General features: G+C 41.2%; 3 protein-coding genes and 1 long non-coding RNA gene across 6 annotated transcripts; 2 read left to right on the forward strand and 2 right to left on the reverse strand.

The window, feature by feature from the left end:
- Positions 1-3,453: 3,453 nt before the first annotated feature.
- trappc10 (trafficking protein particle complex subunit 10) lies at positions 3,454-25,868 on the reverse strand. Its single transcript, XM_030759020.1, has 23 exons — positions 25,708-25,868; positions 21,628-21,709; positions 20,494-20,629; positions 15,157-15,356; positions 13,398-13,593; positions 13,195-13,306; positions 12,821-13,068; positions 12,574-12,720; positions 12,036-12,150; positions 11,258-11,334; positions 10,947-11,038; positions 10,202-10,342; positions 9,618-9,727; positions 8,949-9,481; positions 8,658-8,799; positions 8,125-8,283; positions 7,674-7,903; positions 7,328-7,428; positions 7,050-7,173; positions 6,532-6,696; positions 6,094-6,274; positions 4,566-4,760; positions 3,454-3,946 (listed from the first exon to the last, which is right to left on the reverse strand). The coding sequence occupies exons 1-23, from the start codon at positions 25,766-25,768 to the stop codon at positions 3,699-3,701; spliced, it is 3,795 nt and encodes a 1,264-aa protein (XP_030614880.1). The 5' UTR covers positions 25,769-25,868; the 3' UTR covers positions 3,454-3,698.
- Positions 25,220-27,584, forward strand: LOC115801261 (uncharacterized). The gene is made up of 3 exons (XR_004021730.1): positions 25,220-25,537; positions 26,771-26,800; positions 27,299-27,584. It is a non-coding gene; the product is annotated as an uncharacterized LOC115801261 (long non-coding RNA).
- Positions 26,688-31,918, reverse strand: cnga4 (cyclic nucleotide gated channel subunit alpha 4). Its single transcript, XM_030759024.1, has 7 exons — positions 31,767-31,918; positions 31,050-31,151; positions 30,834-30,940; positions 30,006-30,589; positions 29,656-29,901; positions 29,273-29,438; positions 26,688-27,472 (listed from the first exon to the last, which is right to left on the reverse strand). The coding sequence occupies exons 1-7, from the start codon at positions 31,916-31,918 to the stop codon at positions 26,688-26,690; spliced, it is 2,142 nt and encodes a 713-aa protein (XP_030614884.1).
- A 1,624-nt stretch (positions 31,919-33,542) lies between these two features.
- On the forward strand, positions 33,543-58,660 carry fhip1b (FHF complex subunit HOOK interacting protein 1B). Of its 3 annotated transcripts, XM_030759023.1 has the most exons (13): positions 33,543-33,853; positions 40,283-40,764; positions 43,121-43,525; positions 44,247-44,477; positions 51,457-51,702; positions 51,912-52,079; positions 53,017-53,096; positions 53,560-53,729; positions 54,116-55,504; positions 56,344-56,522; positions 57,089-57,251; positions 57,698-58,011; positions 58,113-58,660. In XM_030759023.1, the coding sequence occupies exons 2-12, from the start codon at positions 40,636-40,638 to the stop codon at positions 58,006-58,008; spliced, it is 3,471 nt and encodes a 1,156-aa protein (XP_030614883.1). In that variant the 5' UTR covers positions 33,543-33,853; positions 40,283-40,635; the 3' UTR covers positions 58,009-58,011; positions 58,113-58,660. The 3 variants fall into 3 exon arrangements, with proteins under 3 accessions (XP_030614883.1, XP_030614882.1, XP_030614881.1); XM_030759022.1 differs by having other exon boundaries at positions 33,543-33,857; positions 57,698-58,660; XM_030759021.1 differs by having other exon boundaries at positions 57,698-58,660.
- The last annotated feature ends 12,822 nt before the right edge of the window (positions 58,661-71,482 follow it).

Here is a 71,482-nt window from a genome sequence, read left to right on the forward strand (position 1 = left end):
TCTCTCTCACATCCTGCTTTATAAACTTTGTCCAATTCACCACTTAGTTTCTCACACTTTTCCTCCTCTGTCATTCTGTGGTTGTAGTCTCTTGGTGAGTGCAGTTAATTATTATCATCAGCTGCCAAAAATAAAAAAAAAAAAAATGACAGAAAAATTGAGAGCAAAGGACAAGCGGGAAATTCACTTCCCTCATTTTTAATATCAGTTCTCCGATTCTGACCAGTTCCTAAATCTCTCAGAAAATTTCAAACTCACTATAAATAGAGGCCAAGAGAAGCCCAACATCTGTTGGCCCCCCGGGGGACCCTCTGGAGGATAACCCAGCCACCCTGGGAGAAGTCTTCTACTGCGGCCGATATCAGGGGTGAAAACACTGGTTACACTGGGATGTGTCTGCCAGATAAGATGGCACCGCAGTAACACGCCAGTTTGTTCTGCAGCGTTGGGGCTGAGGGGGTGTGCTCCGGTGGTGAGTGTATTACGCCATCTAGCGCTCACTGAGGGTGTTTCCTTGTGGTAGTAAAAAGTGTCCTGCTGTTGCCAGGCTGTATCTTGCTGAACCATCTCTTATTTATATGCTGAAGTACCTTTAACACCTATAAAACGACTGTTTTGTGAGAATGTGTACATACAGTACTGTGCAAAAGTCTTGACTCACCCCTCATTTTTTTTTCATATTTTGCCAGAAAATGGGTGCAGTGATTTATTGAAATGTGGTACATACATACATGGAAATACAGTATATAAGGCAAAAAACAGTTTGTACAATTCTAATGAGCTTGAAGTCATATTCAGTGTGACCACCTTTATTCTTCAGCACAGCCTGAACTCTCTGAGGCAGCGTTCCTGTCATTTCTTTAACTAGTCTTCAGGAAAAGTTCTCCAGGCTTCTTGAAGGACATTCAAAGCTTTGTTCTGTTCTGTCAAGATGATCCCACATTGCTTCAGTAATGTTGAGGTCTGGGCTCTGGGGAGGCCAATCCATGACTGATAGTGTCCTATCAGGTGTGTTTTTCTATCCAGGTATGCTTTGACTGCATTGGTGGTGCGTTTGGGGGGTCATTCCCATGCTGAAAAATGAAGCCATAGCCAAGCAGATGGTTCCCAGATAGTATTACATGGCGGATCAAAGTCTGATGGTATTTTCTGTGTTCATAATTCTATCAGTTTTCACAATATCTCCAACAACCGCTGGCTGAAATGCAGCCACAAACCTTCAAAGAGCCTCAATCATGGCTGTAGACACTCACTGTTGCACCTCTCTTATGATCTCCTCCATACATACAGGTCACTAACGTCATCACTACGTCAGACCCTTTCCCACTGATTTTCCAGTTCAAACAACCACCTTTTTCCTCCTGTCTTGCAGCTTTATCCTCAACATTATTTGCCTAATACATCCACTATCCCGACTCCATATATGCCCAAACCATCTCAGCCCTTGCATTTCTGTCTCCAGTAGCTCAACCTGAGCCGTCCCACTGATGTACTCATTTCTAATCTTGTCCATCCTGGTCACTCAAAGAAATCTGAGCATCTTCAGCTCTGCCTCCTGTCGTTTTGTCAGTGCCAACCGTCTCCAATCCATACATCATAGCAGGTCTCACTACCATCTTGAAAACTTTTCCTTTCACTCTTGCTGCCATCCTGCTGTCACCCCCGCTCTTCCCTGCCTGCATTTCCTTCTTTCCTTCCATTGCATTGAATGGTTTGACCTCAGGTATTTAAACTCACCTTCACTGTTACACCTCCTTCTCACTCACACATTTTGCCATTCAATCTTGCTGACGTTTACTTCACTAAAATTCATTTTGCATCCTTTTGTATTGTTAATGATTTTTTAAAAATGGCTTGAGGGCATGGATGTTTTTCATTTTGAGAAGGGGGCAGGTCTAGCTGATATTACAATCAAGAAAATGTATTTTTCACTTGAATTATGAAACACTACGCTGTCACCCATCCTGGTGTGGGAAAAGCACATTTTTGCATCTGATAATAAACGCACTGTGAATCATTTACTCTTACACTGAGGTCAGTAAGTCCTTCTCTCCACACTGCATGAATAAGAAAACTGACTCCATCTTAAACTCTTCAGAGAATGAGCAACTCTCAGAGGCATGCTTTTGGACACAGCAATCAAATGGGCCCATCCCTTAACAGATTTTCTTGCTAACATGCTGTTACAGAAAACATACATCCAGTGAGATCCAAGGATTTTTTTTTTTTTTTTAATATAGTTGGCAATCAAAGATGATTTTCATTTGAATATTTACACATCAGTATGTACAGTGGTCAAAGAGGAGCAGGAGGCTGTAGTTGCACTGTGTGTGTGCACCATGGAGGAGGACATGGGTAGAGGGGGTGGGGGCAGAAGTAGCAGACATTCATCCTTTCAAACAAATCCAATAACAGCTTATTTCACTCATCCATTCAACATCGGCGGTATGTGTGCATAGCTCGGACATGGATTTGGCGATGCGCGCACACCCAATATATAAACACTCCACTGATAGACAATAATGAGCACTGGCTGATCCTCGTGCAAAAGTCTCATCTGATCACGTGCAATCGTACAGAAACATACACATGGACCCTCGCATGGACACAGAGCTACAGCAGAACAGAAACACACACACACACACACTACAATCGGAGCCTTTCGTGTCATTGCTGGTTTTATATTTGAGAGTTTCATTCTCATGTTTTCATTGCAGTCCAAAAATAAATAATAAGCCTTTGTGTGTTAGTTAAAATAAATAGAAGTTATTTAGCAAATCACTGCATTTTTGGAGACATGTCCATTTAAAAGACTTTTCTTCTCTGCAAGAAGAAAAGTCATTTAGAATCCAGTACAGCACATTTTCATTATCTCATTTTTTCTTTTTTAAACCAAGTCTACTGTGGAAGAAGAGCAACATTTTTAGACAATCCAACAGATAAGAATTATTTTTACTGCTTTCTTTGGATCAGCACAGATGGCTGATTAGTTGTTTTCTATAATCACTCTAGACAACACATTTCTGGTGCTTCATATCTGCTGGATTCACTTTATCATGCTGCCATCATGTAGTAACGTACACTAGGTAAATGTTTTCTGTACCAACAGGACAAAGGACTGAGATTATGGCTACATCTCCAAAGACACGTTAGAGTTCGATTACCTGCCTAGTTTTGACTCAAAAAAAAAAAAAAAAAAAATCTCAAATATAAAAATGATGACCACTGAAGAGGCACAACAGCTGGACACACTCAGTCGTTACAGTACTTTAGTAGATGATCAAGGCGTACACACATTTAGGGCTTTGGTGCATCACGGGACAATCAGTGTTTTTTTTTTTTTCTTCAGTTCGAAATATTATGACGGGCACCGATCTCATGATCAGTCCATATATATATTTATTTATTTATATATTTATACCTATAAATCCATTCAATGAGCTATGTACAAAGTATGGCAAAGAAAATTCTTTATTTAAATTTATCAGCAGATGTCATTGGCTCTTCACTGTCTAGTCCATAATGTCTCCAGTGAGGTGAACATGTCATGCTTAGGGATGAGTCCATACCGGCAACCTGCAGCGGTCTCAGAAATGGACTCATGGACCCGATTTGTCCCAGATTAAAATCTCAGTAGAGTCCATCCAGGCCCTGGGTTCAGTCCTACATGAAGGCTGTTGGTGATGCTGTCACCAGGGTCATGTAGCATTGACCTCCATGATGTGGTCGTCAGTTGCTGGCAGCACCAGGACCTGGCGTGCGTGGCTGTGGTTGAACACCTGTCCGGGGCTGAAAGGCTCAAGACGCGGCATGGCCGCGCCTTTCTGCTGCTGGTCGCCGCTGCCCACAGAGTGGATGCTGCCCCGGCTGCGGATGCTCGCCGTGTCCCCTTGGTCGTCTAGCGTCTTGTCTAGCAGGGACAGGCTGTCGTTCTCCACGCAGCTGTCTGAAAGTGGCAAGGAGGAAATTACTGATAGTCCAGATGATGACAGAGAAAAGCATTTTCTACTGGAATGTTATTTATTGCTGAGACCTGGGAATGAACTGCAAACAGGTCAACAGATCAAACGGGCTGTGAAATACCAAAATCCATCAGGAGAAAAATATATTAAGACCTAAAGCCACCCAATATGGTTTCTGCTGTAGAGGTTTTGAAACTGGATTTGTTAAATTGCAATTGTCTCCTTTTCAGTGTTAGTGAAACCTCGTTCCCACCACAACCATTTTCTATATTTTAGTGTGACACTGTTCTTGTCATTCATGTTAAAATGATGGCATTAAGCTAATAACACTGGTGCGAGTGGTGACACATTTAACAGAGATCAAAGACATAAGCTTTAACAGTTTAATGTCTATAAGCTGCTGCAAACTGAACTTCCCCCAACATCAAAATAAACGTCCCAGCCTTTCAGTATGCCAGAAGACCCTCATTAACGGACTTCTGGTTTATATTTGAGGAAACACGCTGCGCTATGTGTGCTGAAACATTTTGTACATCTGACAGCCACATCTCCATCCCTTAGACGTCGACAAAGAAGTGTGGTTTGAGGTTCAGCAGGTCTTACCGGTGTCTGGCTGAATGGCCACTGCTGCGGTGTGAGGCAGGTACTTCAGCACTTTGATCTTGGGGAAGGGCAGGTGTCCGGCGAACAGAGGCATCACCTCGATCTGGACTCTGTGGGTGGCGCTCGCTGTCATTGGCATCACCACCATCCCTGAGCTCTTCCCACACACCGCCCAGTTACTGCTACTGTCAGCCACTGAGGACACACACGCAAACACATACGTTTGACTGAAACTGTAAAAATGACACATACATATACATGATTTTTTTCCCCATCAATTTATTACCTAAATTGAACAGTTCAATAAAGACTATTTGCTTTAAATTATATATTTTCCCTGGTTTTTACTGATGTATGGCAGTGCCGAGGTGTCTTTGGAGAACAGTTTTCAGCAGTGTTAATTTCGTTGACGAAATATTTTCGTCAACGACCCTTTTTTTCATGATGATAACGAGACGATAATTTAAAAAAAAACTACCTAAAAGGATAAAAACGATTACGAAATTAGTTGACACTTTCGTCAACGAATGAAAACAAGACGAAAATGCTTGGCGGGGACGACATCCAATCAGAACTGATTTAATTTTGTGGCAGGACGGGACAATTTAGGACAACATCCAATCAAACACACAGTTGCACAAATTTGCTCTAAACCCGGGAAGGACAAACTAGCCTGCGATTTGTCGATACTTCCGATAGAACTAAGTTATGTAAACGATGTCAGCAGGGAGAAAGAAGAGCCGATGTTTGGACACATTTGTCCTTTGATGTTGTGTCAAACAAAACGATGTGTAAACCGTGTGGGGCGACTGTCTCGGGTAAAAACGCACAAATCTTAAACGACACCTGCAAACCAGTCACCCAGATCTCCGTGCAAAGGTAAGCATTTTAATGTCATGCAGGGTAAAGTGTTTTTCACAGTTTAGCGTTGTGGATTAGCCTTTCCTAATCTTAGTCCTGAACACTTTCAGAGCGTGTCCTGCTATAAAACACTCATATTATCTCAGTAAGGTGGTGTTAATGATCAGGTGTGTGGGAAGCAGGTGAAACTCTAATGTTACTATTATTAATAATATTACATAACTTTGAATAAATGTTTAATTTTGTGTAAGTGTGTATAATGACTAATTCAAGGGAACTGAAGAAAAAGCATTTACATTTTACACCCTTTATATTTTAGTCGACTAAATCGACTGTAGATTTAGTCGACTATATTCTGACGATAATTTCGTCGACTAAAACTTGACTAAAACTAAAACTATTCAGATGACTAAAACTAAATCAACATTTGCTGTCAAAATGAACACTGGTTTCCAGTGGATACTGAACTGCAGTTTTGCTTGAGATGCCTGGCTCTCATATGCATGCACACGTGAAATTAATGACATTTTTCATCAATCCATCGACTAATTATTCCTCTCAATTAACTGATTGGTTAATTACAAACAACAAACAAACAAAAATGAGGGCTTTAAGAAAGAAAAAGCCTTTTTATTCATCCTTCTAGAAAAGCCAGCCGGTGACATACCTTCATACATGAGCTTGGTGGTTTTGGGGCCATCGGTGTCGGTCTTGCTCTCTTCTGCAATCTCTCCCTCTGCTGGTTCAGTCAGTCGTGTTATACACATCTCAAGTCCACAGAGGACACCAGAGCGACAGTACTGCTCACCGGCAGGAGGGGAGATTTCCGCTCTCACACTGTACAATGTCTGATGACATGAATTAGAGGTTATTGATGGGGAAGGGGGAGTCACTGATTATGGCAGAAATGATTACATAAAAACTAAACTGCATGTAAATGCCTACAATGAGCTATTCATTAAAAGTGGTCACTTACAATCACTTACAAACAGAATTGCCTGTTTCAAAAAGCTCTTGATATTTAAGGTGCTGACAGCACAATCATTGCTTCACTTGAGCATTTAGATAAAAAAGGACCTAAAAATGAGAGTTGAAGTGGACTTACAGTGACTCTCTCAAGCTGGAACTGGTAGTGGAAGGGTTTGTAGGCTGAAGTGTCTTGGCTGAGCGGACAAAAGTTGGCAGAGAAAACACACTGGAGACAGGAGGGCAGGTCATCCTTCCACCTCACCTCCCACAAGCAGAACACACTGTGCTTACAGCACAGAAGCTAAACACACAAAAACACACCAGACATCAATGCGAGTGCATGGATGATGTGTAAGATGCAATAGGACCACAGTGGTCATTCACACTGATGTCAAGAAATTTGAAAACACCCTTTGGGTGACACATGGGGCTCCACCCACACCGACACAAGGTTTTCAGACAAATTACCACCCGTATTCAAGAGCCAGAACAAAACGGGCTCAGCTCCTTCTAAAGGGAACGAAGCATAAGAATGATCTTCCCTCCAGTATTTATCGACACTAATTTGCACACAGATGGCTTAACATTTCCCTGTAATTAAGCAAAAATAAATTCTGAATATATATGAAATATTAAAATAATTTTTCTGCTCACCTGCTGTGTTTTAGTGTTGAGAGATTGTAGTTCCAGCGATGCGTGCTGCTTCTCTATCAGCTTTACTTCTGCCAGTGTAAAATTAACATCTGACACATTCTGCACACACACCTGGATGTACTTCCTGTGGGATCCAGGGTCACAGGTCAGACATGTATAAGTAGGTTTGGAAAGGTATGTGCTAAAGAATGCCATGTTAATAAGTTTAATTTTTTATTATGTAGATTCAACATGAATCTGACCCAATAATAAAAACTAATACAGAGAAAGAGACTTGCCTGTTACCAGCAGAAAGCAGTGAGTGTTTGGTCTTGAAAGGGATGTAGAAGGTAAGGGCCAGCAGCGTGGAGTAGATCGACCACGGACAGTCGATAGACATCTGTACACAGACAGCACAAAACAGCCATCTAACCCCAGTACAAGAAGCAAATATTTATCTGGGTGTGACTGAAAATTTCAAAACTGAAGCCAACTATCACATTCTTTACAATTTATGTCTGATCACTAGAAAGTGTACGATTTAATCCACTCATAATCCACACTGTCACAGCTGCACAATAAGGTATTACAAAATGCCTCCATCACTTATTTCTCCCCCACAAAAAGTGGCCTCTTGCGCCTCACCCTCTGGTCGATGGCGGTCATTGGTGTGTCGGGGTGACTGTAGCTGCGTGGTCGATGGCGGACCTCTCCGTTGGTCAGCCTCTCATTGGCGGGCCGGTCGGCCCCGGACGGGATGATGCACAAAACCTCCAGCTGGAACTCTAGAGTGTGGTAGGGAGGGGCCGGAGGAAGGCTGATGCTCGTCACCTTTTCAGATGACTGAATGGACAAAGTGCTTTCACCCACCAACTCTGAACACGAGAGGAGAAGAAAAAGTGAGGGATCACTGTACAGGTCCATAAAGTGCAGACTTTACTTAAGTTAAGCTATAAAATAACAGGTGAGATAATCTTAGAGGTTAGGCATGGAAAGAGGGGTCAAATGACCATCAAAAAAAAAAAACCTTAATCCTTTATCCACAGGTCATTAAGGTGCTAACAATAATTTCTTATATTCACATGTAGTTACTGACCAGAAGTAGGGCTACTGATTTGGGCGGTGCAGCTGGTGGAGGGCAGGATGGGCATGGTTTCTGTGTTGCTGAGCTGCAGGGCATCTCCTTTCTTCACAGTGTAATGACCCGTCAACAGAGTAAACTTCACCTTCTGAGGCAGACCAGCCAACAGTGGCTCTGAAGACACAAACAACTACAATGATGCACACATGCTGCACTCTTGCTTATGAGTAAATGACATATTTGTAATCTGATCAGATGAAACAAGATGGTAAAACTTAATGATTTAACACAAAAATCAGTATGATCCGTACTTTGTAAAAATCACAATTAACCAGCTTGTTATTTAACTTTTTAAACTACAAATGTGTTGAAAATAAAACAGTTCATGTTTTTATGTATTAATCAACACTTTACTCTCATATGCCCATAATTATATAAAATTACAGAATATAAGCTCACAAAACTGTAAAACTGTAAATGTAACTAGCACCAATACAACAACTTCAGATATTAAGTATCTGATTTTACCCAAATGAAAATATTCAGACCTGAGAGAGGCTCCACAGTGAGCTGGGGCTCCTGAGAATACACTTCATATTGGACCGATGGGTAGATATGAGGCAGGATGAACTGCACCTCACCGACTGTGGCACACAGCTGACGCAGTGTGTAAGTACCTGGTTGTCCACTCTACAAAACAAACCAAAGAAAATGAGTGACAGTGGGAAAATGAAATAAATCAAAGAGTAGAGGGGCATTTTATGGCACAGAGCAGTCAAAGCTGTTAGAGTGGGGGCATTACAATAATTTCATGTCACTTTTGTAATGTGGTGTCTTACTGGTGCAGTGAACGTGATGCTGTTGTTCCCAGGCTCTAATATTACATCCTGCACCTTCAGCATCTGTGCTCCTTCCTTAATGGCAACAGTAGGGGGGCTGATACAGTTAGGGGTGTCTGGGGGCGAGTTGCTGTCATGACGACGCATGAGCAAGTGAGTGTTTTTACATATCACTCCCGTGGAGTTGAGAGAATTGTCCGAAGGACTCCTGTCCTGAATCTCATCCAGCTCTAACGAAGGCCCAGTGACTGCGGAGGAGGGAGGACCCACTGATGAGTTACTCTGATTAAACACTACTGTCCCGGGGTGCGGTTGTTTCTGAGCTCCCTTAGGCCTCCCGTGAGTCCCTCCGTGATCGACGTCAAAGTGAATGCTGGCAACTAGTTGCTGTATGTGCACCGACACAGGCATCAAACACCGCAGAGTGAGCTCCACCTGCAGGACAGCTCCTGAGTGCACCGAGGCTGTAGCTGGATGGAACTGTAGCTGTGTGAGCTGCGCAAAAACACCCATGCTGAGGGTAACTTTGTGAGCTGGGAGCAAGGAGGAAAGGAGAGAGAGGAAAAAAAAAATAAAATTTAATCAAGAGCACATTTTTAGTAAATTATAAACACAAGATGGATTCCCTCACACGGTGCTTACAAATGGGGGCTAAACATAATCACTTACATTTGTCTCCAGACTTGCCGGGAAAGCTCAGAATTTCCTGACAAAAGTGTTTTCTCTCCTCTGTCGTCAGATTTACGTCACCAGCCAACAAAGCGCTGGTTTGTAAGTAGCTGTGGCAGGTTGTAAAGGAAACCAAGATGCTTCAGTTTACTGAACCACACCTTTTGAAGGCCAACACAACAACCATTACGTAACTTTCCAACACCAAACTGAGCCAGAGAAGTTTTTACATCATCAGTGGCCCAACCTACTCCAACCCCGACTGGTGCTGATACTAGACTGACTTACAGAAGTTTACATAATCCTTAACTATTGACTCCATATTACAAGAAATTAAATACATTTTTGTTAAATATTAACTTTCAACAGTCTCTGTATAAATTATGAAAGTAATCATGTTAATAAACGTGCTTCAGTCTGTGGAACAGAGCACAAGGGATGAGCCTAAATCTTATAAAAGACATTTACTCATGTTTTGTTTTTAAGTAAGAAAGAACGCATTTTCACATGTAAACTTGAATCTTGGCACTGCTGTGATGTTGAAATATTTGCCCATTAATAAGCCTCATGTCTTTGAAGGATACGCTTCAGTTTTGTCCAGCAGTTTCTGACACTCAGCAATCTGTCTCCTGGTGTGGGTCACAGGGAGGCTCCACCCCTCTGATACATATGACTTCAGAGCTTCCTGTAAGAAGGTTTCCGCCCGCTCGGGATCGCCCTTCCTCCTTTATAAAAAAAGAGATACAAAAATAACAAATCACATTGTTTTTCTTTACTACAGAAAGAATATTTGTGAAGAAATCCCATTTCATTGAGTTGCAATGAATACAAATCTCCTTTTTCCACACTGATAAAAGCATTATTTTGCACACTAATATATATGAAACTGAATGTGAAAACTGCCTCCTCACTTCCCGTTCATGACTGGTTGGTATGACATCAAAAATGAGCCAGTAGCAGATGGCCAGTCTATTTGCATCATAAATATTTGGTTTCTGAATGTGGTTACTCTAATAACTACCGCAATCTGCTGTATTTCTAAAAATAGCCAGTTTTAGGCTCACTTACTGTCAGGTTAGATCTCCTATAGTTGTGTTTAATATAATTAATTGCACTCAAAAAACAAATGCGGACAGGAGTTAAGTAAATGCATAAAGGTATTTCCATGTATTTCATCAAACTGCATTTATCTTCAGCACTGTGTGGGTATTTTATGTATTTATAGGCTCTAACGGGAAAACTGTTCTTTAGCTGAAGCCTAATCAACCAGAAAAACTCAAACAGACCTGCCTATACCCCAATTAAACCAACAGCTTCACTCTTCCTTACATGTAGAACTCAGCCAGGCTTTTTCCCACCAGTCTGGCAGACCGAAGCCGGCCGATGGCCCGGTACATTTCCATAGCAGCATGAGAGAGTTCCTGATGCAAGAAGGAGCCAACAAGGTGGTGGTAGAAGAAGAGAAAGAAGAGGAGAAAGATAATCAAATGAGCTGTTGCTGCTGAAGTTTTCAGGATATTACATCATGAAAAACTGATTAAAAAAAAAACTGGGACAAGAGTTGAAAGAATGTGTGTTAACTTCCCACTTTGTAAACCAATGAAATAAAATACCAAACTGTGGCAATGCGTGTGGCTTACAAGATAGTGCCTTTCAAAAGCTTCGACAGACGACAAAGCTTCTTTCAGCTTTTTGTAAGGGCTCTGCAAACTGTTGACTGTGGAGGAAGACAAAGGAGATTTTAAAAACACATGCCATTATTTATTCCCTTTCAAATGAGAGAATCAGTGAAGAGTAAAGCCTAACCCCAAGGGCACAGACACACCATGATGACTTAAGAGAACTACCATAGATCAAAAGAGACACTCTGCTTGTGCATGCTGCACTGCAGAGACTATGACCGACAGTATTTTCAGGACCCGCCTATCTCTGCAACCTAAGAGTCCTGCTGGCCTATAGAGCTCCGCCGTCAAGTGCTTTACTTGTACAATATGTGATATAATGGAATGGAAACTAATCTGACTGTAGCTCTACCATCACTGAGCTGATACTGGTACTTTACTCATACCTGGCCTAGGAATAAGGGAGGTATGGAAGCTCGTTTCCGCCACTAAAAAAAAAAAAATCACCATCCGTAACGCAAAATTTTGAGTTATTAACTCGAAATTTTGAGTTATTTTCTTGAAATTTTGAGTTATTTTCTTGAAATTTCGAGTTATTTTCTTGAAATTTCGAGTTATTAACTCAAAATTTTGAGTTAATAACTCAAAATTTTGAGTTAAGGATGGCGATTTTTTTTTTTTTAGTGGCGGAAACGAGCTTCCATATAGGGAGGAGTAGGGATTAAAGGTAAACATTTCTTGAAAATTTCAAAAAATCCTTTAAAAAACAAACAAATAAAAAAGTCAAACTACGTACCAGTCTCAGGCCGCTCGTCTCCCAGCCCAGCCAGCAGATCTACAGTCCTGTTCAGGTCCTCAGAAGTGGGTCCCTTTTGTGACACCAAGCCACAGAGTTCACCCAGAGACTTGAGCTACAGAAGGCGAAGAGAAAGCTCATTTGAAAACGGCCATTTTATGTTCTTAGTACCTCCTTCTTGCTGTTTAAAATGACTGAATAAGAATGAAGAATAAGCTAATTTATCAATTCTATAGAAAAATACTCCTGCAAAGCACCAGTAGAGATGTTTTTGATAATAAAATACAATTTTTTTTAGTGCTTTTGTATGAACAAAATAATCAAACAGGGAAAGACATGATTTTAGGTTAGAGCTGGACAGCAGAAAATTACATATCTGTGATACATTATTAATATTCCTTATAGGTTTGATGACAGGTGACGAACCTGTAAAAATCTGACACTGACATGAAAACACTACAATGTTTCAACTTAAGAGCCCCAGTGGGTGTTTTAAGTTATCAAAGCCGAAGCTAAAAAACAGTTTTTTTTCTGTTACCTTATCTGTAGCATAAGCCCAGAGACCGACAGTATGGGAGCAGTTTGCAGCTAACTGGGCTGGATCACAGCAGCCCTCGATCCGGTGCAGAACCTCCAAGCAGCTGAGAAACACCCAACAGTCCAAGGCCCCTTCAAGGACCTGCACCTGAGCAACATGAGAAAGTATTTTAGGATTGGTAATGATGTACACTTTGTATAAACAATGGATATGAATATTAGAAATGATACTATACGCGTTTATTTACCTCCAGCAGGCGGAGCTCCTGTACACAGTTGTGGAGCAGCTCTAGCGCTCTCTGTGTGACCTCCCAAGGTCTCTGGAGGAAGATTAGTAAAGTGCACTGGCGAGAGAAAAGGTAGCTTCTCAGATCTAACAGGCTGGCCTCTCCACGCTGGATCCCGTCCCTCTTCTCCATGTCTATGGGCCGCCGAAGCAACAAACCGCTCCAGTTACGCACTGGTGCGCAGAATGAGCCGAGCCAGTTAGCAGTATCTGTGGAAAGAAACGGACTAATCTGACCAAAAACAAAGCTAGAGTGCGCCTTTGATCATAGAACACAAAAATACAAACAGAAACATTTATTTTAATTGACAGACACACACAGAGGCGGTTACATACCTCCAGCTCCAAAGTTAAGGACATACTGGGTGAAAAGAGCATCCAGCTCATCATACTGGACCAAGGCATCCTCAAACTGCTGCAGCATCTCAAAAACAAAGGCCAACTCCTCCTGCACAATCACACACCCTCATATTTCACTTCTGTTGCATTCAATCAAATCACAAAAACACTGCCCACCTGCCGGTGCTTTTTCTATGTACCTGGACCATGAAGTATTCACAGAAGCTCCAGCCCGGCTGGGTGCGCTTCTCTCGTAGTGTGCGCATTTCATCTTCAAAGCGGCCCAGGTTTTTAGTGAAGGACATGAGGAGGAGAGTTCGTAGCTTTAGCAGCAAGGAATTCCAGGATTCCTGAGATCGAGAAGAGTCCTTCAGAGGATCTGACAGAACCACACATCTGGATAAAGGACAACAATGTTTACTTACAGAAGGAAGGCTGAATCCATAAGGTTTAGCAAGTACTGAGTAAAGAACCTGCTTTAAGAAGACGTGTAAAAGAAAGCAACTTTATAATTTTCACTTTCAATTTAATTTAAAAAAAAAAAAAAAGTTTTAAGTACCGTATTTTCCGGAGTATAAGTCGCACTTTTTTTCATAGTTTGGCTGGGGGTGCGACCTATACTCCGGAGCGACGTATATGTGACATTTATAACACATGAACCAAAATACTCCAGCCACTTGACATCTCCGTGAACTGCAGCTTTAAGGCAGTCTTGCGTAACCTGTGGGCGCAGTGGATGATGGATGGAGAGCACAGCTTAACGGCAACTGGGAGAATGCGCCACCCAACTTTCCTGGAAGTCATTGGATGGATCAAGAAAACATGGGCTTCAGTGACAAACCATCCTGTTGGGATTCAGAAAGGCTGGAATAATTGGAACTGCAGCTGACGACGAGTCTGACTAACGCGACACAGAAGAGGAAGCGCCGCTTCGTCTACGGAGTGTACGGAATTGTTTAGAAGTGACACCGAGGATGAAGAATTCAATGGATTGATGGTTTGGTTAACTTGTTAGTATGTTCTTTATGCTATGGTTATCTGAATAACTTAATGTTACGTTAACATACTGTAGCGATTCTCTTAGTTAGAGAGCGTGTTGATGTTGTGGGATTTCGGACTGTTCGGGAGGTTCGTGAAGGCCGCATGGAGAGAGAAAAAGACCGAGAGCTTGCCTGTGTGTGTGTTGCTGTTCCGCTGTTGTAGTTGTGGTTGGCGTGGCTGTGGCCTACAGCAGCCGTTTTTCTGTTAATAAAGACGACCTTTGTTGTGAATATCGCCGACTTTGGAAGTGTGTTTACAACGTTACAATACCGAACACGTGTTCGTTGTGCGTCATGTAGCTGAATGTGCTACGTTAGCATAACGTAGGCGTAACCGTGTTCGTCCTGTTCTTTAATCCATTATTATTTTAAATTGCCGTTCAAGATGGAATTTCTGCTCTGGGTCTCGGATTCTATCAACCCCCCCCCCCCCCCCAAAAAAGTGCGACTTATAGTCCAGTGCGACCTGTATATGTTTTTTTCTTCTTTATTATGCATTTTTTGGCTGGTGCGACCTATACTCCGGAGCGACGTATAGTCCGAAAAATACGGTAAATAAAAATCAGTAGCTTCAAAAAATAACCTATGTTACACTTTCTCTCACCAGACCGCATCACTCTCTGCAGTCATAGCCAAACACCACGAGAGATTAATCCACAAACTGTGAAAAAATTAAAGGAAAGGCTCTTCTGACAGTTTACAAACATATCAAACAATTACAAAAAATAAAATCATTTCACAACAATACATCGCTTTTCAAATCCCTCTGTATAACAATTACCTTTGATAGTTACTGCAGAAAAAGAAGAAACTAGGGATTAACAATGAACTGTAAAGGAACTCAGTCTGTTGCACAGTCTCATCTTTGACTGCTAACGTCATCTATATGAGCTTGTTTAAAGGTGAGAAGCCTGCTAACCTGTCACTCTGCTTGTTGCAGAAGTCACTGCGGATCTTGTCCACAATTGACGAGCGAGGCAGGATGTTCGTCTTGTTCTTCTTTTTAGTATCATTGGTCTCCACGACAATGATGACCCAGTCCGTCGAGCCGTGGGTCCTCAAACTGTTCTGCCAGCGGATCATGTCCTCCTTCACAGAGCTCTTATACATCTCTGTATCCTATAATTAAAGCACATCGTTATTAGTCGGGCAGTTTATGATGACAAAAAATTTAGATGCTTGTGTGTACACCACAGCAACCTTTTGGAACATCAAGCCTAGGGCTGCAACGATTCATCGATTAACTCGATTAAATCGATTCTAAAAAATTATCGACACAAATTTACTGTGTCGATGCTTCGTTTAAACTCTGCAGCGCTCAGCTGTCTCGGTGTAAGCGGCGCTCCTCACTAGCATTAGTGCTCCGTCGTCTTTTTGTGGGTTTATTGGTGGCTGACAAACCAACATAGAACTGCATTACCGCCACCTACTGGACTGGAGTGTGAATGACGCGCACACGCACAGATTCTAAAAAGCTCTCCGTCGCTGCGATGGATTTCATTTAACACAGAGTGGATCATCACTAGAGTTGCCACCTGTCTCGTAAAATACAGAACCCCGTATGTTACGGGACTCCGCGGAATACGGCTCCGTAACATGCGGGGTTCCGTACTTTACCGGACGGGTGGCAACTATCGCTGACATGCATTTCCACGCCTCCACTGCTCTCTGTGTGTCTGTGTGTGTTGTGCTCGCTGACAATTTCAGCTGTTATTTTTGTCTTTACTTCAGCTGTAGCTAGCACAACTGGTTTGCTAGAGCGCGGGCCATTAGCACTAGCGATGGTTCGGTACCGGAAGGCCCGCCCCCCAGGACCGGGAGGCTCCATCAAAATTTTTTTTTTAAATCCCTTATTAGTGACTAAATATAGACCTGCAGTAGAAACGTATTTTTGAGAATGCTTGTGAATACAAAGCATTACAACATTACTCACACATGCACCATGGCTCCGGCAGCCACTAGTTTTTCAAAACACTCATAGCAGGCAGCGGTTTTAACTGCGCAAGCGCAAAGAGACGGTGAGCTCAAGTAGTGCAAAAGGAAACGTTTTTCCAGCGTCCAAAACAGCAGCTTTTTCTTTTAGTAACCACCATTAAAATCTTTACTGGAAAACAGCTGGAGGTCCTTCATCAAGCACCTGATCAGCAAGTGTTAAGGTGAAGAAAAGAGAACTTTGTAGCTGCTCCATTCACCGCTGTTTGTTCACACGGCGAAAAACTGCAGTACGGAAGTTAATAAAAAAAGTATTTCTTATCAGATTACTCGATTAATCGATGGAATAATCGATAGAATACTCGATTACTAAAATAATCGTTTTATGCAGCCCTAATCAAGCCTGCCAAAATATCAAGAAGAACTGGTGGTGGTTAAAAGGCATAAAAATAATATGCCATAAATAATTCTATTTATGACTCCTTTTTTTTTTAAACATGCAATTAATTACCTTTTAGTCTAACAATTCTGCACAGCAGCCTATATACTCAATGCATTTAGGCATGCAGACATGGTCAAGATGACCTGCTCAAGTTCAAACTGAGCATCAGAACAGGCAAGAAAGGTGACTTGAGAGACTTTAAATGAGGCATGATAGCATTTCAGAAACTGCTGATCTTCTGGGATTTTTTTTCTGCAAAACCATCTTTGTGGTTTACAGAGAATAGTCCGAAAAAGAGGAAACATCCAGTGAACCTGGGCTCTCTGGGTGAAAATGCCTTGTTGATGCCAGAGACCAAAGGGAAACGGCCAGACTGTTTCAGTAAGGCAACAGCAACTCAAATAACCACTCGTTACAACAAGGCATGCAGAAAAGCGTCTCTGAATGCACAACATGTCAGACCCTGAAGCAGATAGGACAGTACAAGATTAGAACACTGTTGTCTAGTCTGATGGTAGGGTCAGAGTTTGTTGGCAACACAAAAGCATGGATCCATCCTGCCTTGTATCAATGGTTTAGGCTGGTGATGGTGTAATGTGTGGTTCCTTGGTACATTTTGGGCTCCTTAGCATTGTTTAAACACCACCGTTTACCTGAGTATTGTTGCTGACCATGCCCATCCCTTTATGGCCACAGTGTACCCAATGTCTGCTTCCAGCAGGATAACACCATGTCACAAAGCTCAAACTGGTTTCTTGAACATGACAATTTCACTGCACTCAAATGGCCTCCAGATTCACCCGAATCCAATAGAGCACCTTTGGGATGTGGTGGAACGGCAGATTCACATCAGGAATGTGCAGCTGACAAATCTGCAGCAATTGTGTGATCCTGTCATGTCAATATGCAATGAAGAATTAGGGCAGTTTTGGGGGCAAAACAAGGTGCAACAGTATTAGCAAGATGTACCTAATAAAATATCCGGTGAGTATGTATACAGCATGTAGACAGTAGCAAAGAGATCATTTCTTGGCAAAGGTTTTAGAAGTGAATATCATCATTACCCAAAGCAGATCGCAGTGCTCTGTATAATTGTGTTTTTTAATTACAATAATTAATTATTTCATTAATTACTTCAATTGATTACGTCACAATTAAATGTTTCACAATGTTTGCCAATTTTTTGCAATTTTTTTTTTTTTTTACATAATTTGTTGGCAATCATGTGATTGCCAACAAATTATGTAAAACCCTTATGTAAAACTAATTTTTTATTCATTTTTTAGTATGTTTAAAACTTTTCATGACGCTGCCAACACATTATCATCACAGTGATAAAACCATTAACTTTATCACAGCTGCATTTTATATAATCAGGGTCTTATAAATTCAATCAACTGATTGTAACCAAATAAAGAAAAATAGGCTTCCCCTTTAACAGCATGTGTATCCAGTGAGAATACTTCCAAGATCAAAGCACATCAGGAGACTGAAACTACAAAAAGAATGTTGGCCAACAAGTTTATATTGACAATAACTAAGCCTCCCCATCTGTAGGGCACTGATGTGGATGATGTGGCTGGGATTTTCTGAGTGGATTGCTCTAAATGAATCCCGCTCGAGGGCGGTGTTTGTTTTAAATTGGCTGGAAATGAGAAGAGGTGGGCTATAATGTGATTAGTCAGTTATTATATAACAGTCCACAGGCAGATAGAAACGCTGAAGCCCTGGTGTTACACAATATTGTGGAAGTTAACTTTTAGTCCGTCAGGATGTATTTTTGTCCTTAGGTGGCACTGTAATGCAATCACAGGCTGGCAGATCTTCATCTAGTCTGTATGATGTTCTATACTTTCATAAATAAAATCCATTTTTCTTTTAAAGTGAACCTAGAAAAATCCTACAAATGTGTTTTTCCAATTATAGTGGCTGATTAGTTCTGCCTGACTGTCCTGTGACTGAAGAGCCTGACCTCACTTGACAAGCGTGGCACCGCTTGGTTGGCACTTCTGTCAGCGTTAGAAGCTGAGTGTGAAACAGGTTTTTTTTTTAGCCGTAAAGTAAAACCTGTCTTTTACATTATTCACTTACAAAATGCAGGTGTCAAAGAGGACAAGACTGAACGTCCTCTAACTGCATTTGCAGCTTTGTTTCACTTGTTAGAGTGAAGAAGAAGAAGAAGAAGAAAAAAAAAAAAAAAAGCTTCTGAAAGTGCGCTGCTCTTGCGTTCGGTTTCTGTACTGAAGTGCTAGTGAGAAAGGACCGGTCAAGGAAAGCTGCAAAAGAAGTGGCTTGGGGTTTAAAACATATGCTCCTGATTGCCTCTGCTTCCTTGTTTTGTTTTTTTTTTCTCCTTTCATTAAAACAAATTAAGCAACTCAATCTGTACCATTCAGCATTTCAGTTTTATCTCTTCTTTTATTGGTTTGTTATATATTTTGAGCAGTAAATTTGTCTCTAAGCATGAGGGCCAGGTTTTAAGCAAAAGCGCTGCAATACTGGAACATGAAAAAAAGAAATGCTCTCAAACTGAAAGTTCTTAAATAAAATTAAATTAAATTAAAAAATTCGGACCAAACCCAAATACACTTTGTTAAAGCAAAGCTGTCAGGGAGGAATTGGTTCCTTTCTCCTCAAAAATATTACCATTTTAAGGACGTTTTCAAGCATAACCTGTTTGATTTGGATAAAAACAACATGCCCAATTAATCCTCTTTACTTGTGCTGGTGAAAAAGCTGAACCCAGGTGCTATTAACTCCATTAAAAACTATTATGTACAAGATGCCTCATTGCCATCCTGTCTCTACTTGTTTGTCATTACTCATAATGTGCAATCATTTAGCAGTCCACATTAACAACCTACTCAGTTAATTTTTCATGAGCTCTGTAGCCCACTAGATTACAGTCTGACCTGCTGCCACACTAATTCAATTTTCACCACATATCTACCAACACAAAATTGAACATTTGTGTGAACATGAACTGGACTGACATCTCTTTTTTTTTTTTTTTTTTTGTTCTTGATCACATGAAACAAACTACAGAGAGGAAAGCATTAAAGTGTCACAAAAGGTACTTTTTAAATACAGGAGTACTGTACTAAAGCGTTCATACTCCCATACCACAGGCACAGTCCTTAGGAAATGTCATGAGTCATGAGCTGATGACTGCACTTCCTTAAACTAACCAGCTGCTCAATCAGCACTGGCAGCAGGTTCCTGCTTCTCTTGTTTTTCTCTCATCTGCTTTCACTATACTGTTCATGTCGAGTTCAGTTTAGGCTGTTCTGCAAATCAGTTAAAGCCATTCGTGCAGTAATGAATAACACAACAACAAATATGAACTTCCTACTCCATAAACTGAGTGCTGAGAAATGCTCTACACATGAGAGGCATTTGATGATGGGATTTCCAAAGCTTTGTGTTTGCAGGGAAAACATATACATGTATGTGCCTGTCAGCTTTGACAGACAGCAAATCTTGCCCACAGCCATCTTTGACCTCTTTTTACCCAAGGGGATAAACACACACACTCATCTATTCAAACAGTCACGCTCATCTTTAAACACACACACGGATTAAACAAATTGGAGTATCAAGACTCTACTTTTCTGAATTCCTGGACAAAATGTGCTCACAACTTTCCAAATTTTGCTTGGATGGCAGCAACACTGAGAACCGGGCTGCAAACTGTTATTACCACTCTGACAATGCACTTATATAAACACAACTAAACCCACAATCTAAGTCCTTACACTGTACGTCTGGTGTCAGACAACTTCTGAGAATAGTCACAAAAGATAGGCTAGAGAACAAACACTGAACCTGATCTGACAAGCAGCACGTAACAACATTGGGTATCTGTGTGTGTTTTGTACTCACACAGCAGTCAGTCCAGTAGATGTGGAGGAAGGGGAAGGTGAGAAGAGCCTTGTTGCCCTCCTTTGGGAGCAACTCCTCTTTAAACTGGACAAAATTAGCTTCAAGGTGGATCATTTTTGGTGCACGGCCATAAGTCCTGCACAAAAAGGAAAGCAGAGTTTCAGAGCATCAGTATACTAATACAAGCTTGCAATGCATACAGTTTGTATGGTCCCATACACTCAACCTAATAAACTCTAAAATATCCATGAAGACCGAGCATCAGATTTTTAACTGCATCACTTGCAGAATCTGTCTTATTGTTGTTGTGTGTGCCTGATACTTTCCTTCCAAATACATCAGGAGGAAACAGAAGCTTTATCTGACAACGGGGAATTACCACAGACAGGCTTTCATTTTATACTGCATGTATTTGTAAGTATGTTTCCTATTGTGTGATGATAAGTGCTGGTTTGTAAACTTCATGTTTCTGCAAAATGGGAAAATTAGATCGAGGATGCAAAATGTCCCTGCTGTTACTGTCACCACAAACAGATGGATAAACTGATTCTGACCATAGTCATAACAATAATAAAAACCTGAAGCATTATATCCACACAGCATAGACCACATAGACACAGAAAAGCCCACCAGAAACTCTGCTTGCTATGCCAGCTCATATTTTGTGACACATAATATTCACACTTTCCTATCAAATGAAACATCCACGCCTCATCCAGAGACTTATGTCATCACAGTTTGGATTGACAGCCCTTAATGCAACCCTCTACAATTAATAATTAACCATCCAATATTAACAAATATACCTCTGAGATCAGATTAACAGTCTCTGACCTGACTCGTGTACATCATGTTTTTTCCTGTTGCTACACTTCAGGCTCAGCCAAATCAACCAGTTTCTTCCCTGCTGCTATTTAACTGCACCTGCAAATGTCAACATGCATAATGGATGGACCTCATGCCTCCTTTTGTAATTCTTTACCGAGTACGCCACAGTCTTTCCTGTTCCTGAGATGCTTTGGTGTGACGATTAAATGTAATAAAAAACAAAGCATTATGTTGACTGTAATGTGCTGCTAGTGAAACACTGAACTGTGAAAACTGAAAGGAAAGGAAAAGAAAAAAAAAACTCACCTCCTCCACTCCATTGGCTCTCTGGGAAGCTGTTGAGCCAATGAGGTATAAAGAGATGTAAACAAGCCCTGATCTCCAGCACCTGGAATAATAAAGGGGAGGACAGAGCAGGTTAAAAAATTAGGTCAGTTTAAAAATTAAAAAAAAAACCACACATAGCTCAAGGGGCAAAATGGAATCTTGTTTTTAAAAAATTCCCATGTCTTCATAACGAGTTTTTCCTTATCACCGTAAAGGCAGCTGGAGAATATTGTGGACCACGTAAGTTAAGAGCCAATCACATGAATGCAGCCTGGAAACCGACAAAGAGCAGGAGTAACACCAATAATGAAAACACAGGCTGAAAAAAAAAAAAAAATAACTGATAACAAAATGCAAAAGTGATTTTTAATGAAAACCTCAGAACTGACGTGAACAAACACCCCACGACGTGACATTAATGGTTTTTAAATCCCAAGAACACCTTTAGACTGGCCGATAAAACCTCTGGCACCGTCACAGACGCAAACAAGGTGATGCTGTGATGAGATTTTAAATTTAGGAGAACGCAGTGGAGGACGCTGAGGTTTTGTCTGGCAGCATCAACCTCCTGCAATGCTTCTATATCTGCTCCCTCCTGTTTAACAGCACTGTGGATCTAAATGATCTCAAGGTTTCCAGAATGAAGCCTCCTCTGCTTCCAAAATACCAAGCTCTTTTCTCTTCAGCCTTTCCTGGGATTTCGTCTTCTCTTCTGTGCTTGAAGCTCTCTTGAAGGCAATGAACTGGAGCAAAAAACTACATAACACTCACAGAAATTTATTTAGTTTTAAATCCATATTTCTCCCTTTTCTGCTCAATAACTGGTAAACACCTGGTTCTGAAAATACTCTTTTATTGCAATTGATTACCATCTACCAATACAAATGCTACTGTTTATATGTATTAGGGAGCTTCAAGCTAAAAACAAGTGGCTGAACTGACAAAAGCACTTGTCTGCACAGACGTCTGGCTACATCTTGATATTTGTCTCACAGCCACCTTTTAAAAAAAAAAAGAAGCCTGAATTAGTGACAAAGAGCATTCACTCTCACCAAGTGTTCTGACGACAGATGTACACAAGCCAAGATATTTATACATGCCAAGTTTAACACTCTCGATCCTTCCTTTCATCGCGGTGTCATCTGTACATACGATGTGTGTGCAAATCTGCACAGACGCAGCCATTTTAACCCACACACAGCTCAATGGCTGTAAAAGACTCGACTGATAAAAAGCAGAAAAGATTACAGTTCGAATGTTGACAGTAAATAATAAAGCACATTATTAACATAAATATATAAGTGCAAAAAAAAAATGCATCTATCAGCAACTGTTATCATAATGGATGGCCCTACAAAGCCAGAATCGGCCATTCCTACTGGGATAAACAAACATTTGATCGTTTTGGCCACATGACTATTCCCACCCAATCAGTGATTTACCAAAAAAAAAAAAAGATAAATGAATTAAAATAAAAATCCCCTCTCAATACTGCTTTGATATGGAGCATAGTATAAAAATACTTAAAACTGTTTTGGAAGGGTAATGTGACTATGAAATAATGGCTCAGGCATGCAGCTTTTAATTTGAGGCTCCTCTTTTTAGTCTTCTCTTCTGCATGCCTCCTACACTGTGAATCCACTTTAACCAGAGCTGACTGGTAAAATCACCACTCCAGCTGAACAATAAAATGCCCAATTTTAGAAATGATCAAGCTGTCATTCGTAGTAGATGTGTGGGTTTTGATGAACAGCGACTGAAGAAATTGTTTAAAGCTAAACTCAAAATAGGCCACACAGCCACTGAACCAGTGTGAAGACCCCTTCAAGGGTAAAAAGAAACTACAGTTTCCCCATTATGAATGAAAATATCCTCAAAAATAAAATGCAAAGTCAGCACCTAAACCTCAAGTGAGTTCTATTTTGATCTTTTGGGGCAGTCCTCGATGTCGTTCAGCTGCCTGTCGAGAGTTTCGTCCAGCAGACTGCAGCTGGTGACGATTGTCACTGTTCTTCTCTGCAGGCTGTGAGCAGTTCTGAGCACACCAGCACATACACATGCACGTGGCTCCCACTGCTGCCACAAATATAATCTAATTCTGCAGTTTCCTTTGCATCAGTGCCTTATGCACTTGGTCTGGGAAATACTGAGAACGGTATGTCACTCCCAAAAGAGGCAGGCATTACAAAAGGACTTTGCGAATCACACTTAAACACACTGTTTAAGCTTCACTTTTACATTCAGGTTTAATGCCGTGAAGAGGGTTTCTTTTTTTTTTTTTTTTAAAGCCCAAACCTAGGTCCTTTCCTAAACCTTAATCAAATAGTTTCAGTACTTAAAACTAATCAAGATGGTTTTGTTGCCAACTCCTAACCAAAACAAAATAAACTACCAAGTGAAAACCAGGTGAGACAAAATTCAGAAAACAAAGCTGCCCAAAAAGATAAAAACCATGGCCTTTAGGCTGACAACTTACAACTGACCTACAGAATTACTGGAAGGCCAGGACTAAGAGCGTAGGTTACTTTTCTGGATACGGAGTTTACTGTGCGGCACACAGGTTAACCTAACTACTGCATCAAATGCTAAAAGTTGCATGACTTAAATTATGTGCCTGCACCATGATTACAGTGAAAAAATATGAACTGGTCATTCTAACAGCTCGTGTCTTCCTAAATACACTGTAATCCGATGGTGAGGGTCAATCTAGCATGAACCTGGAAGATTTACCGTTCTGATCTGAAACTGCGTGCCATATTTAACTGTTTAGCACTTTATCGCACACATTGGCATACTGCAGCTGTTTGTGTTAGCTGAACAGGCCTTGATCTTCCCAGGGCCTTAATGCTCCAGTACAATACAAACAATGATGAACTTTGGATGTTCACAAAAGCTGCTGTTGAAGCTGCAAAGCAAATATCAGTCTGATCCCTGCAGTGCGAGTGTCGTCCTTACACACTGTGTACAACAATGCTCATCTTTCAAGACATCTGTGGAAGCTGAAGGGGCAGACTATTCTTCACACATACTCTGATGCATCCCTCTTCATCTACAAGAACACAACCACACACTGAGTGACATGTGCTCTGTGTAAATCAATGAACATAAAGTAAACCAGAGTGTAGCATGAGGTCTCCACTTATACACAGTTACAATCACACACACTTAGAACCGTTTTCAGCATTCAACTTAACACAGTAAATAATTTAAAGAGAAAACCTACCAATAAATCCCGCAACACTATTAATTTCATTCTATATTGGCACTATTACAATTAAGAACGTAATATAAGAACTTCATTTTTTACAACTGGAAAAAAAAATCATTAATATAAAGTGAAACCATCTAGTGCAGGATACGATAATCCCTAAGGAACGACAGGTGAGACCTATACTCCACTTTGGGATCTCCCTGTGATTTCATTTTTGAATCCCAATGTCTAAATGTGTAACTGTGACGCCACTGATCTTCATTTATATTCCCATTTCTTAGTGCATGTGTCTCCTCTTGTACCGGGCCACGGCACTAAAAATGGAGCAGCCTGCGGAACCAGATGAAGCTGGCACCCACCACAATCGTCGCTGCCTAAAATAGCCCCTCTAGAAGACGCTTCCATCAGGCTCCAAGGGATTTATGAATGGCAAACTGACCCCAGCTATCAAACATCGTTGCGGCAACTACTTTACGAGCTTTTACCAGGGAAAACTGTGTCTATACAGCAAGAAACAACATGATACCATACCAGAACTGCAGCCCCTGTCCGTGACGCTCTATCGTTAGCTGGGCCTGATAATCAGGGCAGCTAGCTGACAGACACCCCGTCCTCCATGAGAACATTTAGCACAGACACGGCGCAGAATGCATGTCTAAAAATATTACAGCCTAACAGGTAGGAACTAAGCCGCCTCCAATTGCTATACACACAAGCAGCGTATACAAAATGGTTACTGTAACAGTGACAGCTAGCTTAGCTAAAATGAGCTAATGAATGCAGCTAGCAGGCTAGCTGTCAAGACCATAAAAATACAGAGTGAACGTCTCCGTTTAACAAACACTCACATGTTACAATCGGCTTGTTTTCCATGGTATAGATGATTGGCTTTTCCTCTTGACACGCCATATGTATTAGCGATAGCACTCCATGAAAATGACATACAAACAGTGCTTTATTATTAGTAAGTGCTTATATATGCAGTTGTGTTGAATCGATGGGGCCTATGTCCCCACTGCGCTTCCGGGAAGTACGTAAACCGTGCGTCATTAAAGGGCCAGCAGGGGCTTTTCCTGTGGGAGTGTAAATGACAGTTTGCCAGAAACCACACTTTCTGGAGTCGAAAGCAATGATTTTATATTGTTTGCCTTACAAAAATGCCCTTGTTTTATGTGGAAAAAATTGGTCTTGTCAAAAAATTTGCCTGATAGGTCCGTCATCACACCATGATTGCTGGTTGTTTACGATCACGATGGGAGTGAAAATCTCCGGGCAGCCCCTGCAGCCTCTTACCTTCTTTGTTTTCCGTGCCTTACGGCAAGGATCTCACCTGCACTTGCAAATGTATCACTCTCAGAGGGCAGCTACACTTTCACATGTGATGTTAATGTACCCAATGTTATCATATGGACAGTACATTATAAAGATACAGGAAAGCGTCAGTAATTGCTAGTTAAATGTTTAATTCAGAAATATGCTGTCAATAACCTGTACACATTAAAAGGACCCAAATGGACAAACCTTTGACTAAATCCCAAGTGTGCTGTAAATAAATGAGTTTCAAAGGCGTCAGGATTCAATGTAATGTAGAAGTAATCAACATCGTCATCTGTTTGATGATTTACAATGGGGGAATACAATGCTGCCATCTAGGGGAGCACATCTGCATTGCAGAGAGTTTGCTTACACGTTATAGATTAGAAGTAAGGTTTTTAAGATTTTATTGTTATAAAAAAGGAAAAACATGTATGGGGAAAATATAGGTCGCTCTTCTTTTCATTTTCTTTAGGTTTTCATTCATTTTTTCTACCTTTCAGCTTTCTCCCCTTTATCTTTTTATCTGAGTCTTCTTCACTCTTTTCTTTCCCTTCCTCAGATTCTTTCTTCTCACTTTTCTCTTCTTTCCCTCAGGTTCAATCTCAGCTCCATCTCCTTTCTCAGGTCTGTCATCTCCTTGGTTCTTCTCTTCGTCATCTTCTCTTTTATCTCCTTGATTATCTGGGTTTTTTGGCCCACATTTATCTCCCTCTGCCACCCTTTCAGCATCTTCCTTTGTACTTCTAGTGCTCTCACCGTCTCCCTCTTTGCTCACATCATTACTATCATCTCCATGCCCCTGTTTTCCCCCCTTTATATATGAACCTTCCTCTTCTTCCTCTTCCTCTCCCTCTGCCTCTTCTCGCTCCCATTCAGCCTCCCCTCCTACACCTTGCCCTCTTCCCAGTTCCCTCTCTCTTTCTCCATCATCTTCTGGCAGCTGAGTCTCCAATTCTGAAACTTCCAGCTCCAGCTGCGCCACCCTGGCCTGTATTTTGTGATTGCTTGATTCTAATTCCACCATGAGCCGAGCTAATTTAGTTTGCAGCCCCTCTAAGTTGCTCTCCAGCCTTTTTATCTTGGTTTCCAATTTCTCTGTCTCCCCGTCCTCTGTCTCCCCAGTCTCCTCCAACATGCCCATCTTGGTGAGGATCTGCCTGCCTTTCTCCTCCAGGTGACGTTTGGCCACAGGGAACTCAGATAATACATCTGTCAGGTCTTCTTTGGACAAGCTGAAGAGATCAGAGAACCCAATGCTTCGGATGTTGGCAGTCCTACGGTTGCCTGACTTGTTACCTATAAGAAAACAATGTGATTCCTTGAAAAACATGACACACACAAAAATGTCAAGAATGTTACTCATGCATGTTGGTTTATTCAAGGCTTTCAAAACCAGCCAGTAATTCTTGTTTTGGTCTTAGGAAATAAAGTTGATACACCACAGGGCTCAATCTTTTAATCAGTTATGTTCTGCATGGTTTATACATTTAGACTTTCATATTGACATTGTACAGCCCTTTAATTTGTATTATTTTATTATGATTAATATTGTGGATGTTAATATTGTTCCTTATTTACTCAAGAAGAATAAAAATAAATCCTTTTATAAATCCTTATTTTCCCAGGTTTGTATTCAGAAACACTTTTTTAAAAATAATTTTTGAGAATTTAGCCATCTGATATACAGTTGTGTTGGTGAGTGTGTTGTAGTAGACTAAGTACATCTATAAAAAATTAAAAGGACGTACTGAAAATCATCCTGCACCAAAAGAAGTCTAGACTGTGTTTAGCTCAAATCTACAGAAAGACTAAAAAAAAAAAAAACTGCAACTCCAAAACTGATGAAGGTTTTAGGGGAGTTTGAATTATAGAGGCTTGTAAATGATAAATTGTGGGACTCCTTTTTGCAACCTCAATTCCAAAAAAGTTGGGATGCTGTGTAAAATCTTAATATAAACAGAGTTAAATGATTTGTAAATCTCATAAACTCCTAATAGAACATAAAAACATATTAAATGTTTAAATTGAGACATCTTACTATTTCATGAAAAGTATTGGCTCATTTTGAATTTGATGGCAACAACATGTCTCAAAAAAGTTGGGACGGGAGCAACAAAAGGCTGGAAAATTAAGTGGTACTATAAAGAAACAGCTGGAGGAACATTTTGTTTCTCATTCACGTGTTCTCATTCTCATTAGTTTAACTGGCAACAGGTCAGTAACATGACTGAGTATAAAAAGAGCATCTTACTGAGGCAGAGTTTAAGTAAAGTTGGGTAGAGGTTCACCAATCTGCAAAAAACTGCATGTGCAAATTGTGGAACAATTTTCAGGATAATGTTCCTTGATGTAAATTGTGAAAACTTTGAATAGCTCATCATCTACAGTAGATAATATCATCAAAAGATTCAGAGAATCTGGAGAAACGTGTGCAAGGGACAAAGCTGAAAATCAATATTAGATGCCCATGCCCTTCGTTCAGCACTGCATTAAAAACAGGAATGAAATCCCTGCTTGGGCTCAGGAGCACTTCCAGAGATCACTGCCATTAAAATGGACTGAGGCAAAGTGGAAAATGGTACTTTTTCTGAATTTAAACATACAGTGTGATATGTTTTCTATGTTCTATTGGGAATCAAGTATGGGTTTATCAGATTTGCAATTAATTACATTCTGTTTTTTTATTTACATTTTGCACAACTTTTTTGGAACTGGGGTTATATGTATGTTATGGACATTTACACAGATTTTTGCTAATTCAGCACAGCCACACAGAACTAAACTCATTTGGTTTCTTCATATACCAATGTTCCCGATTCCAAAGTATGCACTTTTGCTTGCTTTCAGAAGCAATTTTCTTTCACGTGTGTCATCTTCTTGTGAAGATTCTGACCAAAATTATAGCGCTCACCTCAAATTTCAGCAGAAAAAAACCTCAGCATTGTTGGTATTTCGCTTCAAATGTGCAGAAATCACTTCCAAAAGCAGCACACACCAACATTGTTGGTTACAGAGTCAAGAGTTGGCCTACTTCTTATCCATGAATCTCTCTAAACAAATGAACTTGTGAGAGAATGCCCAAATCGCTTAACGTACCTTTGATGTTAAGGATACTAATTTCCCCAAAGAAATTCCCTTCGCTTAGCACAGCAAATTCTGTAACCCCATCATCTGCTACAACTGCCAGTTTTCCTTCTTTGATGATGTACATTTCATGGCCCACATCTCCTTTTCTGCAGACGTACTCTCCCGGACTGAACACCTACAAGGTGAATAAAAGGCAGGAGAAACCCCATCAGCTTCAAACAATTGTCTTCATTCCAAAAGCACTGCAAAGGCAAAGCAACAGGGTTCAAATCTGATCTACAAGACAGCAATAAGCCCCTCTATGTGTGCTCTATAAACTTCTTTCTGAATTTAAATCAAAAACACCAACAAAGCTTTGTGTAGCCCACAGTCGTCAGCTTTCTCCTCCTGACCTGAGGTGTCAGTTTGACAACCAGCTCCTCCAGCAGACTTTTTTCGCAGTTCTGGAAGATGGTGACTTTGGAGAGCGTGGGAAGATGAACACTGACAGCGATCTCTGTCCTCATGTGTAAAGGTAGCTGCTGCAAGATTTCATTCTCTCGCATGATCTTCTTGTTGATGTAAAGATGCTGGTACCAGTTGTTGACACGCTCTCGAAGCTCCTTGCTAACATGATGACTACGCAGGTATGCTTTGACCTGAAAGAAGAAAAGAGAAACTCAATTTTATATAAATCTCAGCTAAAGAATGTTATCAGATGTGATCTTGCTTTTAACATTTTTATTCAGTCCACTCAACTTACCAGCTCATGGTTAGGGAAGAAGACATTATCGCGATCTCTTAGGCTCGTGATGGCATTGCCAACATTGCCAACAACTGATGCAAACACCAGCACAGCAATGAGTAGGTCTGCAATCATAAACAAGAACTCCTCTACCTTTTCTGGGTGGGGAACATTTCCTACTGTAGTGAGGATCTGTGCAGAAAACCAGAAGCAGTGAAAGTACTGGCGCCGCATGGAGGCAAATGCTGGGTCAGTGATATTAGGGTAGACCCACTGATCACTTCCAAAACCAATATGGCTTGACAGTACAAAGTAGAGACAGGTATTCCAGTGGATCAACACAAAGATGTAGATCATAAGCTTGGTGATGCGGAAGGTGTTGGGGTAGGCGGTTCTTGTCTCCATGCGGTCCAAGGCCTCGTTGAGTCGTGAGATACGCAAAAGGCGGTTAATCCTAACTAGAGGAGTTTGGATGCCGAATGCGAAGTAGAGGAAGTCAGAAGGAAGAAGGGAAGCCAGGTCCAAGCAGAAATGTTTAGAGCGCAGGTAGCGCTTCCTCAGCAGAATCAGATCTTTGACCAGGATGCCCTGAGCCAGGTAACCTGAAGAGACAAAAACAGTGTGTAATAAAGCCCAGAATGCACTTCATGCACTGATACAGTTACTTTATCAATACACAGGTTGGCTCTAACTATAAAAAAGTATCCACCTGACTTTTTCTCATCATAAATAGAAGGCAGCCAAGGAAAAGATTGCTATATTTAAGGTGACGTAAGGTTATGTAAGATTTGCACCTCACAACAATAAGTTGGAATTTGAACTCTCAGAGTAAACCAACAAAATTACCAGTGTGAAGAGTAATGATCATATCAATCATGTACATGAGGTCTGACACATAATCCAGTGTAAGCCACACAGGAAGGTAGCTCACTGATATAGTAGAGAAGCAAGTCCTGAAAAAACATAACCGTGGTTTCAGAAGATGCCATTTCATACATGCTGCATGCTTCGGTATGATTACAATTTGCCGACCACCACAACTACCAGATAGCAGTAATTTACCTCAAAATGATGATCACCCAGTTGTAAATGATGGGCAGTATCATGACCTGGATCCAGATATAATAAAACTGTTCTGCTGGATCAATGATGAAGTCTTTCCAGCTGAGAGGGAAATGGTGAAGAAGTGAAAGAAGAACATCCATGAGGGAAGAGCCGCACAAGACTTGCATGTTGTCATATTAGTCACAAGATAAACAATATCAAAATCTGTCACAGCATTACTTGAAACATGAAGCCATTTTTCAAAGTCAAAATCAGAGGATAAGCATTGTTTTCACTTTTTTTTTCAGATTGCTTCATATTAGAATCAAAACTAAGATGCTAGACTCTTGTAGTATCTTATTTGTGTTTAGCCTCTCATACAGGAGGCTTGTAAGTTATTTACCATTTCAAATGTTTTAAATCCTAATAATTAGATAGATAGATAGATAGATAGATAGATAGATAGATAGATAGATAGATAGATAGATAGATAGATAGATAGATAGATAGATAGATAGATAGATAGATAGATAGATAGATAGATAGATAGATAGATAGATAGATAGATAGATAGATAGATAGATAGATAGATAGATAGATAGATAGATAGATAGATAGATAGATAGATAGATAGAATTCTAGATCTAGTTGCCTAACTGAATCACAATACTCGTAAGCATCGCAGCTATGCTTTCCTTTTTGCAAAAAGATTCAGCCTAATCAATAATTACTCACTGAAATTTCAAAATCAGGTCCAGGAAAGTGTTCTGTTTTCCTTCAGCCTTGATGCCATCTCCTCCTTCCCCATTCGCTTTCTGCCCCTGTTGCAGCCTCAACACCCTCTGCCACTGATTCCCTCTGATGCTAACATCACCTGTTTTAGCCATTTTCCAAAGGTTGGCCTTAAATTAAAGTGATTTCTAGGCAAGCACGACCTTTGCTCATGATGAATAGGCGCAGATAGGCATCCCTGTAGAGTCCACCTAACAACAATCCTGAGCCACCTGAGCACTGCCTGGTGATGCTGGTCTCTATGGAGGGAAACCATAACAGATGTCAGGTGTCTTCTGGGAATGGCCTGGAAAACCAGAGAGGTCTATCTCCTAAATCTCAGCCATAACAAACACTGACAAGAGCACAGAGCCCAAAATACAGCGAGCATACCACTGTCAATAAATATATATATAAAAATACCACATTGTATACAAGACAGACACAACAGTGTTTGGATTTATTCATGTTCTTTTTTTTAATATTCAAATGTGTCTGTGTGGCAATTTTTAAGTGAAGCTCAGGATTTGAAAAACATGTTTATTGAGCCTAATATTAAATGAATCTAGCGAATGGCAAAAATAGATTTAACTGCTGCCTATGAATCCGACATCCTAGCACAGCTGTTGATTTATCAAGGATGTGGGTTTATAAGCAAATATAGAAACCAAAGCAAAATAAATAACTGTGGGACATTATGAAAAACAAAATACAATCTAAAATCATCCCAAGTGACCTTCATGAATGTTAAAAATTGAAGCAGCAAAGATTGAGATGTTCAGACGATATTTTTTAAACATTTGAAAGCTCCCTCCAGTGGCATCGAAAGCATACTTCTAATTGAGTAGTCCTTCTTATCATGGGAATGGGTTACTTGTGTAATATTAATTGAGCAGTTCCTTTAATGATTAACATCAAAGCCTTTTCTTAATCTCAGAGATCGTAACAAACTCTGTTTAGTTTAGGTCTGCGCTTCAGTGTCACTGCTTCATTATGATGAAGCACAAATCTGATAATAAATAGTGGATCATAGCAGGGGAGGTTGAAAATGTAAAAAAAAAAAAAAAAAAAGGAAAAATTTGTACCTAATTGTGTTTTATTTAGGCTATTTAATAATTTTTCCATAACTGCGTCTCATTTCTATGGAAGCGTGTTTCCATCGTTTAAAAAAAACTTTTTTTTGGTGCCATCCATTGGTTAAAAATTTGGGTTATTATCTCAAAATTACAACTTAATAACACAAAATTTCAAGTTACATTCTAAATTTTTAATTATTTTTAATCAGTTTTAGATAATAACCCAATTTTGACTTATGGATGGCAAAAAAAAAAAAAAAAAAAAAGTGGCGGAAACAAGCTTCCATACTTTTCTGCATAAGGTTTTGCTTTCCATATTTGGGGCTCAAGGGGACCACTGCCGGTCTTTAAGTTGGACAAATTCTCCTAATTTGACTTTGTTTTGGTTTATTTGCGTGTGTTTTCTGAAGCTGCAGTAACTTGAGCTTTCAGAGCCACTGCTAGAAACAGTTATCTGACTTTGAGATGGTGCTAACTCCAAGGTCAAGAATGGTGCTTAGCAATTTTTCACAAGTTGCAGCCTTTAGTTGACAGCAGAAACCAGCAGCATGATTAGTACGCAGTGTGCACTGGACAGCAGTCGAAGCTTAATGTGGGCACTTTAAAGCCCTCATACAGCTGTGCGAGGCAGCGCTGTGAGTCAGAGAAGACGTGTGGGAGGAGTTAAAGTAAGATGGCTGCGGGAAAGCGAAGAGTGTTTGAGAAACCATCAAATGGGATGTTTATCTGTTGCTAACAGGATGCACAGCAACCTCAATGAAGGAGTGGTTAATTCCCTAGCGTCCCTGACTCACTGTGTTCTGTCTTGCCAGTTGTCTTGCTGTTACCTCCTTTCTGGTAGTCGTTTAGTGCTCTGACATTGTGGAATTCATCAGCAGCTAGTCGCTAGCAACATACCAGCGCTAACTTACTAGCAGCCAGCTAGCAGGTCCGAGGAATTCAGCACTTCGCAACAACTGTTGAGACTCCCATAAGGTAGGTAGGTTCGCTGTGACTTCATATTGAAGTACACCAGCACGATAAATAGATACATGAGCTATATACATGGGTGACATTTCTAAGGTAGCTAGTTATATTTGCAGTATCAACTAGCTTGCTTCATCGTCTCGCATTTGAAATACATTGATTGTTGTTTTCGGTCGGACCACAGTGTAAGCCGCCTCAGCTGGCTCAAGTGAGATGTAGTGCAGAAAAGCCCAAGCGCTGCTAAACCAACCAGTTTAAAGGCAATACCATTTGATGGTTGCATTATCGGTCCTCTAAATCCGTCAGATTGAACGGGACGTATGACCCCAAACACTGCAGTGACTGATGCATTATTCTGTGATCTTACCTGTGATCTTACCTGTGATCTGTGCGTTAGATCTGTGGACTGTGTTGGACTTTGGCAGTGTAACCACGAAACTCTAAAAATCTGTCACTTCTGTGCAAGAGAAACTCTAGTAGATCGGTGCTCTTGAATAGTACGTTCACAGATCACATCGTTTAATGTAAATGCCTTTTTTGATTGTCCACTTAAGTGCGTCTGTTGCTCACAAATTTTAAGAAAGTAGACTAGTTGTCTTTATTTCCCGGGTTTAAATAGTAACTTCATAACCTTAACAAAAAGTTAAAGTATGACTATTTTCAGGCACTTCTTGCAGCCTTCCATCCACCAAAAAAATCAAACTGTCGTTTTTCAGATTTCAGCAGTGGATTAATAAAGAAAATGCGTCTGTAGCAATTTCAATATTTGGTAGAGTTATTTTCAAACAAAATGCACCGGATTCAATTGGTTTCAGCTTTGCAGATGTGAATATTTACTGGTGCTTTAGCTTCAATAATCGATCATTGACTGCTGTTAAAAAATGTAAGCAATTTAAGTATGCCACCTTGGGGACTGGAAATATGTGCTTAGCAATTTTCAAAACTTGTTAGATCAGTTTATTATCAGCTGATGCAACATATGACTGCAGGTGACTCTATAAAGGAAAATAATCATTAGCCCCTCCAGTTTGTTTAGGTGTCTGATTAGTTTACATCTGCAGTCTCAGAATAACTTTGGATTATGCACAGGAAAACCACATTGATGCATTATTTAACTAAAATACTCTCAAGCACTTGCAGAGGCTCATGTAGCCAAGTGTGCATCATAGCTGGTCAGCTAATGAGGCAGAATCAAGCAGTGGCTCAACTGTAAGCTACTAACTAGTTAGTACAGTGCTGGAAAGTTGATGTTTGTAGCAGCTGCACTATTCAGCTTCTATGTGTAGATTTTCCTGCATATCTGGTATAGACAGTATATATATAAAAAAAAAATGGACGTAGCTACTGGAGCGTCACTCAGTGGTTTCTGAAGTCCCATTTCAAAGCTTTGAGATGAGCATTTTCATCGTCACAACCTTGGTTGCACAAAAATGATGCGATGCGATGAGGAAGGGCAGGCCTGACTGCGAAACTGCACGATTATTGACTAACAACTTGACAGTCACAAGTCATTAGCCAGTGAGCGTGCAGTTTGATGCCTTGGATGATCCTTAACTTTTAAAACATGGAATGACCAAGATTTACAAAAATAGACTTAATTTTTTATTCACAAATGAGTGACAGAGGTCAAGACAGAAAGCTGTTCTCCCATAGACTGCTACAGGACTGGAAGTGTTTTTGCAGCCACAGCTGTCGCCATCTGGTCTGTCTATGGCTTGTGGGCATCCTTCTTCTTCTTCTTCTTCAGCATGTAAGGATAGACGAGAACACTTATAGGTGCACTTTGCACCTTTCAGTTCCAGAAGAAATAGTCTTGGCACATACACTACCTACAGTACCAGTGGTACTAAAACCACCACCAACAACAACAAAACAAGTAGTGACATCCCTAATTCATCATGTCTTGACTATGACTGCTCACTGCCTCTGTCACAGATGTGATCAGTGATGAACAACAGCCCACGGGGATAAGAGTGGGGGCAGCATTTCCAGAGACCTTGGAGTGCTGCTTTTTTTCACACCTGGAGAATTTCTGCTTAAAGCAGAGGTGGCTCTAAGTTTGTCACATAAACACTTTTAGTGGGTCTAAAGTAGGTTTTGACCTTTAGACTTATGTTATGAGATTATAGCAGTCAAGACTGTGCTTTGGCGTGCTCGGTGACTAAGCTTTGACAAATACTCTTGTCTTTATGAAGGCAGCCTCCCTTAAGCAGAATATGTAGTTGAACTTTGAACCTTTTTATGGGTGTATTTTTATTTTTTTATGATGTTGTGTGTGTTCTGAAATGAAACTAATGCTGAATGTCCATATACTGGATGTTCTACTTCCTGCATATCAGGGTCAGAAAGTGAGGCACACTAGCTGACATTCATTTAAGGTAACTGCATTTGCAAATCATCTTATTTTCACTTGTCATTTTGCTGTACATACGTGTTTTAGTTCTGGGTTGGGCTACTTTTCACTTTCCACTTTTATTTATAGTTATGAATTAATGCATTTGAAGCAGTACCCCCCCCCCCCTGCAAGCAGTATCATTAAGTTTGACTCAGATGTTAAGGAATGATGAATCATTAAAAATTATGGAATATGGTAACCTATCCTTTTCAGTAGTGTTTGTGTGTAAATACCCAAGCTGCTGTATGAGGGGAGGTAAGGGAAAAAAAAAAAGAGAGAAGCATTTGAACTGTATTGATTTAGGGAAGTTGAGGCTAATGCTGGCAGATCTTTTTCGTGTCTGACCCAAGTCCTGTTCATGTGATGTTGGTCCACATCATGTGGCCGCATTAACAGATGTTTGTAATCTGCTTTAACATTTATGTATCTCAGCTGAAGTGAATTTATTAACCTATTCAGCCTAATGGATGTCACATTTAAAGGAAACATTTTGATAAAACACGAGTTATGTCTGTTACGTTCAAGCCCTTGCCAGTTTCACACTACTAGCAAAACCTTTCAGCGCCAGGTAAATCTGTGTGTTTAATAGTGTGGTTCTCCTAATCTGAAAAATGGAGCAAATGGAGCAGAACAGTACACATACAATGCTGCGCAAAAGCCGTGAGCTACCCCTCTTCTTTATATTTTGCTTCCAGGGAGAGAGACCTTGTTGTTGTTGTTGTTGTTTTTAAACTGGACTTGAGCAATAGTTCTCGAGACTTATTGAAGGCTTTTTTTTTGTTTTGTTTTTTTTAAGTTTTTCTTTGGACATTGGCTGCTTTTTTACTCATGTCCAGTCCAGTCTTTGTATCTGACCTGATTCAGGGGAATTTGTTTTAGTTAAACCACTAAACACTGACCTATGAGTCATTCAAGCATAAAGAGGCACCTAACTCAAGGGATTAACCAGTGTTGTATCCACACATAACAGACAACTTGGCAAAGAACCAATTTTAAAGTTGATCTTTAGGGACTTTGTTTCTACCAACCTGTCACAAAAACACATAATTTGTTCCCATTTCTTTAGTTGAATCTATGAAAAAATGCCAAAGATAACAGTTTGACAGGAATAAAATAGTATTTTTGCACCAACAAGTTGATTCCCAAAGAGCTATTGGCTGAAAGCAGTTTGTCTGGTAAACCGAACAAGTGGAGGACAAAAGAAGCAACAGGGCTAACAAAAACAAAACAAAACAAAAAAAAAAAAAAACAATCTACAGCAGATGAACTTTATCTGAAAGTCAGTAGAAATAGAGGAAAAAAAATCAGCAAAGACCTGACACAGGACCTGAGAGATCCATCTGCCCTTCAGTTGATCCATCTACTGTTAGCCGAAGCTTAATCAGAAATTGCCTCAGTGGAACAGTGGCTGTCAAGAAGCCATTCTTAAAGCTGCATCCACACTTGAAGCGCTTTGCAGCAACTTGGCAACCACAGATTATAGAAACTTCAAGTGACTGGGGCGAAATAATCATAGACAACAATGAAGTTGACGGGGACCTAGATAAAATTTTCTCAACTTCTAGGCTAGTGACTGAATTGAATACCCGTAAGAGTGAAGAATACTGTTGATTAACATATGACCTGGTAGTAAATACTTAAGGGGGCAGCTTAGCTACATAATCAGGTGTGACTAAAATCAGTTTCAATAAGAAATTGGTAAAAGAACAAACAAACCAAAGAAAAACAAAAAAAAAAAACCCCAAAACACTCAAATCTGTCTTCCAGCAAAATCCATCATTAACCATCTGCTCAGTCATTTCACACTAATCCTCACAATAAATCGCTAAGTGCACACTTCCTGGCAGATATTTTTGGAGCTATTAAAATGTAATGGCATTGCGGAAAAAAACGGTGAATATCAAGCTTACTAGCAAGAGTGTTTAATATCATTGAGTAACTTTTTTTGTTCTTAACCAATTGAGGAAACAGAATACAGCAAAATCTGATTACTTGCATGCAAAAGCAGAAAAAGAGCAGCTGTATGATAACAACTTATCGATATTCATAAGGGGGCTAACAAATATAGCAGCATATTGCTACCACAGAGAAAACAAAATGAAAGCAACCCACATTATGAAAAACACACAGCCACATGTGTACATCATTGCATCAGATGTTCATCAGTCGTGATCTATGTATACTCTTGAGTGCAATGTTCAGCCAATAATAAATACACTGCCCAAAAAAAAAAATAACACATTTAATCAGAGTTTAGCATCATGTCAATTAAACTTCTGGGATATTGATCTGGTCAGTTAAGTAACTGAGGGGGTTGTTAATCATTTTCAGCTGGTTTGGTGTTAATGAAATTAACAACAAGTGTACTAGAGAGGAAACAATGAGACAACCCTCAAGACAGGAATGGTTTTACAGGTGGAGGGCACTCAAATTTTTCCCCTCCTCATCTTTTCTGACTGTTTTTCACTAGTTTTGCATTTGGCTAGGGTCAGTGTCACTGTGGGTAGCATGAGGTGATACCTGGACCCTAAAGTAGTTGCACAGGTAGTCCAACTTCTCCAGGATGGCACATCAATATGTGCCATTGCCAGAAGCTTTGCTGTGTCTCCCAACACAGTCAAGAATATGGAGGAGATTCCAGGAGACAAGAAGTTAATCTAGGAGAGCTGGACAGGGCTGTAGAAGGTCCTTAACCCATCAGCATGACCGATATTTGCTCTTTTGTGCAAGGAGGAACAGCTTGGACACTGCCAGAGCTACAAAAGGACCTCCAGCAGGCTACTGGTGTGAATGTCTTTGACCAAACAATCAGAAACAGACTTCATGAGGGTGGCCTGATTTCCAATTTCTTCTAGTGGGCCCTGTGCTCACTGCCTGGCACCATGGAGCCCGATTGGCATTTGCCATAGAATAACAGAATTGGCAGGTCCACCACTGTCACTCTGTGCTTTTCACAGATGAGAACAGGTTAACAGATGTGAAAGGGTCTGGAGAAGCCGTGGAGAACGTTATGCTGCCTATAACATCATTCAGCATGACTGGTTTGGTGGCGGGTCAGTGATAGTCAGGGGAGGCATATCCATGGAGGGACGCACAGACCTCTACAGGCTAGGTAACAGCACACTGACTGCCATTAGGTATCAGGATGAAATCCTTGGACCCATTGTCAGATCCTACGCTGGTGTTGTGGGTCCTGGGTTCCTCCTGGTGCATGACAATGCCTGGCCTCATGGGACGAGAATATGCAGGCAGTTCCTGGGGGATGAAGGAATTGGTACCATTGATTGGTCCCCACGCTCATCTGACCTAAATCCAATAGAACAACTCTGGAACATTATGTTTCGGTCCATTGGAAGCTGCCAGTTTGTGCTTCAGACTGTCTAAAAGCTCACTGATGCCCTGGTCCGGATCTGCGAGGAGATCCCCCAGGACACCACCTGTCATCTCATTAGGAGGATGTCCCAGTCTGGTCAGGCATGCATACAAGCATGTGGGGACCATACAAACTACTGAGTACCATTTTGAGTTGGTACGATGAAATTTTGGCATAATGGGCTATCCCGCCGCATCATTTTTTCACTTTGATTTTGGGGTGCCTTTGAATTCAGCCCTCTGTAGGCTGATGAATTTAATTCCCATCAAATGATTTGGCATCCTTTCATTCCTAACACATTACCCAGCACATATCAGTTTAGATATCCAGCATTTTTTCCCCCATTGAGATCTGATGTGTTCTGAAAATAGTAATAGTAAGTAATCATCAATATTGTCACTAATCAGTACCAGATGTACTAGTCATTTGTTAAGACTCCCATTGAAGGCTGTGGCTCAGCATGTAGGCATAACATACACAGTGGCAATCCTTAATCTAGTGATTATTCTGTCACGTTTCAAGAGCCCATAATAAGAAAAATGCAATAAGATGTTTTAGTAATACACACAAGCTTTAAAGTGAGTACAGTAAAAGACTGTGAATGAAGAGGTATTACTATCCTTTCCAGGTTTACATGTTGAGTTTAATGTTGTTTTTTTTGTTCACACAGAGAGACTGCCAGTCCTGACCGGCTATGGAGTGGTGTTGGCTTCAGACTGGATGACCGGATCAACAAGGAGGACAGGGTCACAAAGTTTCTGAAGCAGCAGCAGGCTTTTCTTAAATGGACATTGACTGGGATTGACAGCCTGTGCAGCCGACCTCTTTCTCCTCCTCCTCTGTTTGGATACACTTTCCCTCCCCTTTCTGCCCTTTTTCCTCACACTTCTCTTTTCCTCTGTCCCACTTCATCTTTTCCTTTTGTTCCCTCATAGTTTCCTTTGCCTCGTGCTCTATTTTCTCGTTTCCTCCCCTCGTCTTTGAGGTTTTGTGACCTTTGGTCTGCTTTAAGCTGGTTTCAGTATGAGCTGGCTGAGCAGGTTAAACCCACGGGCTTCGGGGAGTCGGTCCGGTCGGAGTGCCGCCCCTTCCAGCCCCTGCACTGCTGACCCAGAGACCTGTCTTATGGTGTTCGAGAACCACTGGAGGCAGGTGAGTTTAAGACACACCCCTTCTCTTGATTATGTGGGTAGATAAGATTTGTTTTGTTGAACAGTAAAACACTTCTTTATAAGTGCTAACTGTAGATAGTAGGCTGTAAGATAAAAATGAGTTTGGCATCCAATAATTTTGAAACTAAAATGTTTGTTCATTTGTTTTCTTTACGAAGCTCTTGCTTCTTTTTCATTTTGTAGTGGTGTGCTTTTACTTCTCCCTAAAAGCTCAAACTCACTCCCTGTTTAGTGCACCTACAGCTAAGATAACTAAAAGAGAGCCGTTGGTCAACAAGGTCTATTTTAAGAAAGTAAAACTCGCACATAAATTGTGGAAGAATTATTAACCGTTGCCAAGTGATGCCTTTAAGCTTTCCATTGCCCGACCCACGGCTGCATTGCGGGTCTCCTGAGTCAGGTGAGCCTGGGGCTTTCCTTGCCCCTGTCTGCCTCTGGAAAGATCCCAAAGTGGAGGCAAACCAGTAGTTTCCCTTGCGAGATGAGCTTTGCAGTCAGAAAACTCCCTGTGGACTGGGCCTAACTCCTTACCAAATGTCCCCTACCAATCGCACATCTCTTTTTTTCCTTTACATTGTTTTTTTTCTTATGAATTATATTTAAAATTCAAAGAAATGTAAAATAATTATGCATTATGTTTAAGTTAGTCAATAATTGTGTCAAATAATAGAAGTTATTATATTGAGGATCAAGATTAGGATTTTTGCTATAATTCAGCAGCCTGCTGTACTGCAACTGTGTTGTCCTTGTCATAGGACATGATGTGATCGACTTTGTGTGGCGTTTTCTTTGTTTTAGTGAATGATTATCTGTCCGGACACCGTGTGTGAAAGTTCACACGTTCAGATGGCTGTGCCAGTGCTGATGAGGGAAGTCAGTCAGTATATTTTAACATCGTGGCTGGCTGATGTCCTGTCACCTACTGAACATTTATAGGTTACAGAGCCTTGGCATTGCCTGACGGTTTAAATTAATCTGAGGCAACAAAAGAGATCTGAGTAATAGTCTGTTTTTTCCTCAGGAATTGCTGGGTGTGTACACTTTGCAGCTGTGCTCTTTCTACACTTTGGCAATACTTATTAAAGTTCCACAGGTTTGGTCCTGTCAGTGAGTTTGTTTGATTAAAAGGATCAGTTGTAGTAATGCGGAAATGCTTTATAATCCACTGTAGAAGAAGCAGATACTGGCAATAATAAGTGGATATGTCGCAAATGCAGCACAGTGGTGTGGTGGTTAGCACCGCTGCCTCACAGCTGGAATAACATCTAGAAGGCCTGGGTTCGATTCTCGCTGTGTGGAGGTGTTATGTTCTCTTCGTGTCTGCGTGGGTTTCCTCCCACAGTCCAAAAACATGCCGTTACTGGTTAATTGATCACTCTAAATTGCCCATAGATGTGAACGGTTGTCTGTCTCTCCGTGTTGGCCCTGCGACAGGCTGTGACCTGTACAGGGTGTACCCTGCCTCTCGTCAGGGTACACCCTGTCAGCTGGGATAGGCTCCAGCCCCGCCGCGACCCTGAACAAGATAAGCAGAAGAGGATGGATGGATGTCGCAAATGCATTGCAACATGATCCATTATCTTACAGTTTAAGCAGCCCATCTCTTATCTGCACAAGCTGCTTCCAGATCTGCAAATTCATCATTGCTGTAGTCATGCTGACTAATTGAACGTCTCCTAACAATTTTATTCTCATACTCTTTTGACCGCACATTTTTGCAGTTATCTTTCAAATAATTGGGTTGTAATGCTGGTAGCCACTTTTTATATATCATACAATATTGTATTTAGACAATTTAAAAAAGTATCTGTCTTTATGTCTCCATGCCAGCGACAGGCATGGCTGGAGGTATTAAATGTAAGGGTGGCCTGTCTGTTCATTCTCATGGACTCAATATCTTGGGAGAGCCTTGAGGGAATTTCTTTCTCTTGAACTACAAGGTGATCCGAACATAGACGTAAACCTGCAGGATTTGAGGGATCATTGCAATGTGTGGTAACTTTCAGTGCTACAAGGACGATATGCCTTGTGTTATATAAACAAATAGTGATGCGTGCATGTAGCTCTACAGTTCCAGTGTTCATGCTTAGTAGGTCCTGGCATTATGGACCTCAAACACTTAATCACTTAAGCCCGCTGAATAAAGAAATGAAATCAGTTATTTTGAATGTTGAGCATGAATTTTGTATGAATGTGTATAGAAAATGACTTTTCTTAATGATGTTTCAAACTGCTTTTTGTGATGTGTTGATTCCACGTTTATATCTCAGTGATGCTGAAAATCCATTCTATGAGTCAGCACTAAGAACAACCCACTCCTTACTTCTTTTTCTCAGGTCTCTTGGGTGTTGGAGCAGCATGAGACTTCATCCTCCAGTGATGACCTTACAGCCGTGAGAAATAACACCGACCAGATGTTATGTCTGCTGGCAGAGGAGCGACCTGCTGAGAGCTCAGAGAGCGGCGCCAGCGTGCCACCTATGGGCCCCATCCTGGAGCTTGTGGTCACAGAGAATATTCTGGAGAGGCTGGTTCAGTGGCACCTCTGCCGCGGTTTGGACCCAGACAGCCAGGGTGCCTTGCTCAAGCTGTTTGAGATGCTTATCGGTCAGTCCCAGCAGCCGCTGCTGCAGCACACTGCTGTCCTCCACCCCCTGCTGAGGCTTCTGGGAGCTTGTGCTGACCCAGAACTTGGCTGTCCACCCGCTCTGGAGAACAGCCTGGTATTGTTGCTCAACCAGGTACACAAAAACCTATGATCTATTCCAGTGTGTACAGTATATGCACTCACTATTAAACAAAATATGGGTCAAAGACTAGACATCCCACATATGACAGACAGGTTTGTTTATTATTTGTTGTTGGTAGGCAGTTGAAAAGGAATGAATGTTAAGTGACTGAGAGACAAAGACTGGAAAAGCTGTGGCTTTTTATGAAATCTCACAAACTAAATGATATTTTTCATTTGCTGTCACGTCTGCAGCTTTTACCCTTTTCTTTTTTGGACACTCTTAACCCGCTAGTTGTTTTTGATGGGTCTAATCTAAAAATCTAATTAGATTGTAATAATTTTAATGAGAATGCCAGGCAGCTTTTCATTGAAAAAGCAAAGAATAATAATACCACATACTGAGTGGCATTTTTCTCACACAACCAAAAAAAAAAACCAACTACACATACCATATAATTACAGGGCTTCCACTTAAATGGCCAGGTTAATTTGGTGCATAAATAAATAGCAATAAAAATGAACAGTGTTCACAGAAAGGTTTTAAACACTTTGGAAAGAGGTCCTGACTTGCTTCATATAAAAGGAAACCTTTGCACTGATTAGTAATTAGTGATTAATTTCTTTACCAAAGTTGGAATAAGAACTGACGTCCAAAATACTTTTCATTAGTGTTTCATCATTGTGCTTTTTTTTTTTTTTTTAATTTTTTGAATGATATTTTCCTCCACCAGATCTGTGTGTCAATGGCTCGGCAGCCGGTGGTTCTAGAGATGTTGTTCCGGGCTGCGCCGGCCCAGCAGGGCTCAACCAACCTGCTGATCTTTTCGCTGCTTGTGCCGTTCATCCACCGAGATGGAGCCATTGGACAGCAGGCGCGAGATGCACTACTGCTGGTAATGGCGGCCTCAGCCAGTCATGAGGCTGTTGCACGGTACATTGCCGAGAACTCCTACTTTTGTCCGGTGAGTAAGGTGCTCTGGAAAACTCACTTTCAGTTCTCTCTATTTAGTCAGTTTTACCTTGATTGATACTGGTATGGGCAAAACCAGACTCAAATCAAAACCTCTTAGAAAGCAAGTGAGATGACTTTAATAATGACTGAAGGAAAGCCACATAGATGTTGAACGGGGAAGCAGAGTTTAATCCATCTTCTGTTTGGATGCAAATTTAAACCTTCAGAAGATATCAGCTTCAGAATCTCATTGAAAGCACTTCAATGTTTCAGGAGTGAGTAATTACAACTATCCAAGCTCTTTATTTATTTATTTTTTTAAATTCTACTATATGGTCAACAGAAAGGTGCAGCTACATACCTCTTAGCTGATTTTACTAAAATTCATTTTCATGTCCCAATCCTGTGCATTCTTATTTCTAATCAATTTTGGTTCCTGTGTCAGTATGATTATGTGGTGAATATGACCTGTTCTTTGTTGATGTGATGGTCGAGGACAGCTTATAACATGGGATCCTGACTTACTTTCCATCACTGCTTTTAAGAGGGAGGGTTGGGTGTGTGTGTGTGTGTGTGTGTGTTTGTGCATGCTGTCTAATTCTGATGCATTAGTGATGGTGTGTGATAATGGAAGGGGAAGGAGATGACTATGCACTCTGACAGGCCATTCATCCTTATCTACATCCTATCAGCTGTGTATCAACTCAAAGCTTCCTAAAAACCTTTAAAAAAAAAACCCGTAACCTCACCCAACATCACATGTTTGCAGTTTTTATGATAAACTAAAATGTTTAGTGGTAAGAATGGCAGCTAGTCTTGTGAAACTTGTGTGAAATGCAGTTTCGTTACTATTGTAATGGTTATGTTTTTATTCTGATAATGTCTAAACTGCCAAATCAACAGACTGAAAGATTGAAGTCAGAGCTTAACTACATGATGGCACCTCACATTTTTTTCTAGCAGTGGGCCTAAAAGAAACATGAAAACAAAAAAAGTTCTTTTATCAATTTGAAACTGTGATTGTTTTTGTTTTTTTCCTTTTTGGAGATGCAGTCATGACTTGGAGATTATTCCGTGTCTAAGAAAACACTTTATTTGTAGTTTCCTTTTGCTGCCACTAGATGTAATTAAAGAGCCACGTTGTATTTATTGCAGTCTGAGATGCATATTTAAAGCTATTAGTTTCATTTGGATAACGATTCTGTGATGGGAACGTGTCTCTGCATACATTTGAATGTCAGGAAGATTGGTCAGTGTTAGTCATTAAAGATAACTTGCTTCTTTACTCCATCTTTATTCCGCGAAGTCACACACCCGAACAAACAACATTCCCCAGTACACCAGGCAGAACCCCCCCTAAACATAAACACTCCTCGCATAACAGTGCCCCTAGTGGACGGACATGTAATACAAACAAAGCAAAGGAGTAACAATCTCCCACTTTTCTTAAAAGAAAAAGAAACAAAGATGTATATATTAAAACTCATGACAAAACACAACCATTAAGGATTTTTTTTCTTCTTTCTTTTGTTAGACCAGTTCCAACCTGGTAGAATGCGAAACATCTTGCGAATAAATTTATGGAAGAACCCAATGTCCTTCATAAAGAGCCTTAAGGAGTGAGGTTGTGGATGCTCCCCTCTTTGTTAAACAATCTGCGAGTTGGTCTTTTGTTTGAGACCACAACACTTGAACTTTCTCAGTTTGCACCAGCTCTTTGATCAAACTGATTTCCAGGCGTAACCTCTGTAACAAACTTAGTTGACTTAAGAGCATCTACAAGAGAGAAGTTATCGGTCACACAGAATATTGGTGGAGGACAAGCAGTACTACCGTCACTGAGTTCAGAAAAGAGTGTGGAAAGAAAAATGGCATTATCGATCCCCTCAGACATCGCGAGTGTTTCACCTGCCAGTGTGCTTCTGACAACTCTCTTAATTCTCTTTGACTGCCATGAAATGGGAGAGAACCGCCCATTGTCACCCATTAAAACAATGAAGTGCCCACCTTGAGTACCCCCATCTGAAAGATTTCCAAGAGATGCATCAGTGAATGTAACCATTTTTAAGTTACTGTCTTCCCCAAGGTGTTGAAAATTCAATTCAACTGACTTGGCCTTGAGCTTACACACAACTCTGTTTGCTTCTTTAATGGTCTGTACTGTAGCATGCTTGAGACCCGATGCTAAATTACTAGCATCGAACATGACATCAGGCCTGCTCTGTCTTGCCACCCACAGAAGTTGGCCTATCTTTGATCTGAGCTGCTCTGTCTCCTTTTCAGTGAGAGGTGAAGCTGACTCTGCTGTTCGTGAGGGTGAGAGGTGTATGGACTGCAGTTGCTGAATGTATGTTTCTTGGTGTATTTGTACCTTCTGACCTTCAGTAACAAGATCTACCCCCACATACGAAAAACTATTGTGTGCTTCACGACCGACATCAAACTTTGATCTCAGGTGGGGTATGACTGACTCTGCAAACATGTGTGATCCACCCCATATAAAATCATCAACATGACAAGCAAGTACACCAGATACATTTTTGTGCTCATCCAGCCAATAGAAAACTGCAGGGTCCACCTTAGACATGATGCCTCCTGCTTCCATCATGATGCTTTTTACCCTGTTATACCAATACAATGAAGCATCAGCTAGACCATACACACATTTTTTTAGTTTCCAAAGCACACCTGTTCTATTGGCCTCTGGGGGAGGTTTGATGAAAATGTCTCTGGACAGTTGCATACCTTGCAAAAAGGCAGATTTAATGTCCATAGAGTGAAGTTCCCATTGTTTTTGACATATAACTGCCACCAGAAGTCTCAGTGACTCTGAGGCACAGGTTGGAGAGTCCTTTTGTAGGTCAGAAGCTTGTAGCTCCTCAAATCCTCGTGCAACAAGTCTTGCTTTTGGTATTATTCCATTTTCAGTCTCTTTGAGAGTGCACACCCAACGGGTGGAGACGCACTTTTGTCCTTTGTCCTCCATTTCTTCAAACACGTGGTTCTGTTTCCAGCTTTTTATTTCATTTTCCTTTGCTTCATCAAACGACATGTCCTTCCTCACGAAAACATTCTCGTGCGTATCCGTATCCTCAGCATCTGCTTGGACGTGAAGATCCTCCAACTGTGACAGATCAGCTGATTCACTGTTGCCAGCCACTTCTGCAGGCTCAAGCAGCACCAAGTTAAACCAGTTCTTGTATTTCCCAGTTGCTTTACCTGCACGCCCCACAACTCTGGCCTTTTGTGAGACCCCCTCTGCATTTCTGAATGTCACAATTTGACCTGTCTTTATGATGGTGTTCCCATTGTGCTGTCTCTTGGCCTCTGCATTTTCAGGAGCAGGCAAAGGATAATTCTCAGGATTTTCTGCAATAATGTCTTCTCCTACATTCTCTTCAATGATGTCCACTGTATGTTGTCCTTGATTATGCTCTTCATTGCATGTAGAGTGAGGTGCTTCATTCTCGTGAGTAACTTTTCTCAATCTGAGTTGATGCACTCTGACACAGATGCCTCCGTGTCTAACAAAAACAACTGCACCATCTTGACCAATCACCACTCCTGGTCCTTTCCATTCTGGACAATCCACTCTTTTGTAAAAGACTTTGTCTCCAGTTTGGTATCGCTCGTCTACGGGCCGCAGCTGTTTCTTTAGTGCTCTGCGTATCCTTTCTGAACATTCTGCTTCCGTAAAAGCTTTTCTTGCAACATGCAGGGCTGAAATGTGCTTGGCAACCCATTCACTCTTGGTGGTGCCCTCTAGAGCTGGAGCTTTATCTGTTAATACAGAGGGCAGGTTGGGATTCTGGCCGAACACCAGTTGATGCGGGCTGTATCCATGGACACTTTGCATGGAGTTCTTTGCCATCAGGGCCCAGGCCATAGCAGTGCTCCAGTCACATCCAGTACTTGCTTTGACTTTCAGTAGGATCTCCGTCAGAGTTTGATTATGGCGCTCTAACAGTCCATTGCTCCATGGACTGTAAGCAGGTGTTGTCTTAACTTCAATATTAAAGTTCTCGGCCATGTCTCTCACTTCCTCGTTATTAAATTCACCACCATTATCACTGAACAACTTTTGTGGTGGGCCATGCACACTGATCCAATCATGTATAAAACGTTTGACTATTTCAGAAGACCTCTTGGTGGTTAAGACACTACCAGCACTGAAACGGGTGAACTGGTCAATAATGTGTAGGTACCAAACCCCAGGTTCAAGTTCGTGCAGATCTACGGCAACTGTTTCATTGTATGTAGATGCCAATGGTAAGCCGACAGCAGGTTTTGGTTTGATCTTACAATACCTTTGACACACTTCACACTGGTCCACAACCCTTTTCAGCAGGCTACCACATTCTGTGTCTTTGTTGCCAGAATTAGTCAAAAGTCTCTGTATTTTATCAGCAGAGGCGTGTCCAAACTGTTTATAAAGTTTCTCCAGAACTTTCATCTTTTCACTTATGTCCATTTTGTCTGTTGCAGTCAGTATTTCTTCCTCAGTAGTTTCTAATAGCTCATCAAAGTGAATAAGATTTTTACTGTCCACAATGTTCACGCAGTAATGACCTGAACTGGTAAAGTCCAGTTTGACAGGCTGGTTGAACATCACTGCACTGTCCCTATCCATGTCCAAAACAGTCCCTGCCCTTTTTAATGAGGTTTTACTCAGAAGCAGCGGGATGTTAACAGGTACTACTTCAGTTTCTATATTACACTTTGTGTTGCCAATTTTAGCAGGTATTTTTACCTTTTTGATGGAGTAGACGATTTTTCCATCACCAAACTTGAAGGGCCTGTGGCTCTGTGTTTCTGTCTCTTTCATAATCTTCAGACTTTTCTTTTGGAGTATAGTACTGTAGTTGTCCAACCACTCTTGTCCACAAACTGTCCTAGTGCAAGCAGTGTCTATTATTGCCGAGTCAAAACATTCTGTCATGAATATTTCTGCATCTGTTGGTGATTCTTTGGTGTACAGAGTTAGATTGCACTCTTCCACGTCGTTTGTGTCCTCAGCAATTTTAACACTATCAGCTTTGTGCGGGCAGTTTTTAGCCCAGTGAAAAGTACTTTGGCACACTGCACATTTTGACCGTCGTCCGTACTTATCCAGCGGGTTTGTACCGGGCTGCGGAGTTTTCTGATGGGGACTTTGCCGCCAGTACTTGCCCTTTTGCCGCCGTTGCTCCGTTACAAATACAGACTCCTGGCTAATGCCTTCTGCTGCCGCACCTCTTTTCTCTCCAAATATTCTCTTCAATGCGGACTTCATAGAAGCAAATGTTACATCTGAGCATGCCGTTAAAGCCAACTGTCTATCCGTTATATCCAAACACGCGGTATCCAAAAGCTTAAAGGCCAAAACCGCGTCAGGTAGCTCCATGTTGTATTTCTTCATGCGCAAGTAACGCTGCTCAAAATCAATAATATAGTCCGCCATTGACATGTTTACTTCTTTTATGATACGGTCAAAATCCGAGTACGCCTCATAGATCCTGTCCTTTTCCTCTTTTAGAAACAAGCCATCTAGTTTAGCAAACAATGTGATCATTCCCGTGTCTTTATTTAGATCGTCTACCGGAATTTCCATCGCCGTGTCCCGCGCTCTTCCAGACAGCGCCAGGGCGACAGCAAGCGCTTGCTTTTTCTTCTCCAAATCTGTAACTCTCGTCCAAATGTTGACTTCATTCTTCCAGCTTTCGTAAGGCTTCCCTTCTTCAAACGTTGGCGGAACTCTGTAGTTACTAACCATCCTCTGCTACCAATGTTAGTCAATAAAGATAACTTGCTTCTTTACTCCATCTTTATTCCGCGAAGTCACACACCCGAACAAACAACATTCCCCAGTACACCAAAACATAAACACTCCTCGCATAACAGTGCCCCTAGTGGACGGACATGTAATACAAACAAAGCAAAGGAGTAACAGTCAGAATCCAGCTTTGACAAAATCTGGTCCCAGAGCAACATCTGAGCTTTCATACTGCATTATAAGAGCGAGCTGTATCGCACGATGTGTATGTCTGTATACGACGCTTAAATGCTGTGGTCAGTACTCTCTTTCCTCGCGTCTCCACGCTCTGGTGCTAGCTCAGCTATTTTCTACTTGTCTTCCTTCCAGCGGCTTCAGTCTGACCTAGTTACAGCTGAAAAGATCCAGTGGAGGTGACATTAATGACCAATTGCTCCTCTCTGCCTGAGTCTGGCTATTTCCTGCCTGTGCACACTCACGCAGATCATAATCAGCTTTGCTCTGACAGTTTTGGATGCAGTTCAAGATTCTTAGACAACAGTAACAATTGTAGCCTCTCTTACTTTGTAAACACCCCTCTTTTCTCCTCTCCCTTGGTGTCAGTGGAGAGGAGAAAAGCTCTCACTAACACCACCTCCCTTGGTGTCAGCTTTTTGCTTAATGAATTGTTTGCTTTGTCAGCCTAACAGGTTCAGGTTTCTCCATCCTACATGTGCACAGGTCCAGCAAGCAAATAAATAACAATGGATTTTCATAAATGCCATCAGCTGTTGTCAAAACACTAAGATACATGAGGGGCTTTTTGCTAGACTGTAAACCCATTGTGTCTGCTCATGCTGGGAAGACGTACTCATTTAAACCTTTTGGCAAGGTAACAGTAATGTCTGTGTTTTCAGATTCTGAGAATACATTATTGAACAATGTGAAAGCATTTTAAAACTGTTTAACCAGTTAAGCCCCAAACATTTGCAGCACACTGTAGTAATAGCTGTCAGTTAGCGCAGTCTTAATGGAATGGGTTGGATGCATGACATTTACTTTAGGGCTGTAACTCAGTGACATTTTTATGAACATGCTGGTTATGTTCTTGATCGGTTATTTAGTTTAGTTTGTGGTACTTGTTTTACTGCGAACAGTCAGAGCTTTAAAAATAGATTGTTATTTTAGAGGTGCCACCTGCTGACTTGTTGGAGGTGAGTCAGTCAGCATCGTCTGTAACCTCTCTGCCTCTCCTCAGGTGTTGGCGACAGGCCTCAGTGCTCTTTATTCATCTCTGCCAAGGAAGATAGAAGTTCGAGGAGATGACTGGCATGCCCTGCGGCGGGAGGACTGGATGGGCGTGTCATCGCTTGTGCTCTTCATGAACTCGCTCGAGTTCTGCAACGCTGTGGTGCAGGTTGCGCATCCCCTGGTCCGCTCTCAGCTTTTGGATTACCTTCACAACGGCTTCCTCGTGCCTGTCATGGGCCCTGCCCTGCACAAGGTAGCAAAGGGGAAGGGTGGAACTGTTTTTGTTAGAAAGGGTCCTGTTAGGCAAGGCTTCAGTTTCTTTAACAGCTGAGTCAAATGAGTGAAAAAAAAAAATGATGTCGTATTATTTGAAGAAATTGATTTATTGTTGTCGATATATGACAGTTATTACATTGCACATTGTTTGGAGTTTTGATGCATGGTAATTGTGTGTGTTTGCAGTCATCGGTGGATGAGATGATTGCCAGCACAGCCTACCTGGATCTTTTCCTGCGCAGCATAACAGAGACGTCCCTCCTCAAAACTTTTCTGCGCTTCATCCTGCTGCATCGCCATGACAATGACACCATCCTGGACACGCTGCTCACGCGCATCAGCAGCAATTCAAGGGTCTGTATATACGTGTGTGCACCTGTGTGTGTGTGTGTGTGTGTGTGTGTCTGTGTTTGTGTTTGTGAAGGAGCCCCGAGGCCCACATTTGAACTCGACTGTGTGGGTAGTGAGTGGGTTGAGAGCAGAAACTGAGTAGAATACAGAATAAACATGGAAACTGAATCTCTTCATGTCTGCTGCAACAGTCGAGGATTGTGTTGCCCATTATTTATATGTAGTTAAATAAGCCTCAGCAAAATATTTCAGCATAATCTTAAATTCCTTACAAATAAATCCTTTTCCATCTTCTTGGAACAATAGAGGTGCTAAGAAAAAAATAAAATAGGATGTCGTCATGTTTATCATAGTGGCCGTCATTATTATTAAAACTTAAAATGATTTGGTGGGGAACAGTGGAAACAAAATAAAGATTTTATTTTTTTCATGGAAATCTGTTGACACTACTTTTTATTTTGGATTGCTGGACGTTTCACCCTTATTATTTTAAAATGTCAGCACCACTCAGTAGACTTGTTGGTGTTCAGACAATTGTAAATTTAGTGGAAATATTAAAAGTGTTATATAATTTTACGGTGGTGCAGTGGTTAGCACTGTTGCCTCACAGAAGGTTTGTCATATTATCTTAGTAAGGACTCATAAATAACTGCACATAGCAGATGTTTGTTAGAGAAATCTGTTTATATTTGTGTGTCGTATCAACTGATATCTTTTTTTTTTTTTTTTTTTTTTTTTAAATTGCCAAATATAAATACTGAGTTTAAAAATCATATCGATTGGGCTCTAAAACTTATTCTGAGGCTTTTTGGAAAAATTCAAAAAGTATGGCCTATGTTATATTGAAAAAGAAAAGAAATTTCTCATCATATACAAAGTGCATATTTTCTCCTCAGATAACAGTTGTTTTCTAACCAATTTCTTTCTGTGCGTTTTGCAGCTCTGCATGGTATCGTTGAGCCTCTTCAGGACTCTCCTGTCCTTGAATTGTGAAGACATCATGCTGCAGCTTGTACTCAGGCATGTGTGCACATCTGAGCATTTTGCCAAATGTTATACTTTCAAAGGCCTTCACACATCCAGTCATTTAGATTAAGTACAGGTTATTACGCAACGTCACCATCTGTCTGCAGTTATCATGAGAAGATACAGGCCGGGTTATTTTTTGCACATTTTTACCAACATTTTAGGAACTAGCAGTGCCCTTTTTCATTTATAATTTTGGGTTCAGAACTACAAGCTGCCAGTGAACCCCTGCTTCCCTTTTTTTTTTTTTTTTTAAAGACATTAGCTGCAGGCTGTGATCAGGGGGTCACATGGTGTCTGTGTTATAAGGTGGTTTGTCATAGCAAACATTAAGAATGGAAATGTGGAATTAAAAATTATAACACAGTCTGTGAAGCTTCCCATATCTTCCCATACCTGTGGATTAATTTATTTAAAATGACTGAAGTTCCCTCTGTGTGTGTGTTCTTGCTCTCAGGTTTCTTCTGCCATGTACTCATGTAATGCTGAGTCAGCGCCGTGCTATCAGGGAGACCGACTTGTACGGAAAGTCGGCGGACAAGTTCCTGTCGTTAATCCCAGAGTGCTGCCGGCAGAATGGAGCGGCCTCTGCTGAGAGGGATGAGGATAATCCATTCTGGGGCAAAGGTGAGCAACAGACACCTGTGGAAAAGGAACAATTCACACCAACACTAAGTGGACACTATAGCCAACACTCGACATATGATCTTTTACTGAGTGGAATTTCTGTACACAGTAGTTGTGTAACTGCTCCAGTTTCTTTCCTTGTTTAAGGAACATAGTAAATTTGCATAGAAAACTCTTGGTGTCAGGAATAATCGAGTATTTAAACATGAAATTTGTTCTTTTGAATGCCTGTGGATATTCACTGTGATAGCAGAACCTGAAGCTAAAATTATATTCTCATTTAACACTGTGCTGTCTGGACACTGCAAGATAATTTGCTAGAATAAAAAATAAAATTGGTTTTAACAATGGATTTCCTGTTTGTGTCTGTATATGTCATCCTACAGTACTAAACAGTCCCAGCACAGAGTCTCCTGCCCCGCCCAGGCCCAGCACTCCATCCCGCTTGTCTTTTTTCATGCGACAGCAGAGCAGTGGAGGTGGATCAGGAGCTGGAGGTGCTTCTACCCCATCTAGCATGGATCCACCGCAGTCAGGTTCTTCGAGCTCCCACCAACTGCCCCCTGACAGCCCGATGCACCATCAGCAGACCCACACAGATTGTCTGGACTGGGACTCAGGTTATCTGGAGTATCTTAAGGATGCCCGAAGGAGCATTGAGCTTTGCTCCTGGGCCTGTCGTGACTGGTCGGCACCTTATGATGGAGAAAACCCCTCCCCAAACACAGCCCCGCCACCCCCACTTCCCCCTACCTCCAATCCCTCCGTGACTTTGTTCCCTGAGCACTTCTCTTTCCAGCAGGGAGGAAGTCGTAACTCTTCTCCAGGCCAGCAAAGGGCGGCCATTGTGGCTGCAGCGCGGTCTGAATGGAGTAGCTCTGAGCGGGACAGCGGGGAGTGGGATGTTACGATTGGCAAAAACAACTGCATCAGCCTGACGCCTCGCTCCAAGAAACGCAGCCTTCAGAGGGAGGAGCTCCTTCCCAAACCTGTACCTCCTCTCGTACCTTCTTCGTCTGCAGCCACTTCTTTATCAACTTCTCACCCCATGTCATCCCCAGCCCCGCACATTCCCTCGTCCGCCATCACTGTTAGCTACCAGGCCATGTATAATGGAACAATGGTGCAGGGAGACGGTTGCTCAGACAGTCGTGATAGAGGACTGGAGGTAAAGAAAGTGAAGAGGGACTTAGGAGATCAGCAGTATTTGGATGAAAACGCCAACCAAAATGGTTCCCTTGTTACCTGCCCCTCGCAAACCTGCGCTGCTCTCCCGCAGTCCATTTTCAGCAACAGTGACATCAGTGATGCAAAATCTCTTTGTCCTAGCCAGATTTTTACTCAGACCTCCATTAACCAGCCAACATCTGATACCAAACTCCTGACAAGTGACACCTTAAACCCACACGATGCATCCTCAGATCTTCCAGAAGCCAGTCAGCAGTCTGTAGAGAGTCTTATTGAGGAGCTGCTGGAGCAGGCACCAGGAGACCCACAGCTGCCTGGTGACGCTAACGGTCAGGGCATTAGCATTGAAGCCTTCACACAGGAGCTGAGGGAACTGGAGGACCGGGTGAAAGAGCGCTGCAGAGCAGCCTGCCAGCTGGAGGAAGTTTCCAGAGAGAGTCTGTCTGCTGAGCGGCAGGAAGAAGAACAGCAGCTGTCTTCGGCGCTGGAGGGGAAGCTGACAGGTGACATGAAGGCAGATGTGTCTGTGGTCAGCATCTGTAGTCCTGCCAGAACAATTAACCAGCCTGTCTCTCAGCCATACACAGGTGAGACTCAGGAATTTATTTCATTGTTGCATGTGTTTGCAACACTTTCAGTTTATGGATAAGCACTTTTTAAAAGGTTTAAAGTTTTCATCATATTTTCATTCTTATTAATGCCTAAATGTGCAGCAGCATGAGGGAATCATTGTGGGGGTTTTATCAGTATTCCTCTGATTTTGTGTTCCTGAATTAGTAATCCCCTGGAAATTTATGTCTAGATCTGTTTGGCTGTAATGCCTAAAGAGGGTGAAGAAGCTGTTGGGTATTATTTGTCTCACTTTGTGGGTCTGCGTCTGCTTGTTGAACTTGATATGTTCTGTAATGCTGTATCCTGCTGTATGTCACGCCCCCCACTCATAAACTGGAGTAGTCGCATTAGTTGCCAACACTAGTGCTGCTGGGATAACAGCTTGTCTTGCTGTCAGCACACACATTGCTCTCTTTAAATAAGAGGTTGGGTGTGTGTCAGTAATTTTGTCACACTTGTTTTGACGATTGCTGACGACGTAGTGAGTTGTTGAAGTACTGCGTTTGATAGAAATGTTTCTGGTGATTACACTATCAGCAGTGTAAATTCCTGAGACTTAAGAACTCTTTGTGTAGTTAAAGGATGGTGGCAAAATTTGTCACCATATAATCACAAGCTGTTGAAACTCCCTGCTGCCTATTTAGTCTGACGAGCAGTTTTTTGTTTTTTTTTTAACAAAAGCATGAATTCACTCAGCTTAACTATTTCTGCTATAAAAATGACATTTGACAACAACTTTAATAGATGTCTGAGGGGGAACGAGTTGAGTGTTGGATCTTTGTAGTCAGTGATCCATTACTGTTCCTCTGTGCAGGTCCGTTCATAACGGTTCTGTTTGCCAAGCTGGAGAACATGCTCCAAAACTCGTTATACGTCAACATCCTGCTCACTGGCATTGTGGCCCAGCTGGCCTGCTATTCTCAGCCCCTCCTACGCTCCTTTCTGCTCAACACCAACATGGTCTTCCAGCCCAGTGTCAAGTCACTAATCCAGGTACACTACACTATGCAAAACATATTTACAATGGTCTAGTGGTGCCCTCTTTATCCTCCTTTGAAATGTACATTTCTATACTAGAAAGATTGTTTCTTTGTTTGTCCTTCAGAGGATTACAGTTTTTGGGTGTCTTTATGCTTAGTTGTCCACTTCCAGCCCACCTTACTTCTGTGCAAGCGCTGGTTCCAAAAGCATCAGGCCCACAATGATATTTGCATCCAGTTTCTTTCCACATTCCATTTTCTTTTATTTTAAGCTACTTTAAATCAGTGCTACAGTGGACATTTAAAAAATATATAATTATGACTGCTGTTTTGGTGGACTGACCCATTCACAGGAAGTTAAACCGTTTCAGTTTTAGTGACTCGGGGTGTCGTATTTGTTCCATGGAAATACTCTGATCTTTTTTTTTTTTTTTAGTTTTCAAGATCATGAATATTGCAACCTTGAGGGATGACTTCAGACTAAGAGTAGAGAAATTTACTGACATAGCAATTAACAATATCAAGCAAAGTTTGAAGATGATTTAAAGATTTAAAACTTTGTTTCCCAACTCCCCCCAGGTTTTAGGTTCTGTGAAGAACCGCATTGAGGCGTTTGCAGCATCTCATGAAGACTTTCCCGCCCTGCTGAAGAAAGCCCAGCAGTACCTGCTGGCCCGAAGCAAAGTGGACTGGACTGACTCGCCTGCAGCAGTTCCTACGCTGCGTCGCTCTGATTCACTAGGTGAGTATAGAAACGGGCATGGGCTCCGATGACTTTGATTATGAATTTAATGAGAAGTATTAATCACAAATAATTTACAAACAAAATTAAGAAAGATATTTACAGATATTTCAAACACACTATGAAGTTCAAGTATATTGTATGAAGTATATTTGAATTAAAAAAAATATATAGGGAAGAAAAGGAAGCTGAATAAAACTGTTAGAAAGCAGAAGAAATTTATTGGTGCAGTTAGAGTTTACTGTTACTACTTTAGACAAAAATAAACCACACATTAGCAGATTTGTTTTAGTTTGAGTTTTTTTTGTTTTTTGCTCTCCAGTAATTTGTTACCAAATTCCACAAATTCCAAACAAGATAATCATAACTCAAGGCCGGCTTTGTAGCTTCTTTTCAACTTAAGAAACATTGTTTGGCCTGTTGTGATTCCTGTACTTCATTTGCAGTGAAGAGTCGAAAGCCATCTCTCGGAGACCTGATTCTTCGTCACACAAACAGTCCAACGCGGGCTCGACACGCCGCTCAGCTCGCCCTCGCACACGTACGGGATGGCGGCCAATCACTGCACAGTGCCCTGTTCCGGGGTGGCGGCGGCGGCGGCGCATCTGGCCTAGAGAAGCAAGCTGAAGCACTGCGAGTAAAGAATGCCGTCTACTGCGCCGTTATCTTCTGTGAGTTCCTCAAGGAGCTGGCTGCCCTCACTCAGGAGCATGCCGTCTCTTTACCCTTCCCTCACAGCCAGGAGGCGGAGGAATAGAAGGTAAACCGAGTCCTCAAACTTAGCTTATAGCCTCGATTCTGTTTATGCAGGCTGTAAAAAAAAAAATAAAGAAGTAACAGAGGATTCTCCCATCACCACAGGACAGACTTGAGCACTGAGACTTTTCGGTCACTGTAATGGATCGTCTGCAATGAAGCAGACAGAAGAGGAAACTGGGATTTTTGTACCAAAATTATTATAGGATACATATGGGACTGGAATAATGTTCCTCATCAGTACACTTATGATATTGTGCATATCGTGTATTATATTTCCATTCTGTACACAGAAAATCTCAGTAAATACTTGAGATTCGGGATCTTGTATATACACATACCATTTCATGGTATAATATGACACAGTAAAGCCACAGATAAAAGAAGTAGGTGCACATACTGGTGCTAGTCAATAACTATCTTTTTGTTTTGAAAGGGTGCTTTCAGGTTGGCACAGAGGAGAAGGTTGCATCTTCAACAAAAATGAAAACACCAAAAAATTGTTTGGCAGGAAAACATTGAAAGTGTGTGCGAGTCAGTCATCTACAAAGCAGTCCCATCAGTTTGGTCATCTCTGTGCAACTGGCTCATCTTTGCTTTCATCTGAGCTTTTCAGCCTTTGTCAAGGACAAGCCAAGAGAAAAAGCTCACTTTAAAAACAGAAGCGTTCCCAAAAACATCGGAGCGTTTTAGGTTTATTTTAAAAGGCTGCGCTAAATGCTAGTCATCACTGAATGAGATGAAAACTGGAAAACCTGAGTGGGAGAGTGCCACTTTGTGTCCTGTGAATCAGCACGACTACCATAAATGTCCTGAGAAACTTGGGGTTAATTAATACCATTTTTTTTTTTTCATATGTTTTAAACATTTGTCTTTTGAATTTGCACGGTTTTATAGACATATCAGCAATGTGTGGGAGTAGGTGTGTCTGCCATTGTGTATGTGAGCTTATTTTAATGAATCACTCCTTTCCGAAAGGTGATGCCAACTGTTCAGGCCGTTAGCCAGCCATTCACCGGTTGCCATAAAAGAGGCAGAGGAATCGCAAAGGCAGCACTGATGTGTGTGTCACATCCTTTGTGTGTCATTTAGTGTTTTTAAAAGACCCGAAACTAGAGAAATAAGACCCCCCCCCAACTGAATGTTGCCATTATTTCCATTTATTTTGAATTTGATGAAACGGTATCTCATGAGGCATTCACTGACTTTTCTTCAAACAGATTTTAGCATTTGAGCTAAAAATGAAGCTTTTAAGACGCAACCTCCATTCACTCTTCATTTTTGTTTCAGTTATTTTTTCTTGGTGAGACAAGCCAAACTGAACATACAGCTTTTCTGGGAAAATAATATGCTGCTATTTATTTTTTTAAACACTAACACCCATTTTGATAGTGAAATAGCTACTCTCTCTCTCTCTTTATTTCATCGTTGGGTACCGAGTATAAATGTGCATGTTAAGGATGTGGAGGTGTTGATGCAAGTTGTGATGAGCTTTTTATTTATTGTGTTTGAGGTTGAATGAAATTGCAGCCACACAGTGTTAAAAGCTTTTGCCAAGACTTGATATTCATTGTTTTCCTTTGTATGTGTTGCTCATTTGTTTTTATAAAATGGTAAATCTTCATTTTACAGGTCTGTGATATCTGTAGCAGTTTTCTGTAATTTTGCCAGAAAGTGTAAAGACTGTAAAATTTGCATTGCTCTTATGAGTGCATTGTGAAATCATCTACCTGTGACCCAGCTTTCCAAGTAACATTTTTGCACACACTAGCCATCCTCTCTCAGCTCTTAGCAGTAGAGAAACTGCCTGCCATCCTCTCTGAAAGTTGTAACTTTTTTTTGTCCCCCTTACACCATTTTCATCTTTCTCTACAAGCTGACGCCTCTTCAGCTCGTCTAAGCCATAGCCGTGTCGTTATGCTTGTAAATTGTGGTATTTCGTCCCGGCTGTGAGTCACTTTTCTACAGAATTTCTAGATGCTTTTCATAATGACCTGTAGGTTTTTCTTAAATAGGTAAATAGTTTCTGCATGCCAGATAAGGCCAGGTTTATGATACAATTACAGCTAGGTAGTGTTTGCTTTGTGCAATAGTACTGAGCTTAAATTAGCTTCCACGCAGTTGGTTTTAGTGGTTGGGGAGTCGTCCCGTCACCTGCAGAGCTCGGTGATGACAGCGAAAACAGGTTTCTCTTGGTGGAGAAATCTCTTCTGTATTTTACCCACTGCCATCCGTCCATCCATGTGTCGCCCAGTCTGCTGTACACGCGTGATCTGAAGAAACAAACACAAAAAGCCAGAGGGCCTCATTCCTGACCAGGTTCCATCACTTTTACACTCAAGATTGTGTTTTTTAACTAAACTATTTTTTACAAACAGCTGTGGGTAATCGCTCTACTTGTCAGTGTCACTTAGTCGGTCACAGTTCCAGTCATTTGTGTTCATGGACACCAAAGACAATCTCAATACCTGAAACTCACAATGTCTGTTTAAGCAATCATAGACAGTTTGATGGTATGCAGTCTGAACACTGTAATGTGTCCACGCAGCACTTCTTTAGTGAAACCTACAAAATGGTGCCAGTTTAAACTATTTTTTTTTAAGGCTCAGCCTAATTAATGAAAAGGGAGCTGCTCAGTAAGAACTTAAATGGTTGCCATTAACAAATTTGTCTAATTAGGGAGTTCAGTCTGTACACACGTCTCACTGTCATTTTATCGTGTGTATTTTTTCTTTTTTAATTCTACCTTTTAGTTCATTTGTAAGTATATGAAGACCAGTGTGATGAAGTTTGTAATGCAGCATTTTTATAAGGGATTATTTCCTACCACAGCCTTTTGACGTCTTCCTCCCTGTAAGCAGAAGTTCATTTAGTGCAGTATGGGGGGGGGGGGGAGAACAAACAAAAAAACACGCACACAGTGAAACAAAACGGAGTCTGACAAATATAATCAAGGCTTCATGGTGACTGTGGTGGATAACTTAGCTTTACGGAAGTTGCTTTTCATACTCCGCTGGTTTGAAAAAACATGAGCACTCGGGGCGGGCGCAGGCCTTTTTAAACAAACACCAATAGGATGTAGACTTTGTGCAGTGCAGCAGCTACCGCAGCTCTTCTTGTTCTTCTAGTGGCCACAGGATTTGAAAAGAAATTGATTAATTTATTTACCGCAGTGACCGAGCGCCTTCCAAAAACATACGAGCTGTCGTGTTCGTCGGTGCGTTGGGTTTCGTGAACGAGCGTCTGAGCCGTGTCGGCTGCAGTGTCTCACCTCAGCTCTACTCAGACTCCAAACCTGTTTGCTTGACTTGATATTTGCTTTCAGACTCTGTTTAACTGACATTTAAAAAAAAAAAAGAAAAAAAAGGTGATGAGTTGTAACCCAAAGCTAAGCTCCAGAAAATTATGTTTTGTAGATTTGGTTTTTACTTTTTTTTTTTTTTTTTTTTCTGCTGTGTTTTAAATGTTTTCTTGAACACTACAGTTGATCTGCCAATGAATTAAAAAAAAAAAAAATCTTTCAAAATAAATTTCACTAAAATTATTATTTGAATTTGAGTCTCTGAGTTTTGGCTGAGCATGTAAAGTCTTGATTTTCTGCGTTTTGTGAATTCAGAGGTACGTACAAACTCGTTGCACGCAGCAATCCAGAATGTTGGACTGCCACTCCTGTTTTTGCATTGCGAGCTGCAGCACCACCGGGAGAAAAAGAGGGAAATAAAACACATCTCAAGGACTCATTTGTCACTTAGAAATGTCCAATCTGTGCCATGTTTGATATTATTTTCCTGTGTTGATTTATACTGCTTATTACATGATGTACAGTGTGTGCAGTATCATTTCTCTCGTTTCTTTCAAAAGCTTTGACCTTTCACCTCTGACATTTTCCGCTCTGTGATCTATGCAAAACATGCTCTGGTGTCTCTGGTTTGAAGCTGGGAGGTGGTGATGATGATGATGATGATGATGATGATGATGATGATGGATTTTGATGTGTAAATACTGTTTTATAAAAACAGAAAAAAATAAGCAGTGGATCAAAGTGGAGACGTATGTGAAATGATTAACACAGCAGAATGAAAATCATCCGAAAATAATGTAATGATGAATGTTGTCATAAATATTTTTCTATATTTTGAAATCATTAGAAAAACAAGAAGACAAAACTGCAAAGTAGGAAACGCTGTCAGAAAAACACTACAAAGGGAATGTTTTTATTAATTTATAAATTTTTTTGCCTAGCAATATCACATTTGTCCTGGTGTCTTTTCTTTGGGTTTTCATTGAACTTTCAAAGGGTAATTATTATGGTCGTTTCCAGCACTATATATTTTTATTCTGCAACTCCACTGGAGGGCTTTTACAGCGTAAAAATATTTTCGTTACCTCATACTTCCTGTTGTATCATATGAGGTGTTGGCTCGTGCCTCTTTATCACACACAGTGCTTGTGAGCACCACCTCATCCTTCTGCCTGTGTCGTGGGTTTAAAAAAAAACAGCCTACAAAGCAACATCATTTCTTGCCCTTGGAAATGGGAACCTCTCAAATCCATCCATGCTCGTGCAACCATGCACACGACCTCGTAGGTATACTGCGCCTGAAACAGACGGCTGCTCAAAAAGAAATCTGTGATGAGCTGACATCGGCTTGTCATGAAAATAGAACTAAACTTTGGAAGAATAGCGTTAAGTGTGATGCTGAGCTTTTTGACTCGGGGGGGGATTACTTTTTCCTGTGTTTACCTACTATCAAACACTAACAATGTTCTTTAAGGGTCGTTCCAGTTTATTCTCAATTTGTGATATGGTACAGTGCTGTGCTAAAGTCTTGAGCTCCCCCTCATTTCTTCATGTTTTCTTAGGAAAATGGGAAATGGAGGCAACAATTTATTGAAACATAAATATAGTAGATGACAAGGTTCATGCAATTCTAGCCTGCTTGCTGGCTAGAATTGGCAGGCTAGTCCATTTTGCCAAAATTTCATTGCAGCAACTCAAAATGGTCCTCAGTAGTTTGTGTGGCCACCCACATAATTGTATGCATACCTGACAACGCCGGGGCTCCTCATGTGACGACGGATGGTGTCCTGGAGAATCTCCTCCCAGATCTGGACAAGGGCATCAGTGAGCTCCTGGACAGTCTGAGGTGGACCAAAACATAATGTCCCAGAGGTGTTCTGTTGGATTTAGGTCAGGCGAGCGTGGGGGCCAGTAAATGGTGTCAATTCCTTCATCCTCCAGGAACTGCCTGCATACTGTCACCACATGAGGCCAGGCACTGTTGTGCACCAGAAGGAACCAGGACCCACTCACTAGCATGGGGTCTGCAAAACTGTTTGGTTTAATGAGTATTGTTTTTATTGAAAACGTTTTTGCTGAAATATGTATTATATCTTTAATAAACCAGAGGTGACTAAAAGTATAAAGGTTGAGGACGAGGCCTCCAAATTAGGGCAAAATAGTTTATACATAGGTCAGTGTTAAGTGGCCCAACAAAAAACATTCCCCTAAAACGGTCAGGTACAAGGACTGGACTGAAAATGGGTGAAAAAGGAGCCAATGATCAAAGAAAGACTCTGTAAGACCTAAAGTCTGGAGAACTATTGCTCAAGACCATTTTAAAACATTACAACAAAGTCTGGCTCTGCTGAAGCAAAATATAAAGGAATGAAGGGTGACTCAAGACTTTTGCACAGAACTGTAATTTAGTGAAAATAGGGGGCAGCTAGTGGAAGCCCCCTGCAGCTTTCCAAACAATGTAATGGTTACAGTTTTTTCTAAACTTTTGTTTTTGAGTCTGACTCAGACCGTAATTAGTCGCCTAAAACAGCCATTTTACCCTCTGCATTTCCTGTTAATCTGTGAGATCTGTTTTTAGAACATTGGTCCTTTTTGGCCCATGCAGTGCCTGCTTGTGCCTGCTTAGACACTGGGGGGGTGTTTCAAGCAGTAACACCAACAGTAATTTTTTTTCCCCCTTCAAAGTCTGCCACGTTAAAAGTATGGCATGTTTAGTTTAAATACTATAAAAGTTAAACATTACCTTGTAAGCTTAAGTACCTACCTGGTGTTTCCTTGAAGTTCTTCTGATGACTAGCAAATGTGCTCGCATGGTGAATGCACAAATACAGCGTTCATTTTTTATGTATACATTTTAAGGCTGGATGTCTCCGTGTTAAAGTCATACCTGCACAGTGTAGTCAGAAACCTTGGCAGTGTTCAGAGCGCTAACAATTAGTGGAGTTTGTCAGTCACAAATAATTTATAATTGCTTAAATACATTTTTTATTGTTACATAATTATTATAAAATATGTAATAGGAATGGAGAAAAGCATTCTGTGTTCCTGCTTTAATCTTTGAATTTTCTGCTTTTCTCTCTTTGTATAATTTAAATTGCATATATTTGATTTCTGGAATGAGCAGATAATGATGCAGTTGTCACACTGGGTTGTCACTATAGGCAGAACTGTGCCACAAGTCGCTGAATTTGAATCATTTATATCTGAATTTCTTGAATAATTCAAGTAAAAATTTGAATTTCAATCACATGAATTGAACTTGAAACAAACTGTTACTGACCTTTAGAAATTAAGTAAATCTCTAGAATCAGCCACAGCTGGAAAACTTCCATTGATTTTCATCATAAAGCTACAAACATAAAGATGTGATGGCTCCTGAAGCAGCATACTATGTGATTTGTGTTATTAATGGATTTACTTCCCATTCTGACTCTCTGTGTTTTCTAAAACACACGGCATCAGTCAAAGTACAAAGTACACAGCTTGAACACAGACAAATGTCAAGTGTGGATGCACACAATTCGGAGTTTGCACAAAGAGGGAACTGTAGTTGGCTTGGCTGTGTCCTAGCAACAGCAAACATGAGGGGGAAACTGCACAGAGGGAGGACTGGAGGCTGATAGTATGAGTGAAGGAGTGGAGGGATGTAGTAGAGAAGAGTGGAGCAGTGCCAGTACCTGACTACAGGTAAGACAGTTGTTTTTTGTTTTAGTCTTTATTTTTCCCAACAAATATTTTCATATTCCTATTTCAAAGTACAATTTGAATGTTCTCTGTTAATTTCGATTTTGTGAGGAAGTATGCACATGTTTATTTTATTTATTAACTTTTTGTCATATCATGATTCTTTTGATTGAATCTTTAGTTCAGCTTTTTTTTTTTTAATGTAAATTAACTAATTTTTAAATATTACCACAAGGTTTCGCATTGACTTTTCCTTATGTGACCTGCCACTCAAAAGTTGAGCAACTGGACTCCCCTCATCTATAATTTACTTTGGTAATGTGAGCACAGCCTTGGTCTGGTACACAAGAGATGGGACTGGCACATTGCCTCATATATATACCTGTCACTTATCTCCAACATAGATAACTTTACTGGCAGCAGAGGTAGAAAAAGCCCTTAAAAAAACAAACAATGAGTATGTCCAGGTAAAAGCTGCGGATTCATTGGTTAGTTTTGCTGATATGTATCAAAAGCACAAATAAACCATAAATATAATTTAAACATTGATTTCATAATGTTTAATTATTAATATAAAAAACCTGCAGAGAGCACACTTGCATAACTATTCATGCACTTGGATATTCACACGTTAATATAAAAGTAAACTGATAAAAAATGCAGTCAGCATGTATAAATATATTTCCCTTTGTGCTGATCAGTTCAATTCATATTGGGCCAAATCTCAAGGTGCTAAGTACCTGGTATTTTCAGGCAGTTCAAGTATAAAACCAAGCCCCTATCCTGCTGAGCTTCTGAAAGCAGACAAGATGAGGTGCGCTCAGGGTGGTATGGCTGTAAGCCAAAGGGTGAATACCCATAATCCTTCTTCTGCATAGTCAGACAGGAGCAGAACCATAAAGCCTGCTTTACTTGTGAATTCTGATGAACTTCTGACAACCACAGAGCTTCAGGTAAAGTAAAATGAGGCTGTAGGACAGTAAAGTAGGTTGCCTACAAGTAGTGAAGAGATGAGCTTTATTCACTCCTGTGATCTTTGCTACAATCCTTCCCTTTTCCCACCTCCAAGGCTTTACTGTTTACGTGGTTACCTGTCCCCAAATGCAACGTCTGGTTACTACAGTAACCCTGGTTCTTTGTAAACCTCACTTGGTGTCTCACTACAGGAAGCGCCTTCTGATATGACATGATTGGTCACACCAGAAGGGGCTTCCTATACTGTAGTGAGACACCAAGTGAGGTTTGAAAAAGAACTGCATACAACTCAGGCATGATGCTTGAAAAATAATGCAAAAATAATCATTAATTAAGCTATCACTATATTCATGTCAAACTAAAGCTTGTTGGCTAACTGTAGCTAAACCACACTTTGCATTTCTTTGTACTAAAAATACAAAGGATTTAGGCTGCTGCTGTAGTTTTGTCATAATGCCACGTTTTGTGATTGTGGGTTATATGATAAAGCACTCTAAATTCCTAAGATCTCACTGAACAGAACAAGCAGTAGCGAACAGTAATTAGCTTCATTTACCCTTATAACAATGACTAAGCCTGCACACAACACAGTCGACGTATCCTTTAGGCTTTGTTAAGCTTAGTGAAGTGAAAAGCACACTTCAAAAATGTTGAAGAGAAAGTTTCAAGGAGAATATCTTGTTGAAGTTCCTTGTATGCTGAAGCTACTTGTAGAATTTCAATTCTATTAAGTACATAAAGTTGTTCCCACATCTGATAGAAATGTGGGATATAAATTTCTTTGTTTATCATGTAATAAGTGCTTCTGTTGATTATATGATGACTCCCTGTAGTTATCACAATAGAGCACACAGAGGATAGACGTCTTTCACTGCTGCTTCTGCACATCACTTTGTACAGCTCATGAATAAAATATCAAAGCAGGATCAATTCGCAGGGACTGGGGAGTTGAGAAGTACTGTTGTGTTGACACACTGGCTGTCTCCTTACCTCCCACTCTCGCCCTCACTCTGGATGCTTCTGGCTGTCTGCTGCTATTTGAAATGCTAATAGATTTCTCGACATTGAACTCAAAACTTTTCTTCCTTTTCTGAGCTGGTTCTGTCTGCCCACAGCCTTATCTCTCTCATGGCCTCCCTTCATATCTGTATCACCTTTCCATAAGCAGCTGTTTACTCAGAAGCACTTGGCAGCAAGCGTACATGAAGCAAAAGACCTATCCGGTGCCAATAATGGTTGCCCAGTCACCTCTGCCAGACTAAATTAGTGTGTGACTGATTCGTGATTTCTGTCTGTCATACACTTAGGCATTGCAGAAACCGTGCCTAATGATAGATAATTTCATGGTAGTGAGGTGTTTTGTAACTGGATGCCACTGTCCCAATTTTAGTACAGATGCAATGGACTGAATATATTGCATATTGCTGCTCCAATACTACAACACTAGTTACAAACTCGAAAGAGTTCCAGATCTCTTTCTGAGCTTGTATTTTCTTAGCGTGGCTATTTGTGAGCGGACCACTATTTATTATCTTATGACCATATCTGTTCCAGGCACTATTTAAGTCAGGGGAGTTTGAATGACTAATATTTTAAAGCTACTCAAATCTCTTGTAAACTCTAAGCAGTGGATGAACGGAGCTTAATTTTAGACTACATGGGTTCACTAAAAAGCTTGACTAAAAGGCTTGATGTTAAAAAAACAGCAACAAAAAAAACCAACAAAGTATGTAAGACAAAATATGACTCATTCCTAAAAACCAGTGAATCTTTGTTGCTCGTGTGTCATGCTAAAGTAAATCATTTTTAGAGGATTGCTTTTGCTAAATGCCATCTGTAGCACCAAACATGTTTTAATGGTGTTGTGCGCTGAGTTAAGTTTACGTTTGTGTTACGTTGATGATTTTCAGGATCATGAAACGATAACCTACAAGTCACTAAAAAGTTGTCTCCGTTATGAAGTGGAGCTGCTCTTTCTGGTAAGGTAATAAACGTCACTTATTTTATTTTAGTGACAGTATCTAAGCTATTGGTTCATTTTAATTCATTATTTCCAAAAATTGGTATTGTAATAATCCTAAACAGCAGAAAAACAAAATATTTTCCCTGTAAATATCAATTGAAATGTTACTACTTATTATATGATCTTAATTATGTGCATATAAATTCTCAAATTATCATGCTCAACATTTTTTATTTTATTTTTGTGTGCATTTATCTCTCACTTTCCTTTAATATGTCATTCTGAAGGAATTAAATACTGGAAAAGTACAAATCCATCGATCCATGATGTTGGGAACATCTTTGGATAGCAGTCCCACCTCTCCAGTCCCAGGCCACTGTACAAGCCCCGATTGCCAGTCAGATGGTCGTTCCTCTGCTGTTTTCCTGCCTCAGTCCCCTCCATGCTGGGTAACACAAGCACAGCATGACCTTGCCCAAGCAGAGGCAGAGTTACGTAGGCTGCAGGAGCATCATGAAACTGAGACTGAATCTGTAAAGCGCGGTATAGAGCGAGCTATCCTAGGAGCACGCAGAGAAGAGCAGCGTCTGCTGGAGAGGGTGGAGCAGGACCATCGGGACACTCAGCAACGCCTGGAGCAGATCCAGAGGGAGAACATGGCAGCAGCCAGGGTCAGCCAGTCCCTGTTGGACCAGAGGCTTCGTAAACTGTCTAAGCTTAGACAGCTGATTCAGGAAGTGGGTCAGTCAGTTATGAAGGACAATGGGCCCAGTCAGAACCCACTCCTAAAGGAGACTGCAGAGTTCCTACAACCATGGGAAATCTCAGTTTCTCTAAAGAAAGTGAACTTCAAACCCAGCTCCCAACCAAATGCTGTCACCTTTGGAGATATTCGTGTTCAAGAACAAAGCCTTTGCCTGCATGCTGGAAGTTGTGGGCCGCAGGGACAGCTGTGTGCTCTTCATTCACAAGAGATGCAGTGTGAAGACACAAACTCTCAAGGTTCTGGAAGAGAGAAGAGCACCTTAGGACAGGGTTTTACTTCACCAACAGGCAGGGTTGTCAGAAAGATCAGCCTCTCTAACCGGAGTGATCTGGTATCAGAAGAGGAACAAAAGACCTCTTCTGGAAAGAGATGTCGCTGCCTTTCAAAGTATGAACAGGCTGACTGGGAGTCATCTCAGGAAGATGAGATAGAATCAGGTTCCTTCCAGCCACAAGGGGATGATGTATTTTTGGCTGTACCTACAGTACTTAAAAACTTGGACACTGTAGACAAGGACAAAGTGTCCAAGATAAATAAGAATGGGAAACCTTACTCACCCAGGAATCAGAGGAAATGGCTGACTGTGGCCTGCAGTAGAAAGCTAACCCTTTCACCTGAACAAAAACAGGAGCATATGAAGCTGAGTCAGCGCTTGAGTTTAGACAGTCAAGATGGGGATAAGGGAAGAGCTGGTCAAGATTCCAATTACAGATTTTTAAGATACTGCAACAGTTCCCTAACATCTCAGAGAGAACCTACAGCCAGCCAAAGCTGCCTAGACCTCACCTCCAGGGGCCGACCACCCTCTTGCCTCAGCCAGTCCTCTGATGAACACTCTCTGGGGACTCTCGGTGACTCTGGCCGAGCACCATCCCCGACAGACAGCCTTGATTCTAGCTATACTTTCATTGTTAACCCATCCCATGACTACAGTATGAACAGAGGCTCTTTGAATTACAGTTCCCGCCTATCAAAATCTGCAGTGGACTTGACTCACAAGACACGCCCATTGATCAGCAGTGGGCCAACTGAGCATGGAGTGTGGAAAGTTAAGGGCAGCAGCTTCAACTCCATGACAAACTTCACCTCAGGCTCACCAACTCTCAGAAGGAAAGCTCGAGTCTCTGATACGGGGCAGACCTTCTTGTACCCTGCCTATAGAGGTCATGATATTTTACACCAGCAACAGAAACAGGCCACAATGGCTAGATCAAAACAACCTCCTGTGGCTAGGTCTTTATCCGTGTCCGTTATAGATGGTTCCTCTATGACAGAACTGGAACCTAAGAGGGGCAGAGGAGAAAGAAGAGAACAAGCCCTGGTGGAGTTAGAGGAGGAGTGTGACTCGTCTTCCACAGTTTTTAACCCCAAAGGTGTCCATCTCATTGGACAATTTGGAAAGCAAGGCTCAGGTCGAGCTGACCTTACCCTGCCAAGTGGTATCCATGCCACACCACAGGGTCAACTCTTTATAGTGGACTGCGGAAATGCACGTGTTCAGGTATGTGTTATATTAAATGTCTCAGACATGTACAATATATTTGTACTACAGGAAATGAAGTTGTCAGTGAGATTAAAACTGAATTTGAACTTTGAAACAGGTGACTGACCCTCGCGGAAATGTCCTCCAACAAGTGACCTCTCCAACTGTTGATGGCTCTGACAGACGGTGTAGGAACTACTTTGATATTGCTGTTAATGCTAAGGGTCTGATTGCACTAAGCTGTGCAGCAGAGAGAGCCCTTCTTGTGTTCAGCAAGCACGGTCGACTTCTCCAGACCTTTGGAGGCTCTGGGTTCAGCTCTGTAAAAGATGAGCTGGAAGCTCCCAGGGGTGTGACTGTAACCAGATTGGATGAATTTCTGGTAGCTGATATCCGGAAAGGTACCCTCATTGCCCTAAAGCTTGACCCCAAGACAGGCTCCCGTCTTGAGCGCACAGTGGTGACTGGATTCCACCGGCCTTACTTAGTGGCAGCTTGCTTGAGCTCAGGCATGGTAGCTGTATCTGAAAGGGGCAATGATACAGGTCATGTACCCTGCATCAAAGTGTTGGAGCCAGGCTGGAACACAGTTAGAGTTTTGGGTGTATGTGCAGGCATGGGGCCTGTCCTGGCCTGTCCCTGGGGTATCTGTATAGATACAAATGGTAATGTTTTGGTAGCAGACTGGGGGGAGCAACACAGAATTCTTTTATACCCAGCACAGGGAGGGGGCTGGCCCATAATAAACCAGGGCTTGAGTAGTCCGCGTGGCCTGTCCTTGCTACCTGATGGCCAACTAGCAGTGTCAGACAGCATGCATCATTGCATTAAGATATACCAATACAAAGCACCACAGGACTAGGAAAAGTGTACTGACAGTTTTTAAAGAAAACTAATGTACTGCGCTGTAAGCTTCTGCATTTAGACTGACAAATGATGCTATAGTGTTTGGCCCAGCTGCACCATAAGAATCACATGTCCGCCTGGATTTGTATGCCAAAGGCTACATCCATGATAAAAGGCAAAGACCACAAAGCTAAGCTACAAAGAGAAGCCACCCCCCAATCTGGTGTTGCACTAAGCAACGAGTGTTCTTTGTGTCATTTTTAGTTTGTTTTTGTTGCTTTGAAGTGTTCGGGGTCAAGTAGAATTGCTGTTTGTTTGTAGATTAGAGTTCAGTCGCAGTCTGCAAAGTGTCTGTGCTGATCTGTGTGCTGCTGAGTTTTCTACCAAAGCTGCTAACCCGCAGGCAGGAGCACAGGCTAGTATTTACTCATGCATAAATTTAATAAAGTCACCTAAT

This window comes from Archocentrus centrarchus, chromosome 21, assembly GCF_007364275.1.
Source record: "Archocentrus centrarchus isolate MPI-CPG fArcCen1 chromosome 21, fArcCen1, whole genome shotgun sequence".
NCBI classification, from domain to species: Eukaryota; Metazoa; Chordata; class Actinopteri; order Cichliformes; family Cichlidae; genus Archocentrus; species Archocentrus centrarchus.

Bases quoted from the DNA above. Each gene is read 5' to 3' on its own strand.
- trappc10 (XM_030759020.1), bottom strand. From the start codon at position 25,768: ATGGCGTGTCAAGAGGAAAAGCCAATCATCTATACCATGGAAAACAAG. The intron at 13,594-15,156 runs GTTAGCAGGCTT...TCCTTTATCCAG, and splicing joins TGCAACAAGCAGAGTGACAG to ATGTGTGGTTCTGTCAGATC. The intron at 11,039-11,257 runs GTAAGCCACACG...TTCTTGCATCAG, and splicing joins CTTTTGAAAGGCACTATCTT to GAACTCTCTCATGCTGCTAT.
- cnga4 (XM_030759024.1), bottom strand. From the start codon at position 31,918: ATGGCTAAAACAGGTGATGTTAGCATCAGAGGGAATCAGTGGCAGAGG. The intron at 31,152-31,766 runs GTGAGTAATTAT...TTTCCCTCTCAG, and splicing joins GACCTGATTTTGAAATTTCA to CTGGAAAGACTTCATCATTG. The intron at 29,902-30,005 runs GTAAGTTGAGTG...TTCTTCTTTCAG, and splicing joins TCTTCCCTAACCATGAGCTG to GTCAAAGCATACCTGCGTAG.
- fhip1b (XM_030759022.1), top strand. From the start codon at position 40,636: ATGAGCTGGCTGAGCAGGTTAAACCCACGGGCTTCGGGGAGTCGGTCC. The intron at 44,478-51,456 runs GTGAGTAAGGTG...GCCTCTCCTCAG, and splicing joins AGAACTCCTACTTTTGTCCG to GTGTTGGCGACAGGCCTCAG. The intron at 52,080-53,016 runs GTCTGTATATAC...TGCGTTTTGCAG, and splicing joins GCATCAGCAGCAATTCAAGG to CTCTGCATGGTATCGTTGAG.